Here is a 70262-nt window from a genome sequence, read left to right as displayed (position 1 = left end):
TCTCTGGGCAACCTGTGCCAGGGCCTCACCTTATAGTGAAGAATTTCTTCCGAATATCTAATCTAAACCTACCCTATTTCAGGTTCTTTCAAGCTGCCCCCTGCTGTGGTGAGGGGCTCAGCTGGGCTAGGGCACATGGTGCCTGGTGGGGCCAGGTCTGGTGCAGGAGTCCTTGTGGTCTGAACTGCGGGTGCTGGAGGTGGCTGGGGACCTGACTGGCTTGTAGCTACTGGAGCAGTTGCTTCTTCTATGACTTATTTTTCTGTCTGAGTTTTAATTTTTGCTTCAGAGCCCACGACTCTCTTCTAGGCCTCCGTGATGGATAGCTGCTCTACAAACCAAGCTGCGCTCTATTAAAAGGAACATTTTAGCTGCAAGACAAGATGGTGAAGGCTGGAAGAGCTGTCAGATTTTTTCTTGTCTTTAAGTATCCAAGAGCCAAATCCCATGACGTGCTGCACCCTGTATCTGCCACGGCTAAGGCTACTGGCTGTCAGCAGCTCCAGCGGGGGCTGGCGGTGCCACCAACCCGTGAGTGTGCTTAATGCTGGAGCTTTCCAGGGGTTAACACAGGGCTATTTGCATTTTTATGGGTGTTGGCTGTCCAGGGCTATTTATGACAGCAGAACTGAATTAATATTCATAGACTTTCCCCTGACTATACGATATAAATCGTGAATGGTTGTGACAGTGTGCCCTTGTTCAAACCACGGCATGGCTGTTGCTTGGACTTAGCTGGACGATATTTGTGCACAAATTTAACCTTTCTTGACAGAGTCCTGGGACAAATGGGAGCTGTGCCATAGCCTTCAGCAGGGCAGGAGCGAGTCTGGTGGTCACAGGATGATGTAGGAAAAGCTGGGCTGGGTGCTGGTGCAGGGCAGAACCTCCTGCAGCCACGTAAGCCCTCAGTGAATGTGCTGGTAGCTAGGGTGACCCCACAGCTACAGGGCAGCTGGGCTATGGGGTTGTGTCAATGGACAGGAGAATTGGGGCTATCAGCCCCAGTCCTGGACCTGAGCAGCCTTCCAGCTGTCACAGAGGCTTTGCTGAATCCGTTTAGGCCTGAAGGACACTAATACGGACATTTGTGCTGTTTCCCACAGAAAAGTGTGTTCAAGCACATGCTAACCCTGCAGCCAGCCCACCAGGGTCCCGGAGCAGCTGGGGCACTTGGATGTGTCGGGGTGATGAGGATGAGGAGATGTCTGCCCTGACCTCGGGCTGCACCTCAGGGAGATGTGGTGCCCCGGTGGCCTTGTCTGAGCCCAAGGAGGGAGGGTAGTGCTTGCAGGTGCTGAAGGAAAAATGCTGAGCGAGCCACGCTGAAGCTGAGTGAAAAGACGGGCAAAAAGAGAGCAGAAGAATCCCCAACAGTCTGGATGGAATAAAAAGTGGAAGAGGGTCTAACAAGCTCCCAGCTGTGTTGAGAATCAAAAGGGATTGTCTGTGTGTGTCAATCCCTCATTGCAACCAGTATCCATATGTGGAAGAAAGTGATGCTGCTTTTCTTCTTCCACACACTATTTCTGGTGCTCTCTAAAGTCATGCCCAAGGCTCGCTGGTATTTCATGAAGAAAACTCAGTCTTCAGGGAAAGCAGTGCCAGAATACCAGAAAAATAGATACTCTAATAGCCGTGCGATTGGATAAATGTTATTCTTTCCCTTGTTTTTATAATAAGAAAAAGAATTTTGTGAGAAAGCTTTATCACCACGAAGATTGACATCTTCCATCATTTAAGCCTTACTACCTAGATATGGAGAGGAAAGGGAAAAGTTGCACATCCCTGAAGAAAACGAGTGAGCAAAGCGTGCCAGAGCCCCCGGAGTGCCGTGCAGCGGCTCCAGGGAGCCTGCAAAGGCTGCTTGGGCTTCGGACCGATGGGCAAGGTAATGCCCAATGTCTGACAGCTGCTGTGCGTGGTCTCCTCTCATCTGTTTGTGCATCCTCTCCTGGAAAGAGAAGGGAGAGCCTGGGGGCAATGTGCAGGGCAGGGGGGAGCCAAAATGCATCTCCTGGGCTGGGCTGTGGTACCTGGTGTGGTGCCACGGGTCCCAAGGGGCAGGTGGGTCCTTGTTCTGGCCAAGGCCAGCGCCGTGAGCATCGATCTCAGCAGGTATTGAGATTTAGTCACCGGTCCTCGCAGCAGGGGTGGAGAGCTGAGAAGTCCAGGGGATGAGCTGCCCTTCCCGACCTACCAGCAGGAGTTCATGGTGAGCTAAACCACGTCACTTGGTGATAAAAAGCAGCCTGAAGCCCTGCTGTTACTGTTGGTTTGGAGCCCTTTCTTGGAAAAAGCCAAAATTATGCATCCTCAGGACACAGTGGTTATAAGCAGAAGGGTAACATTTTCCAAGGGTTCTTTCCCAGGCAAGTATAAATACACATGTGAATATTTTGTGTGCTCATGCCTGTTTTGTCATGTTGTTGGCTGCAAATGCCCCTCCTCCACCTAGGCAGAGCAATCAAAAATGCCATTTTGACATTTTCAGCTGGATTTTTTCCAGTGCTATTCTATGGGTACTTTGAGGGCCGATGCACAAGAAGGCTTTGTCTGCTTGTGTGCCTGTTGGGAGCAGGGCAGAACATGAGCCTAAACGCCCTGGGGAGGTGCTGGGTGTCGGGAGGGCCGTGTCCCACGGTGAGGACTGAGTGGGGGCTGTCCCCCCCACCCTGGGGAGCCTCTTCTGCTTCGGGGTGGTGGTGGGGCTTGGGCTGCCCCTCAGGCCATGGCCATGTGGTGACTTCACGGTGTTTTGGGAGCCATGGCCGTGTCCTTGGTGGGCCTTTGCCTCCTGGTTTGGTGACACTGCCACACTGCAGTGAAATGCACAGGTGGGCATCTGGAGGGAGCGGGGACACCTTACACACAGTGCTGCTGATTTCTTTTTAGACTCACGGCTGTTTGTGATGCCCAACCAGAGCTGCATCTCGTTCTGTACAGCTGAACCTGATCTGCTTGTGGTGCTGAGTGAGCTGAAACAGGTATGTAATGTGTGTGGGGAAACCGCACTTCTGGGGCATCCTCACTGTGTGCTGAGACCTTTTTCTCCAACAATAGGTACAATTCCTGTCTGGGACAAGGAGTGATGTCTGCTCCACCAGTGCTGCTGTCAGGCTGCAGGTACAAAGGCAAGAGGATGATTTGTGTTTCAAAAGCTTGCTGTGGCTGGTGGCCAGCTGGAGGAGAGCTTGAGGAGTGGGCCACGTGTGGCTGCCGAGGGGGCTTGGTGTCTGAATGTTCTCGGTTTCCACCCCCATCTTCCATTTCTTGGGAACAAGGATATTTGTCACTCTGTTAGGGATGGTCTCAATACCCCCTGCAGCTCCAGGTTCCTGGTTTCGAAATGTGACTGTTTGACTTCAGCCTCCAGCTCAGAAAGTAGCAGGGGCTGAGGCCAAGCTCCTGGGTTGCTCTGTGTCGCTCTGGATTAGACCCTCAGCCATCCTTCTTTTGATGCTATTGCTTTTGATGCTTTGCTTTTTAATCCTTTGCTAGTCTTTGTGAAATGTCTGTAAAATGAACACAGCAGCAGCCTGCTGAGGATCCGAGCCCAGCACCCACTGGGAGCAGCACTGCTGGCTGTGGCAGGAGCTCCGGGCTCACTCCTGGCTGGGGCAGAGGGGCCGGGGTAGGCAGGAGGGATGGGATGGGATGGGATGGAGGCAGCCACAGGGGTGGGTGAGAGCTGCGTGGAAATCCCCAGCCCCAACCTGCTGCATCGCCCTGTCCGAAGTGCCACTGGTCCTGTAGGAAGAACACTGCTTTGGGGTGTGTGGAAGACCGTGGGTTTCCTGACACGATCTTGAAGGTGGCCATGGGATGGAGTTCCTCTGTGATGAGCAGTGCTCGCAGTGAGACTGCTCATTAGCATTTAAATAGCATGATTTCAGGTCCGGATACAGGGCAACCTGAGTAGCCTGAGGTGAAGTTTAAAAATTTGAGCTGTCAAAAGCAGAAAAGGACTTTTGAAAACATAACACTGTTTTCCCCATGACTTGTGTAACTAAATCAGCTAGCCCATGTGTCATCTACAGTCTAGTCTCCTTTTATAGTAAAAACAAATATTGGAGGGACTCAGGGCCAAATGCTTTTTTTTTTTTTTTTTTTTTTTTTTGTCAATCTACATTGTTGGCATGACTTCCAGAGCTGCTGAGCTATCAAATCTGGACCAAAGTCAGGAGAAGTGAGGATGGGTTGCACCTTGCAGGGCTGGGCTGCATCCCTGCTGCATCCCAGTGAGACCTCGGGCAGCCCCAGCACTGGGAGTACCCAGCAACAGAATGCTCTTATTAACAGGAGTCAATTTCCTCAGCATTTGAGTGAAGGAAGATGGGGAGACAGGTCCTAAAATTGTCCTTCCACAGCAATACTTGTGCAAGAAATATGTGACCTTATGAGCCAGAATTGGCCTGGCCTTGTACCAGGACTGAGCTGTCTCTAAAATGGTTGGATCAGTGCAAATGAAAGCTTTGGATTTAAGGTATTTGCAGTGGGTCAAATGCGGTCCCACTTAGGAGGTGGCTGCACTCCAATAAAGATGATGGCAAATTTTCTTTTGCTTCTTTCACAGCTCTGTACCCTGCAGGTCTGAATACTGAAGTGACACCGTGCACCAGGTCTTGCCTTCATCTTTCAAAATTGATTACAGGCAGGTTTGTAGCTGCCGCTCTGCAAACAGTGTGGAGAGCAGTGTTTGACTTGCTGACACAGCCATTGGTAATTGTGGCAAGTAGTGTTCAAGTCTTGTTAAAAAAAAAATAAATCAATCTTGATGATTAAGCTAAAGGAATAAATGGAAGAGGGCAAAGTAAGCCCAGAGTCCTGGTAGAGAAATGCACTGCAGTCAGCAGGACACTGCTGATTTCAGGGATCCTTTGGCCCAGCTTTAAAATGTGATCATGCCTGTTCTGTTGCTGCTGTGGCGTTCAGTGCTTTTGGGATGTTTCACCTTCCCTTGTGACCATTAAACAGATATGGCTATTCTGTCTTTAAAAATGTCACTAATGAAATATTAGGGCACCTTTGGGAAGGTTCCCCTTAGTACTTAGTTGGAATTGAAATTGTGGTGCTGCGACTTCAAAACTTTTGTTCATGTATTGAATTCAAATCTGCAGTACTACTGGAGAAGTTTGATAGGCTGAGAATCTGTAAAGATGGGCCTAAGCATTGCTGGTAGTATTCCTATAAAATAGTTATTTTAAAGTTTGTATATAGACTCTTCAAAGGAAGTGAAGGAGAAGCTTTCATGAAGGTGACTGGTGAACAGGTAGATCTAGGTGTTTGGATTTTAAAAAAAAAAAAAAAAGATGTATAATAGAATTGCTAGCCTTAGATATTTTGTCAAATTGGATTGATTTAACTAGAATTTTGTTTTGATTCAATAAAGTATGGGAGGATTTGGGCATAGGAAATTTCGATTCTATCAAAATATCTCAGCCTTTGATTTGGAAGTGACTTTCCCTACAGGATTTTCCATTCTACCTAAGGCATGGAAAGCGAACAGCCTAAATATTTGACTGAGGTTTGTTCTGTATCTAGCGGGCTTGTTTTGGTTTAGACAAACCAAGCTTGTATCTTCCATCGGGTGTTTCAAAACGGGCGTGGGGACTGAAAGCCCCAAGGGTCCGAGGGGCTTCGCACCCCGGCTGTTGCCGCCGCTGGTCCCGGGTCGCGCAGCCCCTCCGCGTCCCCCCCAGCTTCGGCACAGCCTGGCTGCGCTCACGGGCAGCGTTGGGGCTGTTCTAACACGGGGGATTTCGGCTCTCTGTACCGCCCCCGGGTACTTGGTGCATGCCTCAGGGTGCGGAGCGCAGCCCCCGGGGGCCGGGTGCCGGCAGCCGGCGCGGTGCGGGTCCGGAGCGCGGCCCCGCAGCACCACCTAGCGCGGCCCCGCCGCACCGCTGCTGCCTGTATCCCCTCCCAGCTCGGGGCTGCGGGTGGGTTTTGGCCAAACGGACGGCTCCCAGCGCCCAGCAGCCTGCGGGGGGGCAGCTGCAGCTTGCACACCCACCCCCTCGCTGCCCGTGCGCTCAGGGCGCGCTGGGCAGCACGCGTACCCCACGGTGCTGTCACCACCCCAAAAGCATTGGGGAAGATCCGGTTATTGGGAGTGTTAGGTGCTGTGTTAGATGCAGCATGTGCCACTCGGGGAGCTATTCTGGGAGGTTGAGGTGAGCGCACAGGGTGCCCAGCAGCAGTGCTGCCAGTGGGGCAGGCGGAGATGTGATCTGCTGTCCTCTCTCCTTCCTGCACCATCCCTGCCACCCTCTGCGACTTTTCAGGCAGAGGAGCAGTGGGAGAGGAGCAGAGATCCGGCACTGGCCCCTGTGCAAGAGGAGCAGCAGGACTTCTCCCAGCATCGCTTGTTTGCTCCTCAGAACCAGTGGAGAGGTTAGCCCTGAGCATGCAGAGGGCAGCAATGGAAGCAAACATGACTTCCAGTGCACCCAGTTGTGGCTGTTTGGTGGCAAACCTATAGCCAGATATTTTCTGAAGTGGGGGCTCTGCTCACAGGGAAAAATCACCGATTTAGCCTATAAAAGAAATCTCCACTTGGACAGCCTTAAACGAAGCATGAAAATTGCTGATGAATCTTGACTGGTGCTTTGGCCCTGCTGCCCCCTGCAGCATCCTGGTGTTGTGGTGGCGCACACCAGGGCACGCCTTCATTTCAAAACCACCAAATTGTTATCTTCAGGTCTGTATTCTTGGATAAGTATCTGCTCTGTGTACCTATTCTGACAGAGTTATTTTTACTTGTTAGAACAACCATTTTTTGGTGCGCTGTTATATTTATTACTTCTTCCCTTCATGGCTTAATGATAAGAAAAGATAACTCTGGTTCTGGCAAGAAGCATTGTTTTTCTGCTTTAAATAATGATAGTATTTTAATAGCTGCAGATAAAGGATTAGCACTTGGGCTTGGCAAAGACCTGCTTTTACTGCTTGAAATAGTCTGGAGTGTGCGTTTGGAGTGGGCAAGTTGCCACTGGAAAGGATTTGTACCCACCCAAAGGAACAAAGCCCAGCTATTTTTACTTCTGGGATAAAATGGGACAGGGCAGAAAAGCTTATCTCGGACAGGTTTTGGGTGACCGCAGCTCACTGGGGCACGGCGCCTGGCCGGCTGCTCCTGTTGTGTGGAGCAGGTCTTGGGGCAGAGCCAGGGGCAGCAGTGACCCTTCCCGGTGGGACCATCCCTGGGCTCCTGTCGGGTGCGAGGGGCACGGAGATGGCCGCTGGTGAGCGGTGGCACCCGTGGTGAGCAGTGCTGGGAGCCTGGAGGGGAGGGAGCGTGTCCCCTCTGCTCTGGGGGCAGAGAGCATCCGTGACACCTTGCAGCATTGCTCAGTGCTGCAGAGGGAGGTGTGAGGGAGGAGACATCAGTTGTGTGATGGGGTAAGAATTGAGGATTACGGGGCTGCTTCAAAGCCTACAAACCTCTGGGCAGCTTTCTGTCAGCTGGAACTACATCAGGCCCCATCTGACGGGAGGAAAACAAGATCCGATTTATACTAAATTGGATCAAAAGTACTAACATCTGAAATTGAAAACCTGCTCATGCAGTAAGTGTTTCACATGACCGCACAAGGAAGTGAAGAACATCAGGAAACACAGAAGAAAAAAAAATAGCCAGAAATGTCGCTAGGGTGTCCAGAGAGGTTTTGGACAGATGCTGCTGTGTCGGTGTCCCTTCGTACCACCTGCTGCTGCCGACTTTTATTTACTGAAAGCCTGCATGCTCACAGCAGCAGTAACAAGCGTGTCCATTGCTTTGCACGTGGCCTTCAGTTCTGAGCTGCTGCTTGCTTTACGGGTACATGTGGCTGACACAGATGTACCAGTGAAGCACTGCTTGTGTCTCCAGAATCTGCTCTCAGGTTAGCAAGTACTTAATAATTACACCAGAAAAAGCGAACACCAAGAGCTGTGGGCACGTGGAGCTTCAGGCGGTGCCGTGTGGGTGCGCAGGCAGCTCCCCCTCCGCAGCCAAGCAGTGTCTCGAGCCCACAGTCAGTGTTGTGCCTCCTCCTCTGGAGAAGTTACCATACCTCGTACCACTGGGCTTCAGGGGTTGCAGGACACACGGTCTCCACAATTTCCAGCATCTTCCTCTCCAGTGGGTCTTCACTTTGGGAAGCCAGCACGGTCTGTGTGGGCTGCTTGGCACTTTCCTTCCGGGCAAGTTTCTGCTTTGTCCAGCTTCGACATTAATTCATTATTTCCCAACATCTGCGTTGTTTGTTAGAGGGGAGTGGCTCAGGGGGGCTGGGTTTCATTGCTGCCAGCACAGAATTCACAGAAAACATCGTATTGCAGGGGAGATTGCAAGGACAGGACCATCTTGGTTCCTAACCTTTGAAAATGGAACAAGACGTGAAAGCAGACAGTAAGTAAAGCTAAAAGAAATAGATTGCATGCCATGCCAATGAGTTCCTCTATTAATTTTATTCAGTTGTACTTCTTAACATATTCCTAAAATGTGTTTTCAAGCAATATGTTAAAAATTAACTGTTTTGAGAAGGGAACTCCTCTTCCACCAAATGTCAGTGTGTGCGTTCTCCCAGGCAGTGCCTGTGGAGAGGGTCAGCGCATCTCTTGTGCCATGTCTGTGAGCTACAGGTGTTGCTGCTCACTTAAGTCCAATGAAAGGCCTAAGCTGAGGCTTGTTATCTTTTAACAGAATGCTGCTTAATCAAAATATCTCTCATGATGGCACTTTGATCTTATGCCCTTGACTATATCTTCTTCATTAGATGTTAATACGGTTCCTGAAGAAACTCTAATTATGTGGTGCCCCAGTGAAATATCACTGTCACTGTTGCTGCTGAAAAGTAATTGAGTTCTGAGGTTCCTTAATTTATGAATGAGAAAAGCTTTGATTAGCTTTAGAAATAATAATGCTGCAGGAAGCTTCTGTTTAATCAGATGGAAAAAAAAATTATTCACTGTGGTCCTGGGGGTGCTGCACGCAAGGCTGACTTCCCGCTCCAACAGCCAACTAGTCAGAAGCGAGTGAAGTGATTTATGGCGACAAAAACTGCAGGGTAACTGACAGATTTTGCCAAAGACTGAACTCTCCCCAACTTTTTGGCTATGGGTTCTATCCGAAATCCACCAAAAATGGGAGTCTTTCTGCTGATGTCAGTGGGCTCAGGGTCAGTCACTGCTGGCCAGCTGCAGCGTTTGCAGTCCCTGTGGCTGCCTGGAGGCTGGGGAGAGCAGCGTGGCCTTGTGCTGTGCCCGACTTTGCGTGTGTTCTGCCGGCTGTTTGGTGCATTAGGGCTGGATCGCTGTGATGTGGAGCAAAACCTGGAGTATCTGATGAGTAGCAGCCGAAGCACTGAATCTCCTGGCTTTGGTCAAAGTCCGTCTCAGACTTATTGTTGTTTCGAAGTGGAGCGATGTGTTCATGTTTATACACTATTGTGATTTCCAACATCATCACCGTAGCAACAACCCTGCTGTTGACTTATTTGCTCCAGATTTGGGATATTTTTAACCAGGTCATTTAAACCATTTCCATTGGGCTGGAATTTGGTGCTTATCTCCATCTTTTGTTATAAACAGGTTTTAATTTAACCTTTTTGCATTAAAAATAAGTGTTCAGGTTCTCTTCAGAATGTGCGTAGAAATCCAGTACATCTTGGAACTATCAGAAAGGATTTGCTCTGATAGTTCAAATAAGAACCTGGGAGTTCACCCTTCTGGGATGTCTCTCTGCAACACACCATGAAGCACACTTCTTCCTCGTGCCTCCTGCCCCAGGCACGCCGAGCATGGTGCTCACCCGCAGCAGGGCTGTGCCTGTCTGAATGAGCCTGGGAAAAAAAGGTGTGTAAAAGCTGCATTTTCTGAATGAGAAATTCACGAGACTTTCAGTAATATTTGCATTTCCTTTTCCTTGTGAGTACAACTCCGTGCAGATGTACCAAGCCACCACCAATGCAGCACCAGAGCAGAGGGTCAGGCGAGGTGCCTCTGCCGGGAGCGCTCCTACCCTGGGGCATGGAGGACAAAGAAAAGCTGGAGCTTTGGCTTGCTGAGAAGCACAGGCTGTGAGCTGGGTGGCTGGGGAGTCCACAGCACTGGGAGATACTTCACCCCTGCCTTAGGAAGATGTTTGTGTTTGATCTAGACATGGCCAAGACAGTCACACTGAAGGCACCTTACTGATTGATTTTTTTCAAGGCGCCTCTCTGCAGTGCTTATCTCTGAAAACCTGCAGCTGAGGGGCAGCCTTGTCTTCTGCACGAGCAGTGTGGTGTTTCAAGTAGAGCATGTAGTTTCTTATTTTCATAGGGAGAAATAATGGAGAGATTAATTTAGCCTCCTGGAAGGAAGGGGAATGCTCTCCGAGAAGCCCAGTAAATCAAGGTGATGGATGGCTCCCCTCAGCCCCGCTTTGTGCAGCTCCCATCGCTGGTGGTTCCTGCTCTGGCATTTCCTGGCCCTTCCACACGCTCCCTGCTCACCCAGACTGACTTTCATCACCAGCTGCTGTGATAGGAAGGGCCTCTGGAAAAAAAAAGGCTAAATAAAAAGAATTGTTTCTGTATCAGGAACCAGGAGCACCGATTGTTAGCGGTGCCTATTTTTAGAGTGGTACTCAGGGAAACAAACCCCACAAACAGAACTGAAGCGAGCTGGAAACTTTTAGAGGAGGCAGCCGCTGGAGGAGCAGACACTGCTCGAGGGGAAGGCAGGCGGCTGCGTGCGGCTCTCGGCCCTCAGACACCCGCGGGGTGTCAGCATTGCTCCACCTCAGCGCAGGGACCGGGCTGCCGGGCGGGGGCACGACGGCAAATCCCTGCTCAAATCCCTGCTGAAATTCCTGCCGAAATCCCTCCCGCAATCCCTGCCGAAATCCCTGCCGCATCTCCTCTGCGGCCATCGGTGCTGGCAGCCCCTGGACCCCCCGGTGCGCACTGCTGCAGCCTCGGGGGGGCTCAGCTCCGGCCCCCGGGCTCCTTTTCTCCTCCTGGGCGCCTGTTCCTGGCTCGTTGCTGTCCCGCAGGCAGGTTTTGGAAAGCAGGCTGCCCGCTGTGAGGTGGGGGGCTGTCTGCTGGGCCGGTTCCCAGGCCCCCATCCCTGCTGAGCGCAGGGCTGGGACCCAGCACAGCCCACGGCACAGCCTGCTGGGGGCACCCGGAGCATCCCAGTGCGTGGATGGGGCAGCACTGGGATGAGCCAGGATGTCACTGGGATGAGCTGGGCTGGCCACAGCTCCTGGCAGTGGTGCAGGGGGCTTGATGTGCAGTGAGCTGCTGTCCTGGGAGCAGCTTTGGCTTCCACACCTAAATCTTAGCACGTTACTGAGCAAACTCTGCCTTCAGTTTCAGTTGGGTTTGAGTTTCTCCATATCCCTTTCCCGTAGGAGCCAAGCCAGTGCCACCACCTCTGGGCCTGCTGGGCGAGCTAAATAATGCACCGACTGTTTCCAGGCCTGTAGAGCAAGTGCAGAGCAGAAACCCCTCGGTGTCGGTTCCTCGCGGTGTCCCCCCGCTGACGGAGGCGGCGGCCAGGACAGCCCTGCTGCGCTTCGTGGCCGCCAGGCGCTGCTACGGGAGCAGGGCGGCGGCGGAGCTGGACATCCAGGAGCTGCGCCCACGCGTCACCTACCGGGTGAGGACACCCAGGGGGCCTCTTGGGGCGCCTCTTCTGAGCACGGGGCAGTTTCCAACCACCTGGTGGCTTTGGGCCACAGGAATTGTCTGGTCATTACATAAGAGTGCTTTCACCCTGCTTTGAAGGCAGTCGCATACGTGCTTTCCAAGGAGAATCTACCCAGGAGCTGCCTGCGAGCTTGCTAGCTGAAAGGTCCACATCCCTCCACAGTACAGCATCCCCTTGGCAAAGCCCTGCAGACCTGCTTTTACAGCTCAGCTTTGCGAAAGACAGCAGTTCCCTTAGCTAGACGGGAGGGACGTGCTCTGCAGCTTGTTTCTTTGGACACACGCGAGCACAGAGTGAACTGCAATGCCCTGCGTGCCCCCAGCTGTGAATGTGTCTTTGCAATATTTAATTCCACAGAAAACATGTGGCATTTGATTCTCTATTGTCACTCCTCTCACTGGAAACATTTCTGGCAGACTTTGTGCCTGCTGCCCGTAACAGCTGGCCTCGGCTCAGCCTTGCTTTGGGTGAGTCGCTGCCCCCAGGGCAGTGCCCAGCCAGCAGCATTGCGGTCCCAGTGCCACGGCGCCGTGCTGCCGCTGCCTGGGCTGCTCTCGGGGGGGTGTGTGGGTGCTGTGTGCCCTCCCTGCTGGCTCTTTTGGGTGTTAGAAGTGGGTAATGGATGAGCAGTGAGAAGCAGGGCATTGGGAGTGCCCTCTGACAGGCGCTTTGGGGCAGATGTTCTCCCACACTCACAAGTTGTAGTTACAATACCTACTTTATACAAGTTGTCCCTGTGGCCTCTGCATTTTTTCTCTTCTAGTACCGACTGGAGACGTTCAGTGAATCGCGGTTAAGCGAGTGGGCGTTTGAGCCCTTCACCAGTAAGTGCCTGCCCTCCGTCCATTGGGAATAGCCCAAATGGGCAATGATGACCCTTGGCCATGGTGGCAGGAGGACGCTCAGCACCTCGGGGTGCCCATGGCACGGACCTGCAGAGGGATGGTCCGGGGATGGGGATGAGAATGGGGCTGGAGATGGGAGTGGGGACAGGGACAAGGGACGATGTTGGTCGGTCCCCAGCACTGCCGGGAGCTGGCCTGCATCCAAGCACTGCCTCCAGCCAGCCAGGTAAGATGCCATCACCTTTGCAGAGCCCGGAGCATCCAGACCCCCTGGGGACATCCCTCCAGACCTCTGGGACGTGGAGGTGGGGGTCCCCCCGCTCTTCCAGGGCCAGACACGGCGCTGCCGGGTGCCCCGCTCGGCGCTGGTCAGGGTGAGTCCTGCTCCTCGGGGCGCGGGGAGCACGTCCCTGCCGCGGCACCCTCAGCTCCGCCTGACACTGGTGGGCGCCAGGCTTCAGCTTTCCACTTCCCAATTTTTCTGCACTAAATGCCTGGGAAAACAGTCGGAGATTCCTTCTTCCTGGTGTTTTCTTCTTCTAGAAGTTTGAGGGCAAATTTTGCTTCAGCCTCTTCAAGAAACGGCGCTAGATGATTTTTCCCCTTTTGTTAATTTTTTTCCCACATTAGCAGAACGTTTGTTTCCATGACAGTTCCCATTTAGCTCTTGACAAGCTTATAGCTGGTCAATTTATTTTACTTTTTAGTGAAACTATGAATAAAGAAAAAAATGACTTTCTTTTGCCAGCATTACATAGACATTTGCCTTTGTTAAATAATTATTATTTATGGCTCCTTTAGTGCTCTTACAGCACAATTTTATGGTATTGGGTTCTGTCCCATTAAGACCAGAATGTTATCACTGAATTCTGATGCAGGAGGAGTGCGTGTGCATAATATGAGATGTCTGAAACCTCGGCAGCTTTGTGCATGAGTAACCCTCTGATTTCAGGAGTGTCACAGATGCCACGGTCGTGGCCGATCGCAGTGCGGCGCGTGCCACGGTGCGGGCCGGGTAAGGAGCAGTGGCAGCTTCCACCAGGAGCTCTGCCTTTCTGTCTGCTTTGCTTGGGTTTTGTTTGTGAAACGGCAACATGCAAGCACTTATTCTGAGGCGGGGAGCCTGAGGGGCAGTCCTGCCTTGCTCCTGTTTGCTGCCCCTGGGGCTGGGGCTCCGCGGTGTCCCAGCGGTGTCACCAGGTCCCTGAGGAGATGTGAGCGGGACCATCCTAACCCTGCCCAGCCACCAGAGGAGGTGGTTTTGCTTCTGCACTGCTGACATGAGCTCAGATCTCAGGCATGAAGTACAGCGCGTTGCTTGCTGCCTTCAGATGCGCTCAGCTCCGTGTTTGGGGCTTTCGAATGGAAGGCAAGGCTGAACCCAGGGTGCAAGGGCAGCTGCAGACCTGGCCTCCTCTTTGTGCTTGTTCTGCTACACAGATATTTCCAAAGACAGCCCAAAGATGTATCGTTATTGCACTAAAATTGCTGCTTAATTAATCAGATTAAATAGTAGTAAATAAAAGCGCACTGCTAACACCATGAATAAACACCAGCAGAAAATTCCGTCTGCAAGAAAGGAGGCATTTCAGCCCAGATCGTGTGTCCAATTTACATCACTGGTTAATTTGACCGAAACACCTAATTAATCCGGAGGCACAATATATGAGCTGTTTCGTACACTCTTTTGGCTGCAAGGTACGTGCTTGGCTTAATGCATTTCTCCGCAAGCCCGAATTAGCGATTATTCCAATAACGTACCTAAAAGCTTTTTGTTGCTACGCCCGCCACGGTTTTGTTCTGGCAGCCAGCTCCTGTTTAATGCCTTGGTGTGTTCGCAGGCGAGGTGTGTGACGTGCAGGGGGTCCCGGCGGAGGCTGAAGCAGCAGAAGAGGTGCCAGCTCTGCTCCGGCACGGGCCGCAGCAGGTAGGGGCTGCTGCAGGAGGCGCCTCGTGGCACTGCCCGGGCACACAGAGATGTCTGCGTGCTTTGTTTGTCCTGCTGCCACGAGGATCACCTGAAAGAAAAGGCAATTCGGCAATAGCTCTGTTCTCCAGGAAAAATGGTTAGAAAGAGCCCCTTTTTCCCAGCTCTCCGATGCCCACGGATGCCAGCAGAAGATTTTTCGCTGATTTTTGCAGGCTGGGCTTTAGGTCCCGTTTCGGCAGTGCATCATTCCGGGTTTGGCAGGTTTTACAGCTGGAGAATTACCACCCTATTGTTTTTCCAAACATGAAACTTAATAAGCTTAAAAATGATCCTTAAGTGACACAAGAGAAGGTACTGTGCTGGAGCTGTTCTGTTTGCGTGGCTCCATTAAGTTTAAAGTAACAGCGATGGTATCGCGCGTAATCGTGGCAGTCATTTTAAAGCACGAATCCACCGGGGCTAATGATGGCTGGAAGAGCCTTAATGAATCAGTCGCTAACTGCTGCTAATCACGTTGCACGGTGCCATCCAAAAGCTCGGCGCAGCAGCAGATGCCTCCCGTGTCTGGCAGCGGCACAGGCAGCAGCGCCTTCGCAGGGACACTCCCTTCTTAGCACCGCGTGGGGAAATTGTGCTTATCCTTAATTAGAGGTACAAATACATCCTGTGATGAGCTCCCCATTTACAGACAGCTGTGTGGCTGGCCTTCCCTGGCCCTGGGTCACAGCCCCGGGAAGCTGTGGGGAGCCACAGGCAGTGGCTGGTGGTGCTCAGGGCTCGTCCTGCGCCCAGCAGCCCCATCCCCAGCCCTGCAGCCCCTGTCGTTGCCTCCAAGGTGCAGTACCTGCTCCGGCCGGGGCAGCAAGACGTGCACAACGTGCCAGGGAGAGAAAAAGCTCCAGCACTTCAGGCAGCTGGTGATAACCTGGTAAGCAGCACGGGTTCATGGCTGTTAATTTTATTCCTTGTTTTCCTGCAAGGCTTTGAAGCTCGGCTTGCTTTGTAGGGGGAGCCAAGACAAGATTTATTGGCACTGGTCAGGCAGGAACGGGGGCCGAGAGGGTCAGGTTTAGCTTTTAATGATGCTGGTCATTTCTCTCCATGGGTACCGAACTCTCACAGCCCAGACCCAAAGCTCGGGCAGCTGAGGATGCCAGAGGTGATGGGGGCAGTGGCTGAGCTCCTTTTCCTGGGGTTTTAGCGGTGGCACGAGGCTGATGGCCGTGTTGCAGCCCTGGTACTTCCCATTTGGTGCCAGAGATAGCAGATGGGGCTAAACAAATCTTAGCTTGAGAGGTTTGATTGAAAGCCCTACCTGCTGCTTTGGGTGCATCCTAACCACTTTCCCATCTTTTTACAAAATGCCTCCAGTTACCCCGTGTGAAGACCTTCCCTTTCCAGAGCACGGTACGTGCCCAGCCATAGGGTGACCTGCACTTGGAAGCTGCCCCAGCCGTGCTCAGGGTGCTGGTGGGGCTCCTGCAGGGTGCAGAGCCTGGGGCAGGCTCCAGCAGGTGGGATGTCCAGCATCAGGCACCAGCCTTGGCCCTGCCCCACAACCATAGACCAGAAAGGTTCACTCTGATATGAGCCAGGGCTTTGGATGAGGAATACAATACTTCTCCCGAAGTAAGGAGTTGATAGGTTTGGAAGGCAAGGAGGCTGATCACCATGAAGGGCTGATTTCAGGATTATTTATCCAAGAGTCACCCATGGTTGTTGCATATACAGGGTTATTAGGGAGCTAACACCGGAGGGCACAAAGGTTGGGCAGAGATGGTTGCTGTCCTCAGCAACCAGGGAGTGCTCGAGCATTTCTCAGGCATTCAGGATCTGGGAGATGGGTCGGTGCCCTGCACACAACCTCTGATTGCTCGCTGGTTTTCCCTCGCTCTTGCAGGAGGAACAACGTTTTTGAATTTGTTTCTGAGCATCACCTGAACTTCCCAGGGGAGCTGCTCAGCAAAGTCAGTGGCGAGAACATATTCCAAGATGAAAACGTGGTGGTGAGTGTGAGTGCGGGGAGGCGATCCCTCCCCGGGTGCTGCGGGGACGGGTGGCCCGCAGGTAGTGCAGGGCGTCCTTGGCTCCTTCCTGGGACCTGGCCTCGCTGGGTTTTCTGCCCGACAAAAGAGGACCGAGCCAGGCCCATATACCTGCAAAAGCCCGGGGGAGTTATTTATTATAGGCTGGCAGGGACCGGTGGAAATTTCAGCCATGTACCAGGAGCTGGAGCCAGGCACAGACTGCCTCTCTCCCAGAGCTGTTACTCAGTGTCAGGCATCTGTAGTGAACACTTTGCATCTGGTGCTGCTGAGTCCCTCGGGGTCTGAATGATGCTTTAGCATCTGACTCATTCTTCAGTGAGTGTTTTAGATCCGAAGTTCTGTGAGTGCTGAGGTCTGTGGGGCTGTAACGCAGACGGCTATCACTCACGCTGTGAGAGAAGTAGCTGCATTCCCGACTAATTCTGCTTTTGCCCATAAGCCAAATATTTCTTCTGTCCGCATAGTGGGGTAAACAGAGAGGCTTAAAAAACCCTCTCAGACTTAACAGTGCTGCGCTACTGGAAGAAGGTGACGGTGAGGCCTCTTAGGGCATCTTTCCTGTCCCCCAGTGCCTGCCTCCAGCTGGGTCTGCCAGCCCAGGAGCAGCACCTTCCCTGGCACGCTGTTGGGTTTATTTCTTGCAGGTGTGCCCCATCGTTGACTTCCCTGAGCCTGCCATCTCCTGGGCCTCGCGGCGTGCCATCGCCGAGCACAGCGCGGCGTTTGCCAGCTCGTCCCGCATCCTGCGGCAGGTAAGGGGGGCCCGGGGCTGCCAGGCCAGCACCACGGGGAGCTCACAGGTCGTGCCCGGCAGTGCCAGCCCCTGAGGAGTGGTATCAGCATGGTACCGGGTTGTCGTCCCCTCAGCATCCCCCCATCCCACGGGACACACCACGAGGACAGTGCCCACCAGCCAGCCCTGGAAATTCAGTTAATTGTGTGGTTCAACTGATTATGGTCGGCCAGCGAGCGTGGCCAGACACAGCAGGACGTTGGGAGCAGTAACTGATTTCATTATTTATTTAGAGGTGACCTTTAGTGAATGAAAAAGAAATCATAATTACCAAGTGAAATACCCAGGAAATAATTTTACAAGAGCATATTCAAAGATGTAGGCAGTTGTGGCTATTATTTTCCCTTTTACCTTCCCGGAGCCCTGGCAAATGTTAGTTATTATCACTATTTATATTTAGAAGCTATTTTTGAATAAACGTTAGGATTCCACTCATCTGATTCTTGCTAGAATGTGGCAATCGCTGTTGCTCCCATTATAAATGCTAATGCACAAGTTTAGCTAGAACATACTGTCTTTTCGCCCACAGGAAAGACAAGATTTCATGTTAAAAATGCAAGTAAATTGAAAGACCAAAATAAACTTAGGGGGAGATGGCTTGATTTTCCATGTGGTCTGTCAAAGCCATCTCTTTGGCAAATTTCTGTCTTCCAACTTAATTCTAGCCTGTAATTTCCAGTTCTCAGCATCAAAAGCAGTTTGTTCAGAGCCTGCTGCACACCCAAAGCCTCCTCTAGCTGTACAGGAAGGCAGGTGCTGAAAACCTCCCTCTGTGCCAAGTCCCTGGCACCACGTGGCATCTGTGTCGATCCGGGCTGCGTTCGGGGCGCTTCCCCACCAGTTAATTTTTCATCCCTTCCACTTGCTGTTGGCTGAAGTTCTGCTTAATAATCAGCATCTTTTGGAAAAAGGTGGGGGAAGGAAGTATCTCCTCCTGCCTGGCTGGTGCTGTTCTGCTTTCCCCCGATGCTGGCCGTGAAGTGGCTCGGGGGCACGGCGCAGGGAAAATGTCCCCGCGGGCAGGGACCACGCCAGGCCCTGCTTGCTGCGAGGGGAAAGCAGGCTTTGTGCCTTCTGTCATCATTCGGTTTCATGGGGCTCCTTTATTTGCGTTTTCTTTTAAATTTGCCCAGAATCTGGTGGCATCGTTGCCCTCACCGGGGTGTTTTCACTGCCAGACCATCCTGTGACTGCCCGCCCTGCCTCCTCCAGTGGAAAGAGGGGACTTTCCACCACAAAACCCAATGCCTGCTGGTGGCACCCTGCCTGCTGCCTGCCCTGGGCAAGGATGGGGGAATTGCCTCCACACGCAGCCCTCAAGCACACGCGGCAGGAGGATGCACTAGCACACCAGGGCTTACTGGATTTAAGGAATTAGCTTAAAGAGCTGTAAATGCAATAGAAGTGGTGCAATATGGGCCAAAACATAATGGTGCTACTGCTAGGGGAGCTTTCGGGAGCAGCTGTGATAGCTGCAGTGTTGGGCTCTTCCATCTCCATGGCTTTTTGGTTCCCCTTCACTAAGTAGCTGCTGCCCTGGCCCCAAAAGGCTTGTGGCCAGAAGCTGGGGGTTTTGGGGCACATTTGCCCAAAGCGTGACACAGCACCAGCTCCAAACACCACACAGCTAACTGGGGCTTCTCTGTTTCTTTTCCTAGCGTCAAACCGTCGAGCGAATCCCCATCACTGAAGTGCGCTACCAGTACTTGGGGAAGCCTTACCTCTACTACATCTATGGGCTTGAAAACAAGGTGTACGCGCTGGACTACCCCGAGAGGTGCTGCTGTGGCTGCACCATCCTGTGAGGGCCCAGTGGGCGCCTTCCTGCCATGCAGCACGGGGTTACAAGCCGCAGTGAGGCCGGCATCTCCCAGCCCTGATGGCCCCAGACCTCCCCCTGGGTGCAGGATCAGGCCTTTGGGTAGAGATTTCCCTGCTGGATGCTTCCCCTCCTTGCTGTAATGCTGTATCGTTAAAGCGATGCCTATTGACAGAGACATTTTCAGTCCAGCCACGCCATTTCTGACTGTCGCCTTTCTTCCCCTGTTTTATTTATCAGATTTCCTGAGTTACTACATAATCCATAATGATATGTTTCAGTATCTATCCAATTATCAAATCTAACTTCAAAGGATTTCGCTTTAAAATACCCACTAACATCACCTGAGGGCTGGTTCTGCCGATGTAGAAGTTACTGTGTCAGGACAAAGGGCTCTTGGAGCTGCATGCGGTGCTGGGGGGCAGCACCCGTGGGGGGCCTCATCCAGCAATGCCATTGCCCCAGGTGCTGGCAGGAGGCAGTTCTGCCAGCACTTCTCATCCTTCTTGTTCTGTTTTAGCACCCATCTTGCAATGTTCCTCTTACAAAAGCCTGCAGGAGAACTGCAGATCTCTCTGGGTTAAGGCTAAATCCAGCACTTGTTTGCAGGGTAAAGCTGGAGAAGATAAAGCAAACAGACCCTTGAAAAGTTCAGAAATGTGCCAGGAAACAGAAAGACACCAACACTTATGGTTAAAAGGAAAGCAAGCAACCCTCCTCTCCTCCTCCATGATTTTTTCATAGTTCTCGTGCTGTTTGGGGGCCTAATGGAGAGTTTTTGTGTGGGTGGCACTGGCAGACCCTAACAGATTGCTGCATCAGATGGGGGTGTGCTGCCTGCACCCTGGCACTCTTGTTGTCTGTCACTGAGCTGACAGTTGAATTAGTACCTTATCACAGCAAATCAGCATGGGAAAAACACACTGAAGTTCTGGGAATCTTGTAAAAGATAAAGACCCACACTGTCAGCTTGAATGGGGACTGTGAGGGAGGGGAGGAATGCGAGGAAGACTGGGGGAAGGCATTTAACAGCTGACAGATTTTAAAACAAGTGAGTTGAAAATTACTTTGTAAAAGAAGTGTTTTCTAATGCTGCTTCTAAAAGAAAAGAAAAGAAAAAAAATGTTTCTGGTAATGTGCAAACAGAGGAAATGAGCGTGTGAGGGGGAGAAGAGCTTTCCTGGCTTTGCCATGGGGGGAGAGACGTGGGCAGCAGCTGCAGCCATGCAAACACTTGCCTGCTGTGGCCCCCCATGCAGGTGATGCTGCCCCGTGCCAGCCCCGTGCCAGCGGTGTGATGCTGCCCCACGCTGTCCCCAGCCCTGGAGCTAACCCAGGCAGCTCCATGCCCCAGGCTGTGTGCAGGGGGGAGCCAGCCCAGAGCTGGTGCCAGCCCCTTGCAGGCCCACTTTTACCATGGGATTTTGCAAGCAGCAGCGCAGTGCAGGCGTGCTCGGAGGAGCTGTGGGGACAGCTGTGTGTTTTAAAGCACACCTTTGGCTGTCTCCTTCTGCCTTGCCGCAGTCCCTCAGTTTTGCTTTGCTCCCCTGGGGCGGGAAGTGTTGGTAGGCTGCGTGTGCAGTCTTGGGCAGGTTTCGAAAGGGGGCTTGAGCATGCTGGCAGTACAACTGAGCACATGGCACTCTGTGTATGGCTGCCATTAACTGCAAATGGGACCTTGTGCTCGCGTAAAACACGCCGCACGAAAGCACGGCAGATGCAGCACATCTGCACACCTCCCTCCAAGGGGCTGCGCAGCGCTGGTACTGCTCTGCAGGGGCCTCCTCTGCTGCCGCTGATTGCTCTGCAGCAAAAGCAAGCACAGGCTCTAACGGCCTTGTTATTAAACCACATATTTAATAGGGTTTTGGTCCTTTTGTGTGCATCTAACTCTGGACTGGCTGCTTACCCACAACAAGCCCAGGACAAGGGTGCCCGCAGCATTGCACATTGCCAAGGGCATGATGTGAATTGTTAAGAAAAACAACAGTGAGCACACAAAGAGCCAGGAACAGCTCCTGCAGGTCAGGCAGCTGGGGCTCACTGGGCTGCAGGGGCCTTGGGCGTGTAGGTAGGACAGGACGGGGCAGCTCACTCTGGCCTTGAGCTTCTGGGGTGGTGGTGGCTGGGCCAGCAGCGAAATGCATCCTGCAGCCACCCCACAGCCAGTCCTGTCCCTGCGGGCAGAGACCTGGGACCCCGCACTTTGGGGAGACCACACAGCACCATTAAGGCAAAGGGGAAAGAAAGGAGGGTGTTTTTCTTCTGACTCACAAACAGAGATGGACCAGACAGTTTGGATAAACTTTAGAAGCAATCCAAATAGCCTAAATAATCATCAGGCCGGATTCCTTCTGGACTGAGCAGTTGCTAATGGTTGTTCAGAAACAAATACAGAACCCACTTCGTCCTCATGCAGTCATTCCTGAAGCACGAGATAAACTTCATCCTCTTTGCTGCTGCCAGGGTAGAAAAGGGCAAACCATGGTCCCTTAAGGAGCCGTGCCCTGATCCCACCATGATGGCTGGCGGGCAGAGGGACGGCTGCCCCGACATCCCCCGGCAGCAGTTCCCCTGCCAGGAGAGGCAGAGCCACTCCAAGCAGTCCTCCCCGGGCCTTCAGCACCTGGTATCTGTGAGATACTCCGACCTGCCTGCATCCTCATGCCCAGGGAAAGTGCTGTGGTCACTGATGTCTTATTTGGCCAAGAGAGGGGCTTGGAGTAGCAGCACTGGGCAGCCACGAGCCCTTCCTGTGCCCTGAGAGTGTCCCCGGAGGGAACATCCCTGGATGGAGCATCCCACAGGGAGCATCCCACAGGGAGCATCCACAGGCGGGAGTGCTGGTGGAGGACGGTCCCCGCTGTCCGGGGCTGTCCTGGTCCCTGCGGACAGCCTCGGGGCGCGAACCTCCCCTGCCCCCGTCATGAAAACTTGGCCATTCCTGGCGTTTTTTTAATAGAACTTCAACTATATTTAGATCAAAAATAAATAAATTCTTGGCTTGAGGACAGTTTTAATGCCTGATGAATTACCAGAACTTCTTTCACAGGAAACTATAAAATTCCTCGGGGCGAGAGCTCGCCTCTACCCGAGCTAAGGAAAACAGCGCTCCGTGCTGCCGCTCCGCCTGCCAGCCTGTGCTCAGATGTCTTCACTAGCAGAGAGGCCTGGCTATTGCTGTTGTTCATAGCCACACTACTATGCTGGTTGTTAATGCCGCATGAGAACGAGGAAAGAAACTTGCACGTAAAGACTAAAAATCAACCCCAGCTGCCTCACGCAGGCCGGACCCCCAGCTCTGGCCGGGCAGCCTGTGCGAGAGGGGCGGCCCTGGGGAGCCTCGTCCCAGCCAGGGCTGCCAGGGCCTGCCACGAGCAAACCCTGAGGGCAGGGGAAGCGCCGGCTGCCCGCCGAGCTCTCCTCTGGCCTGCTGGCACTGGCTGTGTCCCTTGGCATGCCCCTTGGTTGAGTGCTGGCTGATTTCTACTGACCAGCCAGAAAAAGTAACATGAAAGACGCTGTTTTACAGCACCAGGGAAAGGCTTTTAACTCTAAAGATGCTCCCAGCACCATGAGGGGTGTTACTGGTCCATATCCAGCCCCCCCGTTACCTCTTAATGGGCTTGCTGCCCATGAACTTGTGCCATCTGCTCCTGCCAGCCCCACGTGCCCCCACAGCCTCCCCTGGTGAGAAGGGCACAGGCCTGGCAGAGCTGCACATTCCCCTAAAGGCACTCAGCTTCCCTTGCTGCAGCACGTGTCTGCTGTGGGCCCATCTCTGCAAGGTGCAAACTCTGCCCGGTGAGGCCGGCCAAGGTTTCTCACTGCTGTCCCCACCCCTCAGTCTTTGAAGTTTTATAAAAAAGCTCAACCTTTCGACTAAACAGCCGGTAAATCATCCTAAATGCCATTTCATCCAACAAATACAAAGACTTGGCCACAGCAGCTGCCCTTTAGACTCGTGCTCTCGTGATCGTGGTGACAGAGCAGTGCAAAGCTGCCAAAGGCAGCAGGGCCGGGGTCTCCCACCGAAGGCTGCCGGCTCCCTCACGCTCCCTGGCGCCTGCCCAGGACCCCCAGGTCCTCCGGGGCCACCGGTGCTGCCCGGCCTCTGTCCCCTGCCCACAGGTGAGGGGCTGCGTGCTGCTCCCCCCTCCTCCTTGGGTACCCGTCAGCTTCCTCCGGGAGTTTTTGCTTCCAGCACCTTTAAATCACCATTCCTCCTATCTGCTAGAGCAGCTCGCTGATTTAAGTTGAAAAGCCAAAAGCATACTGCAGAAACTTTTCGAAAAAACAGTATTTTCCCAGAAAAATATAATCTCCGCTGCATTGATCTGTCCATCTATCTTAGCACAGAAATTCTTCACATACTGACCTCCTGACACAGCTCGTTTTTGTGGAGAAAACTGCTCCGAATTAGGTTGTTTTTCCTCTCTTCTTTCCGGATCCTGGAGGCTTTTTTTTTTTTTTTTTTTTTTTTTTTTTTTTTTTTCAGCAGCCTGAGGCTGTGTGGGGCTCTCAACATGGTAATATCATATCTGTGTTTTGCTCTCCCTAATCATCAGCCCAACTCCCATTTTAGGACATATTTTCACTAAAATGCTGCCTTATTTGGCTTTTTCCTTTCGCCGATTCCGGTTACATCACCCGCCAAGCAGTCGATTCAAATAAATATTGCCCCAGCTCATCACTGCCCAGCACTGCAGACGGGCTGTGGGGGGGGGCGCGGGGCCAGCCTGCAGGCAGTGTCCCCATGGCAGGAACCAGGATGGTGACAGCCGAGCGGTGTCCCCTTGGTGTCCCCCTGGTCCTCCGGGCCTTCCTGCAGAAACATTCCTGGTGCCCAGGCTGAGGAAGCGGGTGGCAGGGCAGAAGGACAGGGTGACAGGAGGATGGGAGGACAGGAGGACAGGAGAGCTGCTTCCTGCTGTGCAGCCGGGCCCCTTCTGCCCTTGCAGTAACAAGGAGCCAGTTTCACAGCTTGCACAAGGTTTTTGTTCTGAATCCTTCTCCCCTTAAACCGTTATTTCCCAGCTAATTGTGCCATTGTGCCCTCAGACACAGGGGCCTTTTCCAGCCGTGTCGGAAGGTGACGCCGAGGTTTCCCCACTGCTGTCCCTTGCCCTGCTCCGGCTCTGGTCCCTGCTCCCAGCCGTGCCGGGAGCGTGTGGCCCGCCTCTATAAATCTCCTTTTGGCTGAAACCCCACTACAAGAAATCTGTGCCAAGAGCTAATTGGAAATAAAAAGGAGAATAATTCTGAAAAATCAGCTGAAGAGGGATATTTCTGGGTTAGGGGTATTTCCCGATTACATAAACCCAAACAAAATGAAACTCGCATGTTAATGACTTCTAAGAGATAGACCCATGTATTTTGCAACACTGGAGAATGAATCTGACTCACTTTGTTACAAGAAGTGGCTTTGCCAGCTCATGCTGCTGGTATATCCAGCAACCAAGAGGGTGAGGACCGGGAGGTGCACTGCCAACTGTGCAGGTTGGGGCCGTGGTGGCACTTGGTGCCCATCGCTCACAGAGGATCCATCACACCCGCCCCAGGAAACCCTGTTTTGTACTGGTGATGGCCCAGGGAGGTGTCCCGGGTGGAAAGGGACAAACCTGGGCCCTGGGCCAGCTTTGGGAGAGGGGCTGCTGCCAGCGAGGGGATGCACATAGAGCCAAGAGGAATCCGCAGCCCCTGGGAGAAGGCAGTGCCCGGGGGTCCCAGCCAGGGGAGCAGCAGGGAAGGTGGAGCACATTTTTCCAGTGGAAGCTGCTCTGTTTATAATGAGAAACTAGAGACTGGAAAAACATCGCGGAATCCATATTTGAGGCAATATTCATGAAACGGCAGCAAAAAATTGTGGCAATCCCTTTGGCAGCTCGGTGGGGGTTAGAGTTCCCTCAACTTCTCGTGTCTATTTTTACCACGGAGCGGCTCAGATGGTGAAGACATCAGTCGGCCGTGCTCGCCCTGGTGCATGGGAACAAGGAAATACCTCTCCCCTGCGCCCAGAAGGGAAGGAAGAAAGCCCTTAGAAGTGAATACAGGGATCCACCCAGTGATCAGCCCGCAGGAACACGCCTTCATGCTTGCTCCCTGCCACCTGAGGCCATGTCCGGAGTCACTGCGAGAGGCAGCGCAAGACCCAGGTCGGGGCGGTGCCTGCACAAAGGAGCTGGCTCTAGAGTAAAGAGGCTATGGGAGGGCAACACAGCTCACTCGGGGTGTTGGTTTGGAGGATGTGCTGAAGACACTCAGCATCCACTTGTGCCTAAGTGGCCACACACCACCAGCAGCAGCGCTCCCGTTGCGCCCCGGCAGCTGGCCGCTGCACCGTGTGCCTCTAGGAGCAGTTGGATCAGGGCGCCGGACACGGCTCACTATTTATGAAACAAATACCTAGAGCCCTACTGCTTTGCTTTGCAGTTCAAGCCCTTGTAGCAAAATATTAGTTTTAGGCTTGCAGCTGACGCAGAGCTCTGGCTGTCGGAGACTGCCTTATCGGCGGCTCGGTGCCTGCGGGCAGACACGGGCAGCACCCCCAGGGCCGCAGTGAACCACGAAGCTTTCCTCATCACACCTGCTAAGTGAGACGGAGCAGCAGTAAGAGCAAATATTTTGCAAAGAAAATACTAATTAGACAAATTCTGAAACCAACTGAAGTGCAGCATTTTCAGCCCCCTTGCTTTTCTTTTCTATTTTTTTTCCCCCTTCTCTTCTCTTTCCTCCTGGCCATGCTCCTCCGCTTCCCCGGACGGATGACATGTTTATTGGCTGAGCTCCCAGCTACATGAGCTGTAGCTGGGAGCTTGCACAGCCTTATCAGTGTCAAAGCACAGAATAGAAGAGAAGCAATTTTATCGTTTGCTCTCTGCTATTTTTCTTCCTTCAGGGCTGCCCTTGCAATAGAAAAGTAACTAGTAATAGGGCAACATCTAGAGAGAGGTTTTGTGACTGTCACGGAGCTCCTTGCTCTCCTAGGCAAGCCAATGTCCCTAGCTCCCTGTGCAGCTCCTGGGTTCAGAATTACCACGAGGTCATTGCAGGGCTTGCTATCCTACAGGAGTGGGTTTTTAAGAACCAGAAGATACATTAATTGGTTCAGGCACTGGGAACATATGAAATGAATTGAATTTCATTTGGGGATTAATGAGGAAAATCTAGGGAGGCTCCAGGACAAATTTGAGAAAATATGATAGCTGGAGTTAACTGAAGTGTTTCAACCACATTTTTTTTTTTCCCCTTAACTATTTGAAATTTGTTTTCTCAGAATCAGAGTTGTGATTTGGGCTCACACACATTGATTATATTTGATACTTCAAAACTAAATGGAATTTTGCTTTCAAATGCAGTTAAATGCTGTCCAAAGATATGCAGATCATTTTCTTTTTTATTTTTATTTTTATTTTTTTTTATTATTTTTACAGGAGTTTTCTGTTCCTTCTCTGCTTTTCCATTTTTCCACTGGCTTTTCCCCAAAGCCATTCTGGAAAACAAACAGAAGGAATTGCAGAAATGCAAAGCAAGACCCACTTTTGTGGCTGCTGCTGTCAGTGGTGCCTAGGGAGTCCCACACAGCTCTGCATGCCCCGCACAGACTGCATGCCCTGCACAGCCCTCCTGCACCCTGCGCACCGTGGATGAGGCGCTTCTGTCTGGACAGAGAAATTCCTGATTCTGAATTCATTGACCAGTAACGGGGTCCAGATGCCCAGGGCAGGCAGGAGCAGCTGCGATTCACCAGCAGTGTGGCTGCAGCATCGTGCAGTGGCGTTGGGATGCTGGGTGCGAGTGCCTGCACAGCTCCTCAGCAACCTGGCCCCTGCGAGCCTTCGAGCAGCCGAGGACCCCCGGGCAGCGCCGGCCCCGATGCTGCTCAGGGCTGTGCCGGTCTCTCCCGGTGCCTTCGTGTTTCCCCTGCCCCAGCTCTCCCATTGCAGCTCCTACAAACTCCAGAGCAATTGCAGTTACATTTCACCTCTGCTTTCAGATGTGGCTTGTACACCTGCTCACAATAGCAGGGAAAGGTTTATGAGCCGTATGAAATAAAAATAAAAAATATATTTTATTATAAGCCACTTGAAGGAAAATCTTTTCTGTGTTAAAGCAAACAGCACAAAGAAAATACTGGGATTGTTTTCATCCTCAGAGGCACACGGTGCAAAAGTACTCCTATAAAACCATGGCAAAACGAGGAGCTGGCCTCTGCAGCGGGACTCGGTGGGTTTCAAAGTCTGTTCTTTGTAGTAAATCATAAAAAGAAATCCCTTCATCACTACTACAGACATTTGCAGACATTAAAAATTGCAGCTGGAATTGAAAATGCTGAAATCCATCTGAAAGTTAGCCTGAGCCCTGGGACTGCTGTTAGCAGCTGCATGGCCATGGGTTGCGTTGTCCTGGAAAGTGCAAGAGCAGCAACTGCACCCAGCTATGCTTGAGCCCAGCTTGGAGATAAATTGCATGAAATAATCGGATGTAATGAAACCTAGAGTAACCTGGAGCCAGCTGATGGTACCTGTAAACTCATCGGCAGTCTTCGGCGCTGTGCAGCCACACTGCATGTGCTACAAACACCTGCACAAAGCTGGTGTCGGACACAGGGCGCTGGGGAGCAAACATGGGGTGCGGAGAGCAGCACTGGATGTAGGAGCAGCCACGGCCTCTGGAGAAGGGAAAGGCCTCTGGTGAGATCTTCCAGAGTTGACATTTTGCATGAAGGACAGGGCAAAAGGCAGACGAGGCCCTGGTGGCTTCCTGTGACACCCGCTGTGACAACCTCGGTGGCAAAGCCGCCTCCCAGGGGATGGGGCCGTGGAGTGGGCTGGGGCAGCCCTGGCACAGCGGGAGCTCTCTGCCTCTCAGGAAAAAGCTGCAGTTCCCAGTAAAAGCCATTCGCATCTGTCTCGAGTGGATTTGTGCTGAAAGCAGCCTGAATGAGAAGACAGTGAAAACCTCACGCTCTGCTGCAGGACCGCTGGTGCTGCACGCACGCTGCAGCCCCGCTTTCTGCTGGCTGGGAGCGGGCTCGGAGCAAGCTGGGGTCCTGCGGGGTGCACAAAGAGGATCTAATACGGAGAGGCTTGCTGCCTGAGGCCATTTTCAGCCCTTTGAAAATGTATTTTATCAGAGGCCCAGAGCAATACAATTGCTTCCTGTTACAACAAAATGCATCTGGTTTGAGTTTTCCAATTTATCCCCTCAATCCCTGCCATGAGGGGCTGATGCTTTGCCAGCCTATTGTTTCCCAGTTGAAAGCAGATGGTAGGGGCTGAAAGTCTGATGGGGTTCAAACCCTGCCCAAAGCACTAAATGTCAACCTGCTGGCCGGGGCATTTTAGAGATCAGCAGCTGCCAACAGAGCACCCTGGCCCCAGCACGGTGGCTGCAGCATGCACATGAGCACAAGGCGCCGGACAGACGGACACATGGACACAGCAGGACTGGTCCCTGTGCCGCCTCTGAGCCCATAGCACACAGGGCTCGCTCCTCACTCCTCTGCCAGGGGATGAGCAGATGAGTGCTCGCTTCCATGGCAGCCTTCCCGTACCTTTTTGATGAATAAGAGACCGTAAAGAGCAGCTACTTCAGGGAGGACACACTTCTCCCGATATGGCATTGTCACTGAAATCATCTGCAACGTAGCTGTTGAGTGTTGCAGGAGCTTCTGGCACTTCAAAATTTATCCTGAAAAAGGAATGAAAACATTTTTACCCCAGGCAACAACATTTGTAGGAAAGTCTTTGAATAATCCTGGCTTTCTTTTAGTGAAAAGTCCGGGGGCAAATTTTCTGGTGCTGTAAGTAAACACTCTTCCCCGAATCCGCTGTGCTGTGCCATGGGAGGTGTTGCCTCCAGCCCCATCTCTGGCAGCCTGGTCTCTGCAGCAGCCCGGCCCCCTCAGGCAGGCCCTCAGTCTCCAAAACCCGATGCCAGAACTTTCCAGTCCCAGCCCAGTGTCCAGGTTTTTCCCTGCTGCTGCAAATGCCTACACCCATGAAGAATCTGAACAATGATCTCAATCAAAAGATGCTTTCGTGCTCGTTCAAAGACGTAAGTCACCTGAGGGACTGCTGACTGAGGTGTGATGACCAGAGACCCGATGCAAAATCTGAACGCTGTGCCTTGCCGAAGTGCCTAAAGCCAGACAGAAAGAAAACAAACAGAATAACGTACTGTGAAAGAAAGGTTTGCTCTTGGAGGTTTAAGAGTAGGTGCAGCCTCAGATAGATGAGGTACATTCAAACTACCCACAGAGTATGAAAGATGTAAGGGTCAGGTTGATAGAAATAAACCAAACCAAAACAATTTGGGCCACGGGGGTATTCAAGCTGCACCCTACTCCTCCTGATGAGAAAAAGTAAACACCGGGATTTGATTTGCCTAAACTTTTCTCCTTTTTTGGAAAAAAAAAAAAAAAGTCTTAAAGCATAGGATATTTGTAACTTTTCATCTTGTTTGTACTGAAAAATGGAAGGGCTGTTCTGCTGGCTGCTGCCTGGAGCCTGAACACGCTGGTGTGCCCAGGAGCAGCTCCTGCCTCCGGCCTTGGGGCACCGCGCTCCCAGCTGCGTGTTACAGCCCTGTTCTGCAGGCAGCACGAGGATACCTGGGATTTCACTTCTGTGCACAGCTGCTCCTGCAGCCCCAGGCTAAAATCAGCAGTGGTTTCAGCCAAGTCTACATGGGAGACCGCAGGATGACAAGTGCCCCGCGAATGCATCCATCCCCACCAGGGCTTTTCCTGCTGCCGGGCCGCTCGTGGCCAGATCCTGCACTCAGAGAGGTGTTTTACAAACGTAACAGCTGGACGCAGAGGATGACATCCTTCATGCTGATATGTCAAGGTAGCACCTTCACATCCTTCGGGCAGTGTTAATATTTGGACAGCGTTAATATATAAGCAGCACTTCTTAGTTTAGACTCCTGCCCTGTGCTCTGATCCTTGCCAACCTGCGCGGCTCTGCCTGGATTCCTGCCTGCCCCTACGCGGCACCGGGCTGGGGCCGGACACGGGCACTCAGCTCTCAAACAAAACACGCATGGATGTCTGTGGGAGTCACGCCTGAGTAGTAACCGCAGGAACAAGGCACCATTGTGGGCTGTGGAGAAAAACAATTAATGCGATCAGCCAAAATATTCAGAGAGCACCTCTGCAAACACCCCATTCCTCTCTTGGAAATAAAGAATGCTTCTGAGGCTGCTCGGAGCTGTGCTCTGAATATTCATGGCGTGCTACTGGTCCTGAGGCACCGCTTGTTTGCATTAAGGATAAGGAAGGGCACAAACTATTAACCTCTGCAATTCAGCCTTCACTTCTCACATTAGTACGCTATGGAAAAAATCCAGCGGCAGTCATGGCATATCAGTCCAATAAGTGTCTGGTGAAATGGAGCTAAACTCGGGTCCTGCTGAGCCCTTTTGGTTTGGGCAGAGCCCTGGGACAGTTCTGTTCTCCCTGGGCTCTGCCCCCCAGCACCCCCAGGCCCTCCCGCAGTTCTCCCTGCTGTCACCTCGTGCAGCTGCTTCTCCGGGCTGGTGCCCAGCGCGGGGTGTTACCTGCGGGTTATTTGGTGAGGGAAGTGGCATTACGCAGGGCGGTGCTGCAGAGATCGTGCTGCTGGAAGCAGGATGTTCCTCCCCAGAGTGAAAAGCAAACCTGCAATTTGATCGCTGCTTCAAAGATAGAAAACTTTGTCCCCCAAACAAAGCAGATCTGCTGGAATTACTCGTATTGTGTCAGGTGGAAATACAGGGAGTTATTCAGAAAAAGTACATTTTCTAGAACAAAACAGAGGGAGCTGAGGAGCACCCCTGCCACCCGAACCCAGGCTCCCCGGCAGCCTGGGTCCCAGGCTCTGCCCGGCCCGTGCCTGCCTGCTCGGGGGCACTGTGCCCAGCCTCGCCATGCTCCCAACGCCCTCCCTTGGTTTTTGCTCCTGGCACTCTCCAGGAGATGTGGTTTGGCAGTGCGGGGCATGGAGACACCCTGGAAAAAGCAGTGCAGGGACAGCGCGGCGCTGTGCCGGCTGTGCCTGCTCACACAACAGCCCTCTGTGCAGGGGGAACTCAGGCAAATTAAAGGCTGGGGAACAAAACGTTTCATTTTGGTTTGTGGCCCTGAATGTGCGAGGGCAGCAGGAAGTGTGTGTAGGGCTTTGGTTTGCCTCCCCCCAAAGGGAAGCTACAGCTCCAGGATCAGGCCCCTTTAGGGCCATGCAAACACTTTATGGGATCTGCACACAACCTGGCTCTCTTAATTTCTATGACCTATTAGCAGGTTAGTTAATTAAAGGCTACTTGAATTTAGAGCTTCCTGGAGGAGGCAATTGCTCAGTCCCTGCACCATCACCAGAAAAGGAAAGAAAAATCGCTACAGGTTTTCCTTGGGTGTGAAAAATGAGCTCTCGTCTGCATGAAGTCAGCGCTGCGACACCAACAGCTGGAGCCCCGCCGCAGAGCAGCCTTCCCGTCCCGGTTCTCTGAAAGGGCTGCTTTTCCAGCCTTGTCAATCCGAGGAAATTTATTTAGGCAGTCTCAAGGGAAGGCCCTGGCAAAGCATTAATAGGCTTGTGTTACAAAGGAGACCTTTATTCACTGCTCTTTAAGTTGGCCTAGGTTTTGTTAGGCTATTTAAGTTCACGCACAAAGAAAACGTCTGTCTCTGACAGTCTCGGTGCTTCAGCTCTCGGTGCAGGGCTCCAGAGGAATCTGCTGAGCCACCCATGAGCTGCCCAGTTCCTCAGCAATGCAGGCAGGCACCGTGCCCGCACACCCTGCACCCATGTAACGCCAGGCGCCCTGCTCGGAGCCCCCCGCCAGCACCACGTCCTCAGGGCAGCCACGGGGCTGAGCCTGCAGCGGGCTCCTGGCCTAGCCAAGAGGCATGGGTGCAAAGCACAGAGGTGATTTAGTGGGGCAAATTCTTAGCAAAGGCAGTAGGAAAGCAATGGGAGAATTACAGCTGCCCCCGGGGAAATATTTCAGCGCTTTGCAAGGCTTTAAAAAATCTGATTGAAAATAATGTGTCTGACTGGCACAGCGGTGTGCCCACAGCCAGGTGGGTACAGGCAGCAGGGCACTGTCCTCCCTGCTAGAAGCAAAATGCAGAAAGTAGAGGTGGACTTGCCACAGCACCCCTCAGTGCTCGGTCAGGGTACCTGTCTGCAGCACAGCTTCCACCTGGAGGGCAGTGAACGGGTATGAGTGGTTACCTGAATGCTGAACATCGTTATTTGCTCAGGTGCGCTGCTTCCCAGGCAGGCAGAAACCATTTCTCTGCAGTTTTATTTTGCTAGCAGTGCAATGCAGCACGTGGCAATCTGAAGCCATAAATCCAGCACTGCTGCAGGGCGTGAGGTAGGGGGGAGCAGCAGGGCCATGGCATTGGCAGGCGCCTGAGCAGCAGCCCTCGAAGTAAGAAACAACCCATAACAACCTGACTGTGGAGAGATTTACTTTTCTGGTGATTTGGCTGAAGAAGTTGAGTTAAAAAGTAAATAAAAGCTCAAATTAGATTTATATAGGCATAATTAACCTCACTTTTTACCGAATAACACATATCCATATGAGCTTTATTTAGCTTGACGAAAGCAGCAGCTGCTGCAAGGCTCTGGAAGAGCCTTTCCACTGAAACACACGAACACTTCATGAATACTTGTTTTTGCACCTCTAAATTTTTCCTCTCTGGGGCTTTTAAGCAAGTTTTATTGTAGTGTTTATATAGCCACCTCAGCCTGCCTTTGGTTTATGTTTTTCTCACCCGAAGCCACTGAATTTTGAGTGTTTTTAGATATAGGCATCTGAAATTACATTCTTCCAAGAATTGATTGCAATAGTAAAACTCAAAGGCTCTGTTTCAGGCAATGGTCTTGCAACCAAGTATCTGATTTTTATTGAGTTATAACAGAGATCAACAAGCTTTCTGTGGCTGTCTGCTACCACCAGGGTAAATAACAAGACCCCCACCAATTCCAACAAATCAGGACCTAGTCAACTCGCTGGAAAAAAGACCCAAGTAACCGCAGTTCTTCCCGGAATACATTGCAGAGAATGCTATTTAGCTTTTATCGCCTAGAATGAGATGAAATGCAGCCCTAGCACCATCCATCAAAAACGTCACCTCTGGAGCCAGGGCAAACCAGCCTCTTTCAGGTTAAGAACCAAAGCCCTGCAGAGCAGAGCTCCTGTTATGTGCTGAACCATGCCCGGCAGAGAAGGATCACCAGCCGTGATTTCTGCACGACCCCTGGAGCACAGCGGGTGCAGAGCTGGCCCCCAGCCCACGCTTCATCCCTGCCTGGCAGCCCCCAGCGCTCACCCTTTCACCACCCGTTTGCTCCTGATGACAGAGGTTCCCCTTCATGTGTTCAGGGCCCATAAATAAATCACAGGGCCCAGGTGTTTTCCACAGAGCTCTGGGGGAAATTGTTAAACAGCTCCAGAGCTCCCTGCCCCGTGTGTCTGTTCGGAGGGGGCCTGTGCAGAGCCGTGGTGGGAGCGAGGCTTGCTGCAGGACTCCAGCCACGAGAAGGGCACGCTCACCAGCCGTGTTGTCAGATAAGATGAAAAAGCCCATCCTTAGCTCAGCTTCTCTGCCCTTGCTGCAGGCAGCTTGTTTGGCTAAAAGCAAAATAGGAAAAATAGAAAAGTGATATATTATTCACTTACACTCCCCAAATGACCACAGAAACCAATGCTTTTGATTGATACAGACACAGCCAGGGTTAAATGCTGTGCACCTGACCAGGGGCTTGGTTTTGGGCACGTTGATGCCCGGTGCAGGGCAGAGCCACCCGCTCGCTCGGTGCCATCCCCAAAGACACCACGGGCAGCTGGGCAGTGGGTGTCCTCCAGCAGCCTGCACCCTTCTGCCAGCAAAACCCTGCCGAGTCATGCACAGGGCCCCATCCCCTTCCTAAATATTAAAAAAAATAAAAAATGGGGTGCCACAAATAAGACAGCCCTGCAAATATTTGTAGGTTCAGAGCAGTTAAGCTGTGAAAACTCAACGTGCAGAAGCTGCTGACATGGGGTTTGTGGCTTCCCATCCAGCCCATGGGGATTTTCTCGCCTTGCTGGCACTGGGAGCGGAGCTGGGAGCTGGGGCAGGGGAGGGCAGGGCACGGAGCCCCCTCACTGCCTCTGCACAGTGGTGGTGAGTATTGTCGGAGTGGTTCCTCCCTGGGACCACCTCGAGGAGGTGCTGCAGGTAACTGCGCTCACTGAGGTCACTGCATGACTCACCCCAAGTAAGGCACCAGGCAGCGAGTGAGCCTCATGCCCACAGAAACATTCAAACACCAGCAGGACCACACCGGGTACACAACATTGTCAGGAAGGCTCGCAGCAATCCCTCCTCTTCTGGCAGTCAGCTCCTGGCCGCCACACGTGTGTGGGCATTTCTGCCCCAAAGTGTGATTTTCCATTACCTGTGTTTCTCCCCAGCCCCTTGACCCAGGCTCTCTGCTGTTACAGGCTCTGCCTTCACGCTGTTGTGCCCCATTTCACCACCGCCTCACGGTGTGCTCCCGCCGGGACGTCGCGGAGCAGCAGCACGCGGCCCTTCCTCCCACCCTCCTCTTCCTCACCCCGCTGCGGCCCAGCAGCGGGCACCATGCTCCCCAGGCCCCCAGGGTAACATCACCACCCCCAGAGCAGGAAGGGACCCAAAGCAGGACATCAGAGGCTCTCATACTGAGAAACAATTTATTTTATAAAGTTTTAGAAATGTTTTCATGGTGAGAAACATAGGGACAGAAGCAGTAGGCAGAGCCGCAGAGGCTGGGAATGCCTTTCTGACCAAAGCCACTCTGAAAGTCACCCCCAGGCAGCATCCTGGGCACGGAGAAAGGACCCTTACGTTGTTCGTGCTCCCAGGTGCCCGCCCGCAGCCAGACCAGATGCTTTTCCTGAGCTCAGGTCTGCACAACCATGGCTCGGCCTCCTGCTGCAGGCCCGTTCCCGCTGACATGGTCCCAGCATCCTGGGGGTGCCCGAGGTGGCCTGCCCAGTCCTGCTGCCTGCTTCTTCCTTCCTTCTTATTTCATCTGTCTGTCTGATGAGAAGAGACTCTCGTTTGTTCAGAGCCACGGCGCTGCTGGCAATGCCGTGAGCTGAGACCTCTGAGGGGCACCCGGCACCGCCGTCGGGGTGCAGGCACATCAGGCCTCAGAAAGATGCAGCCGAGCTCCGTCAGCAGAGGGGCTCGCTTACAGCACCCTCCATCAGAGACTTGCTGCAGGCTGGGCAGGAAACAAGGTTAAATAACATTAGCTGCCCGGTGGCTTGGTGCACCGTGCAGTGACATTTTGAGCTGGCGTCTCAGGGCACCCTGTGCCTACTGCCTGCCACACAGGCAGCCAACGCCGCACAGCGTTCTTGATACAGGAGCTTTTATTTGAAACAAAGGACTGGGAACAGCTGTGCTACACGATACATTGCAACAGTCACACAGCACAGCCTGCCCACAGGTGATTCCCGTCACACCAAGTAACCCCGTGAGACACCTCCACTTCTATTAATTTTGGAAAGATCCTCTCTATGTTGCTCACTGGTGGCTCCCGGTTAGACAGAGCAGCAAACCCACACAAATTGAACTTTCTTGGTAGCTGGAGCTCGTGACACACAGAAGGCGCTGCAGCAGCCTCCTTCGCTCCAGGCGATAAACCCCAGCGGAACAAGGCAGCGTCTCCGCTTGGGGTGAACGTCTTCTCATGCTCACTCCGAATTTCAATTTTAATATCGAAACTAAAGACTCACATATGGTTTGAGCTGTTAGATGCATTAATTTCACGCTTTTGCTCCTGACACTTGAGAGGCACAGGATTTTGTTAAGCTGTTTAACTGCAGTACATTTTTCAGCAGACAGTATTTTACAAGCTATAGGAATACCTAAAAGGCTTGGGTGGATGCCAGCAGTCCAAAAAGCCCGAAGCAAGTATACGTATGCTGAAAGAGGGGCTTCAGAGGAGAAGAATTACAATTCATATATTACAAAATCAAACCCCAAACCAGAACACGCTACAGGGGTATCTTTTTTCCACGTAGCCAAATAAAGCCATTAGTGACGAGGCCTGCATTAATGTGGACAGGCTGCATACAAAGTTGGTGCTACCGGCTGCAGACTGACCAGAGCCCAGTAGGACAAGCCCATGCCAAAGGCACTAGCATTGAAGGATTCGGAGCAGGTGCTGCCCCATGGACACAGCACCCGCACCCTGCCTGTCCCAGGCGTGCTGCCGTGGGAGCTGGGAGCGGTGTCACCCCTTGCCGCACATGGGCACAGCCAGAGGGTCCCATCCATGAGGTTTGAGCTGCTGATGCTCGAAGCCCTTCTTCTTCCACATGCAGGTGGGGCCCAGACAAGCACCCCCAACCCAGGGACACAGCCTAACCACCCCCTGCAGCTTCTTCTCGGCCACCCTGCCTGGCACACACCCCAACACCAACCCTAGCTTCAATACAAGGGGTGAGGCAGCTCTGGTCGGGGACTTTGAGCTCCCCGATCAGACACTGGCACTGAAGAAACACCCTGCTGGGGCTCGTCTTCCTCCCTGTTCATTTCAGCACAAGCACTTGGCAGGGTCAGTGCGGCCAACCATGGCAAAACAGAGCAAAACGCCTGGCAAGAGGCATCAGCAGCCTGTTGGCAGCAGTTATCCAGTTAACTGTCTTTCACTTTTAAACACTCAAAGTTTTATTGATTTTTCTTGCACTCCCATTTTTTTGAATGTGGGTAATGCTGTGCACCTACCTCACAGGCAAATCACTCTGGAGGTAACCAGCTGCATGCACAAATAGACAATGACTTCCCATCAAGGAATGTTGTTTGGATGCTAAGGTCTTTGCTGAAACGTTTCCTAAGTGATTCACGCTATTTCTCCCACTGCTTACACTGACTGTATGCATTTTTGGCTGCCTTAACATCATAGGGTTTAGAACTATGCTGTGCCTTTAAAAATAATTTACAAAGATCGAACATTCCCATTGTAACAAAAGAAAGAAGAGGCAATAAAGCTAAGCACTGGGTTTTATTTTTCAGTCCCATTTTGCTTTTAACCAAAGTGCCTGTATCTAAGGCTGTTCCAAGGGAGCTTTATTATTCCTAGCACAACTTCAAAACTTTACGTCTACACGTCCCCCGTTGGCTTGTGGCACCCTCCTGAGCTGACAGCAGTGATTCCCCAGACTCTCGGTGTGCCCACCAAAGGGCCTGGGATGCGTCAAGTGGACAAGGTGGCTGCAGGGACCCCCAGAGCACGCACACAGCAGAACCCCGCAGCACACATCCCTCACCCCACAGCTATGGCCGACACTGCTGCCTTGGGATTTTCATGCTCTGCTCCAGCTCTGGAGGTAGGGTTTTACGCACTCTTCTTAAACACCCTAGTGTTTTCAGGAAAATCAACCACACAAAAGCACAGGGATGGAAAAAGCGTTAGACACCACCCCCAGCAAACATACAGATGCATCTTACACCACATCTGCCTCACCTGCAGTGAAACAGCGACCGACACTGCCTGCTCCTCGCACCTGGGGAGCTGGGCGTCCCCCTGCACATGGCAGAGGGGCAGAGTCTGGTCCGCGACTCACATGCAGCAGCAGGGACGGCTTCCACCAAAGCTCATTTGCAAGTTACTCAAACATAAGCAAGCAAAGATCCACAGCATGGAGTTCGTTTTAAGGAGAGAAACCAGCAATTTCTGCAGTGGAATGAAAACCTAGCAATGGTGAGCTCCTTATATGCTTATCTCTGCAAAAAATATTCCAGTTCTTTCTGGCAAATAATGGAGCCATTTAGTATAAGAAAAAAGACTGAGCACACAGACATCTGCCAGCCTGGACTATCTGACATTTTCTGTGACTAACAGAAGCCTTGCATGATGGAGGGGACAAACACCATCAGCAGAGATGCAGTGCAGATCTTGGGACAATGTCCTCCCACGGGACCTGACGCACGATGCTGACCTCACTCGGGGCTGGAGAACTGCACCACGAGGACCGCGGTCTGGGGCAGTTGTGCCACCATGCAGGACACGGATGCTGCAGGCTTCCAAAGGAGACAGCATGTCCCTATTTCTTGGAGAGGGTCATTGACTTACTAAAGGGAAAAAAACTGACATTGCAGCATTTCAGGCACAAAAAAAAAAATAGGATAGCTTAAGCTGGAAAGCTGTTTTCCATAAAACTCCTGCTCAGAAAGCAGCTGAAAAAGTTCCATACTTTAAATGCTTAACTACCTCCAGTGAACGGTGGGAGCACAATGCCTCTCTGTGCAAACACTCGCTTGAAATAACAGACAGTAGGAGGCAAGCGAGATAAAACTGGGAACAGGGTTTGGGCGAGAACTGCCAGGAATGTTTGCATTCCAGCTCCATGGCTAAAACCCAGACCGGTTGAATTAGTTGGCTGCCCAGCACCCCCTGCCCTTGGGGAGGTCTGCACAGTTCCCTTCTCAGTAAGGTTAAACTGATCACTCTGTGCACCACCTCGTTACCTATTTTTACATTATTGTACACGTTGGAGAAAGCTACAGCTATGCATTGCTGCAATTCAATATCATTTGCTTTCAGAAAGTAATCACTCGGGTTAATCAAATTGCTCAAAACCATTGATTTAGTACAGTTGTCAGCATTCTGTTAGTGTAAAACTTCCAGCATGGACTTCAAAAATAAAAGCAACCCTTGTTTTTAACCATGACCATAGGTTTAGTGTGCCAAAAATTATTTTTGAGATGTGTTATTTCTAAAACAACATCGCAAGATCTTAGTCATGAGAAGCTTTGAGAGACTTTGTAAACCAACACAGAACCCTCCTTTTCAGTCCCCTCCTATAGGACACACCGGGACCTCCCACCCCACAAGCATACAGATTTCCTTTGTTTCCTCCCCTGGGAAATCTCCTTCTGAACTGTGTTGGATGCAAGGGGGTACTTAGTTGCAGAGTGAATAGCCAGGCTCTAATTTTTTTTGTTTTGTTTTACTGTCCACTTTTCACGTTCTTGTCAAATCACCCCGACTCCGTCTCGGCCTCGAGCGCCTGCCGCAGCCGCACCCCGCTCAGAGGCGCTTGCTCCTGCTGCAGGTCGCGCACCGCAGGCTGCCCTTGTCCAGGCTGAAGGCTTTGCCGGTCAGCTGCGTCTCGCACTCCAGGCAGGTGAAGTGCTTCTTGTGCCAGGCCATCCCTTCTGCCTGCTGGTAGTCCTCCGAGAAGATGATCTGCAGGACAAACAGACTGCTGCTCGGTTCTGCAACCCCGGCCCCGTAGTGGCACGAAAAGAGCTGTAGCACGCCAGGAGTGGGGCTGACACACCACTGAGACATGCGTGTGGCCACCACCACCACCCTCCTCCCCACCACGGTTGGCATTGCCTCGGCCCAGCACGCTGTGGTGCCACCTGATGAGCCCCAAGCGGGCCGTGGCGAGGCCCCGCGTCCCTACCTCATCGCAGCCGGCGCAGCGCGGCCGCAGGCTCTCGCAGTAGTGGCGCCCGCACCAGGCGGCCCCGTTCTTCCAGAAGTAGATGAGGTCGACGAGCGGCTCGGCACACTGGCAGCAGACGAAGCAGGCTGGGTGCCACTGCCGCGTGTAGCCGGCCCGGTCCGCGTACACCACGGGGCAGTCCGCCGGCATCGCCTGCTTGCAGGCCTCGCAGTGCTGCAAGAGAGAGCACGTGTGACGCTCACACCGCATGGCACGGGGCACAAGGAAACACACGGGGCTTGCAGCCCACGGTGGTTAATTTTTTTGGGCTCTGCTTTATGGCATTTTTTCAATGCATCGTTCTTAATTAGGCAGCCGGTAAGAAGCTCAGCAAGACAGAACAACACTTGTAATCTCAGAGCGTGTCCTCAACGCTTCCTGCTTCCAAGCGGTCTGAAGGGACCCTCTGTGTTCCTGCTTGGTGTCCCATAGCGCCGAGAAGGACAGGGGAAATAAAGCGTGTAATTCCAGGCCTGCTCGGCTTAGGTTGTTTTTGTTTTAGCTCTTGTTCTGTGGAGATAAATTTAAGAACGGCAAAGCCAAATTTCACAGCTATATCAGCCTGAAGGCACGGCAAGCAGAAAACAGTCTGCAGTGAGGGCACAGAAACAGCGCAGCGAGGTGGAAGAGAAAGAAACAGTAAACTGAAGAGAAAGCCAGGGCTGCAGCTTGAGAGGTGCTGGGAACAAATGTCTTAATCCTGCAGTAGGACTCAGCAAACACTGACAGTACCACAGGGTGCTCACGGCCAATATGAGCAACATCTCCAAATCCACTGCCCCACATCCTCTGGAAACATTTGGACCAGTGCTCAGCATGGATGGAGCACCAAATCGTAATTAAAAGTCATTATAACTATGCATCTGGCAGCCCTCATCTGGAGCAGTGCTCACTCTCTTCCAGCCAGGTCCTCAGGCGGATAAGGCTGGCACTGCCCCCATCAGCTGAATACGTGGCCTTGGGTATTCCCCTAAATAAAAACCAACCTGCACTAAAATCAAAACACTCTCTGAGAAAAAGTTAAGACATCCGACAGCGCAGAAAAATGTGGCATGTCAAAGACAGGTATTTTGTACAGAGATTAGGAACTTTGGTCTTTTGTCACTGTTTTTTAACATACATGCCTATCTATGACAGATGTCACTCTGCAGATTTCAGCACAGTGCTCTCAATTTACAACAGGCCAAAGAGAATTGGACCTGGCTAATCTGAAGATTAATTAGCCTCTGTGCATATTGTAGATGAGACTGACGGGGCTTACTGTCTGTGCCTGCAGGGTGACCCAGTGGTTAGTTAAAGGGAGCTCTGAAACTCTCCTCTCCCAGCCCAGGGCCAGCCACTTTAGCTCCCATTTAAATCCGAGTAATCCAGGTCAGGCCAAGTGATGCTTGGTTAGCCCTCGAGGGGGATGCTCCAGGGCTGCAGCCCCTTCCAGCACAGCCTTGGCTGCCAGGCCAGGCTTCTGCCAGCCATTTGCAGCAGTCTGGCTGAAGCTTTTATACAAACAAGATACAGCAGCATTAAGCAACTTGCCCTGGGGCTGGAGAAGGTGGAGCTGCTGTGTGGACGCTGCAGCGTGTGCCTGGCGGAGCAACGCCCTGACCACACCACCAGGGCAAGTATTTCCAGCATGCCACACATCTTGCTGTTGCCTTCTCCTCTGTCCAGCCCAGACTTTTGGGAACTGCCCCATGCAGCCCTTGGAGTGGTGCCACTGATGCGAGGGACACCTCCTGTTTTACCAGCAAGTCTGGTGTTTTGGGGAAGGCTGCGTGAGAGAAGCCACTCAGTGTTTTCTGGCTTGGTTTTCCTGCAAGCCCAGAGGGGGCTATGTCTGCTTACAGCTTCCACCCTGACGGGCTCCGGCAGCATTTCCAAGTGCTCCCAAGAACTACTCAAGTGAACAGATAAACTTCCAGCATGCTGCAGAAGCCATGCTATTTCTGTTCTTGTAGGAGACAGAAGAACAAAACAACTCCGTGGAGTGGCAGCACTCAGAGCGTTGTGGCCGGCAGAGCGTGACTGGCTGTGCACCACGGCGTGCCGACAAGGGCAGTGTGGTCAGGATGAATTCTGTGCTGACCCCAGGGGACCGGTGTCCCCACATCCCCGACAACTCCCAAGGGCATCAGACTTGAGCAGCAACTCGCTTCCCCAGGGCACCCGGCCCCACAGCTGCCCCTACACTTCCACCCTTCCAGCAGCCTCCACTCACCCTCCCCAGCCCTGCTTATCTTGCAAGATCTAGCAGCAAGAACAAACATGAGCAGCTTTCCAAGTCTGAGCTCAAATTTCTTGCCAATAAGAACTGTTAGGGAAAAAATAAATAAATAAAATCTTAATTTGCTGTTTCTTTCTGTGGCAAATTTTCACTACGCTTTTCCTAAGCATCATATAACATATTCTCCTGTCACGTACCACACTAATTAAAAAGTGGCTCTTCGAATTTGAGATGGGATTACAGCTTAGCACTCACTTTACATCTCTATCATGTAGAAGATGAGTGAAGACTTTATTAGTGCAGTTACCAGAGGTGCTAGCCAAGAAAGTGTCCCTCTCTGCCCTAAGCTTTCTCAGGCTGCTCTCTCCCCTTGCTGCTGTTTTGCAGCTGCAGCTCCCACAGAGGGGGCTCCCTGGATGCCATGAGGCTTCTGCCCAGTACATGTGAGACTGCTGGCCCCAAACATACTGGGACAACAGCTAACTTTGGTCAACTGCTTAAGGATTTGATTTGATTCCAATACAATGCTGGAAGATTTTCCAGTTCTGGGAAGGTTAAAGATTTTGTGCTCGGTGGAAAACATTTAGCTATTAGGACAGACATTGCAGTGATGGGGCCCCTCTCTGCAGGTGAGAAGAGTTCAGAAAGCTGTCTGAGCTCAGATGCCTTGCCCGTGGTGATTAACGTTGGCCCGGTGCTTTCCTTTACACACCATTTCAACACAGCTGGCCAGAGTGTGCAACAGGAGGTTTGACTGCCCTCACACAGGGACCACACAAACACGAGGAAATCACTCCTGCCTGTTTCTTGGTGCAGCACTTGATGCCTTCTTGGCTCATTGTCTTCTAAAGCCAGGATATTTTACACCCAGCCTTCATAAATCTATAGCTCAGGCTGACACCTTGAACTGAAGGAGGTGAAATCAGGCTGCTGGAGCTGGCTAAAAGGGTTGGTATCAAACAGACCAGAATCCGTGTCCGTCTTTTAATGGACTCAATGAAGAATCGTGACAAAGCACTTCAGAATCAGGATCTCCAAAATGTGCAGCTGAGCACCACACTGCCCCAGGCGCACCCCTGAACCAAAGGCAGTCAGGTCTTCTCAAAAAGCCTGCTTCATCGCTGCAGTCCTGCAGGTCCCTGAGGGTCAGCACAAACACCTCTCAGTCGAGGACACTATGCCCTGAAAGGGCTCTAAACAGCCTGATGGCACTCGTGGGCATCACCTCTGGTGTCCTGCAGAGCAAGTGGAAGAAAGCCTGGGGAAGCTTCTTCAGGAGCCCTGGGGACAGGGTTTGTGTTTAACACTCAGGCTTTGGGAGAGGCATAGAAGCTGGTCACACAAGCTTAGAGGCATCTAAACCTCCACATCTGGAGTGTGCAGATCTGCATTTCAGCTCTGAACACAGACGTGAACACTTCCAGTGCTGTTGCCTTTGGGCACCTCATTTCTCAGTCCCCTTAGCATCTCTTCTGAGTCTTTATAGAGCTCTTTTTTGCTCACATCTTGACTTTCAGCCTCACACATACTGCAAAGTGCTACATAATAAGAGCATCTGCATCTTGGACTGTCTCTTCAAGCACTGACAAATCTGTTGTGCAGTCTGCACTAAAGCACGCAGAATCAGGTTGTTAGAGGGGCACAAGGAATGGGAAATCTCAGGAACAGAATGAAGGAAACATGCATGAATATGATAGCAGGGAAGAAAGGGAAATTATGATATTTTAGCAAGAACTGCAAGGACTCAAAAATTACTACCACGTAGCTATGAAACAACCGACTTCACCTACTGTACAGTATTGCACAATGCAAGTGTGCCCCGCAGGAGCAGGCCTGGAACACACAGAGGAAATGGGAAACATCCCAACACCGGCTGGGCCAGCCCAGTCCACACCGAGGTGGGCTGCCATCCTTCCTCGCTCTGCAGGGCAGGTGCCCTCCTTTTCCTCCTCCTCTTCCAACTTGGTGCTATTTAACGCAGACATAAGCTACTATGGAAAAGTTTGCTGTCTTATTTTTCTATGGCAGAACTTTCCTCTCCACACAGTTTTGTGAAAACCAGCAGATCCCCTGGAAGTTCAGCGCATTTCACCTTTTTGGGATGTAGCCCATCCACTTTAGCTCAGCTGCTCTAACTCCTGCACCGGAGATCACACTAAATGATGGGTGTTTTGGTGGGAAATAGGAGGGTGAAATAGGAGTGGGAAATAGGAGGTCTGTCTTTGGTATGGTGGGAAACCACAGTCCTCTGCTGTCTGCTGGGAGCTGAGCTGCATCACGTGCTAGTCAGAGAGCATCTCCTACAACTGATTTTGCAGCACTTCCATTTTCCAGCTTGTGCCTCTAGAAAAATAATGTTTTAAAGTCTAAGAAGAATAACATCACAGTTATGTATTTATTTGGAAGGACAAACTTGTAGTCTAAATAAACCCTCATTGCTCAGATGACTTTTATTAATGAATTTAATGGAAACCTTCCTTTTTTGGCTTCTTTTAGCTTAAAATTCTTTGTCCAAATCAATGTTTTATTATGCTGAAAAACTTCTGCTGCATCACTGGACTCTGAAAGTCAGATATGTGTTAATAGAAAAGGACATAGCAGAGGGGAGACATTACCCAATAAGGAATGAAAATGAAAACTGCTCTTAACATGTTACAATCTCAGTTTAGTAGTTGCTAGAAAAATCTTGTCTTAAAAACATTCAGATACCATTTTTTTCAGCTTTAAATCCTCTGCTGCAAGTTACCCTCACAAGGGCCAGTATGAAATATTTTCACTCAACATATGTTATGATAAGCATTTGTTCAGCAGTCACCATGGCCACTCAACTGCACTTGGAGAACATAAATCTAAAAGGGTGCTAGGGAATCTCAATTGCTTCCTTGTGGAAATGTGTTTTTATGTCCAGAGGCGCGCGTGCTCTGTTCGAAGTTCTCCAGAGTAATCAGGGCCCCTGCAATACTATCTCCATGTTCATAGCTCTGCATTAACTAGGCTGAGCCACCACCTACAGTCACTTGTATTCTCTCTATTCGTACTGCTCTGGAGGCTTAGCTGAAAATACTTGAACTTGCAGTTACACACAGTTTCTGATCTTATTTTTACACAATCACCTGGGAACATATCAAGCTCAATCTTTCAGAGCTGCCAAGAATCCAACGTTGAAATCATTGGTTCTTACAGCAAGCAGGAAACAAAAGGCATTTTCACGCCCTAGTGGTTCAACAGGCAGCTGCTGTGGAGGGATGAGGATGGGGAGAAAAGATAACCCTTCCTCGAGGCTCTTGGATGGGTACTTGTGCCCAGCTGGGATGGAGGAGCACACAAGGGCCCCACCGCTGCCTCTCCCACCACTGCACTGCAGCACGCCGTGACGCCACCAAGCATCCCGGCACCACTCGTCCGGTTTGGAAAGGCATTACAGCAGGCTTGGACGAGCAGGAGCAGTATTGTAAACAAGGAAAGGAAATTCCTGCTGGCACGTTTGTCTACTGCTTTCTTTCAGCTGACACCGTACCTGCCCCCAAAACACCCCAGACGCAGGGCAATGCTGCCAGCCCGTCCCACCTCAGAGCACAGCACTTACATAGAGCTCTGCTGCAGGCGCGCCCTCCAGGGCCCCGTTGGTGGTCTCGGGGGTCTTGCCGGTGGCCGAGCCTGTGTCCTGCGCCTTCCCCTCTTCCTTCCCGCTGCCACCTTGGCCTGGCAGCGCCACCTCCCCAACGCCCAGCGCCTCGGCCTTGTACTTCTTCACGAAGTCTTCCATCAGCTTCACCTCGCCCTCGGCCAGGCCGCGGCACTGGGACGGGTCGTGGTCGTACACCGGGAGCTGCCTCATCAGCTGCCGCCGGCGTTGGTAGGCCCCGTCCGTGCCCGCCACCGGCTGCATGTCCTTGGGGAGCAGCTCCATGTACTGCATGGCCTGGAGGGTGCAAGAGGTGACAGTCAGCATCACCGACCCCCTGCCCGCCTCCTCTTCTCAACTTCCAACCTGCCATTTAGCAATAAAAGGCCAAATTTACTCGGATGCAGGTAGCATACAGGCTATTGCTGATCAGTGACAGTTTTCATCCTCAGAAAACACAGGCAGAAATGGGTTTGCTCTGCTGCACACCTCGCTGTGTTCACCCGAACCAGATCACTGCAGCATCAGACACTGCAGGCTACGCTTGCATGAAGCTCCTCATGTCGTGCACTTCGGGCAGTGCCAAAAGACAACGACCTACTGACAGCTCCCCCAGCTCCTGCTGGGTTTGCTGGTTGGCATCCAGATCCCACCATACCCTCCCTTGCCAGCAGCAGGACAGACAACAAGGCTGCTGAAAAGACCAGAAACTCATCAAAGTTCATCTGTAAACTGGAGACCAGCCAGTGTCACCCTGCCATAGGGACTGGGAGCCTGAAGAACACGTTCCTTACAGTGAGGAACAGAGAACAGCACCCCACAGCCCCCCACTAAATGCACACAGTGAAAAGTCCCTTTACAATTCACGTAAAATCCTAATAAAAAAGTAATCAGATGTCTGTCGAACCTGCACCTCCAAGACCCACACTACTGGACTACAGATTTTGCAGCAAAGGGAAGGTGTTTTGCCACTGATGCCCTGCAAAGTGGGAAGCAGATGCCAAGAAACTGTCTCTGAAGTTTAGTCTCCTACTCAGCTGGCCCGCAGCCACTGCCATAAGAGCAGAGTAAACGGATCCTGGAGAGGTCTGTCCCAGGCTGGATCAACATCTGCAGGAAGGGGGGGCTGCGCAGTTAACTTCTTTCTGGCCTGGTGCTTAAAGGGAAGGGAGTTTCCCACTCAAGACATTTTTCCTATTGTAGTGTGAAGAGGGAACGGGCAGCCAGTTGGCTCGTTGCCACTGAGTTTTAAAGACCAGCATCCAGCTGCATTAGATTTGTTTCTTACTTGGTCAGCATTTGAAAATTGAGTTTTAAGGGAATGGAGAAGTGATTAACTATTCACTGTACATAGTCTAGCTCAATATAGCCTTTTAAATACAGAAACGTGACACTGAACAGCTCATCATGCTTGTGTAAATTTCAAAGGCAGTTTCCACTTCAGCTACTTGCAGCCAAGCAGCAATATTCAGGGCAATATTCCCCCCTGAAGGTTTGTGACAGCAAAAAACAAATGATTTAATGGAGTTGGGCCTCCCTCCCCATGTCTTGGAGCATATGCTAATGTTGCTGCACATTGCATTAGACATCAAAATTCAGTCTATTGTGCCTCTGTGCACTGGTAGGATTGGTATCTGGAAGTTTGCAGAGGCACAGTGGTAGCCTCACTGGAGAAGGTGCTGCTTGGGAAAAATGGGCTACAAAGCCAGAGGATGCAGTAAAAACCACTTGCTACAAAGAGGGTTTTCACAGAAGCCAAAAGGCCTAATAGAAACTACAGAAGCAAAAGACAAAAATTTACTTAAAGCTCATCCCAGGCCTCACACAGCGTGCTTCAAAAAATAAAGATACTGCCATCAATACTCGGCAGCTGGAAAGAAAAGCAAACCAGATATCTCGCTGCTGTATGGTGATGAACTTTAAGACAGAGTACACAATGCAGCCTGCTGGCTTGGTTCAGCTGCAGCAGGAGCACTAGCGGACAGCAGCTTGGTGTAACCTCAGTGGAAGAAGGAATGCAATACAAATGGACCAGCACCAACGCACACTTACACCAGAGCTACGAGAGCAGCAAAGTGCCAGCACGTGCATCTGAAGCATTGTGCTCTTCTCCAGTGCCAGGCTTTGAGCAATGCCTCCAGCCTTTCTTACAAGGACAGCCGTACTGGCCGGTGGCACTTCTCAGCATTTGTGCAGACATTCAGTGTGACTTCACTCCCCGGGTCAAGGGAATGCTTAAGGTTATAACTGCACATGTCTTAAAATGTGTCCAGAGAATAGACCAGGAAAAATAATTCAGCCTGACACCAAAAACTGAAATAAACGATAATAAAAAGCTGCTTCTTTTGCTACTATCATGTATTACTGTTGTCAAATGCTTTATTACAGTGCCTTAGCACAGATGATTTTGAGGAAGACCATTTTAAGTTTTCAGCACTGTTAACTACTTTTTTTTTTTTTTTAAGAGATATTTTATGAACTGCTCTTTCTACTTTCCCCAAAGACCCTGAATATCTTCTTCATAACTTATCCAGACATGGCTTAATGAAAACGTACTCTGAGCTTCCCCTGTTATTGGACCATCCACTTCAGGACAATGTGGGAAAAAAAAAATCCCCAGCTTCCACTTTGCCTTCAGAAGGAAATCACTGGAGCGAGTCAGTTATGCACTAAAAGCTTTTTGGCCAAAGTCCCTTTTGAACTAATCAAGAATTGTTGACATCCAATATTCTTCCTGAGTTTGTCAAGTTGATCATTAAGCCAAAATTTATCAAGGTTGTCTTCAAAGTTCCTGAGCACTGTTTACTCAAACTAAGATTACTTCCAATCTGTTCAGGCACTACTTCAACTCCAAAAGGCAAGAAGTTCCAAAGCTCCATGAAACGCCTGCGTTTGAGCCTCCCCCCTTGCTGGCTCTGCAGGGACTGAATGCGATGCTCTGGGTCATGGAGCTGTCAAGGACCCGGCCCTGCTGTGCCCTGCTGCTCAGTGCTGCAGGCTGCAATCACAGACGCATGCCTGCAAGAGGCATGTCTGGGCTCAGGGTCACAGAAGGAAGCAGCACAGCAACAGCAGGCTTTGGGCTTCCTTCGCTGTATGGAACTGACCCTGTCCCAAGGTGCCAGCTGCCAGCAGCACCTCTCTGCAGCCAGCTTTTAGCAGTGAAAATTGAATTTCTGATAAATCCCGGGCTGGGCAGCTGCTTAATAAATCATGCTACGTTGGAGAAGTGCCATCATTGTTCTCCCCATCCCTCAACAAGTTCCCTAATTCCCCCTGGGACCCGTGGAAGGCAAACACTGGTTAAACAAACATTCCTGCTTTGCTAGCTCCTACCAAAAGAAAAAAAAAAAAAAAAAAGTAAAGGAAAGGAAACTACAAGCAGTAGCACTATGACTAAGCAGCCAGACAGTCAAGTAAGTGGGAGTCTTGGTCCCTTACTGAAGCCCAGGGGCCTGCTCCCATCAGCACAAACTGGTTCTAGAGCTGCATGCCCATCTGCGTTTCCAGTGCGGACCTCGTGGCAGCTCCCCTCCAGCCTTCCCAACAGGGCGAGGACTACTGAGCTTAAGAGTAAAGAACAGGTCTGTCACTCGGGTCTGCAGCTGCAATTTCCACATTTGTTTCCCAACTCATCTTCTAAAAAAATCTGGTTGCAATTTTAAGCAGCTTTAAACTATTTGTTTAATTTGAAGAGCAAAAGCTGTCCACTAATGACGGTGTAATGTGTAATGTTTTCAGTACCACAGCGCAGCTGAAGTGCAGTTAAGTGCTTTCCCTCCAGCAGTCCCCTCCTGGGCAACTGATTTCCACACGCCTGAAACCACTTCCATGCGTTCCCACAGCAGCGTTATTGCTGACCCAGGCAAACCAGGCACAGGAAGCTGGGACAGGGCTGGGGGCTTTCTTTCTTTTCCCCACGGGACAGCCCAGATGGGATCTCTCCTCAGCAGTGTTTCATTGGACGTGAATGCTACCAAAGGAGTGAGCCTTCTTGTAAAACATGCACCAACTTCTAGAAATGTAAGCAAGCCTATATGAACCCAAAGGCAACCCATCCCTCTCTTCTACCTGCTTTGGTTATAAACATGGCTTTCCAAAATACTAAACGTCATGCTCAGTTTTGCTCTGGGAGAAAAACCACCTGCTTTGCTATTTTTCACGGTAACTTTATTCCAAAACTGAGCCGTGTTCCCTTACCAGCTTCTGGGTGAGCCCCGGCGGAGCCCACTCATACGTGATGGTGTCGAAGGTGGGGTCCTTCCGTGACACGATGGGGTTGGTGATGATCATGCGGTTCCTTTTGTAAATGCGGACGCCGTCCCCTCCTTTCACCCGGGCAGTGAGCGTGGCGTACTTGGAATCCGTCAGCAGGCGGCCAATTTTCCGGTCATCCTCCAAGTCGGAGCTCAGGCTGTGATCCTCCTGGCTGCATTTGCATGACTTGCATATTTTCCTGCGAGCGACAAGCGAGATCGTCCTTTTGATACGACCGTGGTGGCAGGAGGCACGCGCTTTTTCAAAGGCTCTGCCACCGAGATCCAGCCACGCTAAAAGGGTAAATGCAAACTGGGCTGGTGACATAGGCCAACAGGCTTCCCTGGCACGAGCCGTGGGGCTGGAGCAGAGCTGTCAGCCTTGGTGCTGTCCCACGAAGGCACCACCAGAGCCCCCCAGCCTCCCCAGCCTCCCCCTGCAGAGCACGAGCCTCGCCTGCTACGAGGCTTTACGCGCCTTTAAAAAGGTGACCACTGGGAAGGGAACTGATAGCCACACGACCCCCATTTTAAGGAGACGGACTTGGTGATCCTTGGGGATCCCGCTCCCAGCTCAGGGTATTCTAATCACAATGGCTGTAAACCAAAGATGGCTCTGTAAGACCATTCTCTGCTGGACAACTTTTCCATCAAGTTTTAAAAGGACAGACTAACTCTGATGCAACCTGAAGTATTTCAGCAGGGTCTTGGAACAAGTAGGAGTCAAACCATTCTCTAATTGCACCAATTAAAGAAGTAGTCATGAACCAAATTAAAATAAAATAGCAGTTTCAGAGAAGAAAGGGGGATGGAGAACAGGGAGCACAAGCCTCCTGCACCATTGCAGCAGTGCCCAAGGACTCTGCAGCTTTTCTTTGCCCTCAAAGCCACCAATACAACATCAACAGGACCTGAAAGGACAGCCTCAGAGGTAGGGCCCGTCCCGGCAGAAACATTACCTCCAAGAATGTGGCTCAAAGCCCGTGCACGACCCTCTGCAGCGTAAGCATGGCACACCTCTTCCCGACTGCTGCTGGCCCACAGACATCTGGAAAAGAGCAGAACACCAGCTGGAAAGGTTCGCTTCTCAAAGACCATCCAAGGCTTGAGTGCTAGCCCCGCAGTCAGTCCTTCAGATGCTGAATTCTTTGGCCATGCCTTACACGCCGTGATGCCCCAAACCTCCCAGATGCTGTCTGATCCCTGTCCATGCAGGCTGGCTATGGGATTCCACAGGGATGCCTGGGTTGAAGTTTTTTACCATAAATTGAGAGAAGGCCACATGCCAGAGTCATAACTGGCCTGGAACATTGTGAGGAAGGTGGGTTCGAGCTGGCACATCCAGCATGCACACGGTGCTGGGCAGCCCCCCTTGTGGGCTTACAACAATATTATTTGCAGTCAGCTTATATACAGCACATATGCATCCATGTAAACCAGAGAGATTTCACGGCACACCATTAAAGCCAGCAGCAGATACCCGGGTGCAAGCTACCAGAGGACGTGATGCCCCAGAATGCCCACCCCATGGCACAGCAGCAGAGCCCTGGCCGAGGAGCACCGCTGTGCAGCAAGGTTAGGGCAACCTGAGGCTGCTGCGATCTGACGCTGCCAGCTGCAGCACAGCCTGCACCTCCTCCGTCTGTCCTGCTGGCGCTCACATGTATCTGGGGTGTGATACATCCCCTCATCCCGGGTGCTGTGCTTTATGGGTGCTTTCCACGGTGAAGAGGAAATGCAGCAGGGAAGGGCTCCAGGAGGAAAGGCAGCGGGAGGGGAAAACTGCTGTGCTCGCAGCAGTTACATACATGGGTGCTCGCTGCCGCACAGACAGCCCTGACAGCCTCCCAGCAGCAGGCAGGCAAGTGCAAGGAGTCACAGCAGGAGCCAATAACACTGAGAATAAACTTATTTGAGTGTCTGTGCCGCAGACTTATTGAACATGGCTGTGTGAATGTGAGGAATGCAGGAGGGTACAGTGGGAGCCAAGACGCGAGGGCTGCAGGAAGCATCGGGGAGGGACGCGGCGGGCGCTGGGCTCGTCGGCCTGGCTGTTTTTACAGGAACTCGCAGACTCCTGTCTGAAAGACACCTTTGTTCCCTGTAAAAATGGGCTTAGGGAAAACAATTCCAGCAGCGGTGGCAGCCCCAGAGGGTTACTGTCTGCAAGCAAAGCTGCAGCCAGCTCTCTGCTCTGCCACCCACACCAGCACACCCCGTACTGCCAGTCCTTGGGAGGCATTGTGAAATGCCAGCCTCCTGCAATTTCCTGACCACTTTGAAGCTCATTTTCCTTTGACGCTTAATGCGTACAAATCTTGCACTACCCTGCCCTTTTTGCTCGCTCCCATGCACGCAGTCCATGTACACTTATTCTTCTAGAAGTAGCAGCTCATTCCAGGCATCAGCCAGGCACTGGTGTGCGCACAGTCGGAGTCCTTCCCAACACAGCGAAGGCTGCAGAGGCTCCCAGTGCTCGAGCAGGGTGGTGCTGCCTGCGCAATCTTAATTCAGCCCACGTGTGTTTCCGAGCTGTGCTCATCCCACCACACGACCTGTGCTCCTCCTGCCCCAGCTCCCCTTTGTTTTTTTTCTCTTCCCATTTCTTTTTCCTTGAGAAACCCAGCCCCATCTGTATAAAACGGTCCCATTCCAGCTCCCTTTGTCCAAGGGACAGCTATCTCAGTTGTGTCTCTGATTTCGCCTTCTTTTTCATTTCAGATTTCACCTTCAGTCTTTCCAGGCATTTTGAAGCCATTGAAAGGCCAGACCTCTCATCCTGGGAATTCATAAAAATACATCTCTAAACAGCCTTAACATGCACTTGAGTGCATGCACACACATTCCCCCTGCCTCTAGCATGCAGAAAATAGGATGCTTTTGATTCTTCAGCCCTGACACAGCTCTCCAGAACAGACACACATTTACATTTCCGACACACAGACCTCTGTAAATCTTGTCAGTTCTGGAATCGTGTGCTACGTATCTACCTTTTTTTTTTTTTTTTTTTAAATGACTAATCTTAATGAACCAGACAGAAGCTGAGTACAGACAAGGGACTGTGATACAGACGAGGGACTATGAATGTTTGTTTATTCAAAACGCAAACATCTGGATTAAATAAACTAATTTGGAAAAGCCTCATTATATAGCCCGTGCAGAGGGGAAGCAAAGAGAAAAGCACTGTCAGCAGCAAGAGCACATGGAGCCACCCCACAAGACAACCCGAAGCCTTGGCATCCCAGGTAACAGCGTGGGAGCTCGGCCATCCAGGGGGTGGCCACCTGCCTGCAGCCTTCACGCTGGTATGCAAACCTGGTATTTCTTTACTGCCTCAGGGTTCATGGGCTCCTGTTACAAAAGCTTCCAGCTCCAAACGCTGCCCAGTGCATCCTGAAGCCTCGTGAACAGCCCAGCTGGGGAGTGAGGTGCCCCATGCCGCTGTGTATGGACTGCTGCCAGCTCGGCCATGGAAGGACGAGTCTGGAGGACCTCATACAAAAAGGGGCTAAAAACTTCTGTTCAGCTAACGGCTTCTTCTGCCAACATGAACGCCAGTGAGGGCCTTTGAGATGCCACCCTGTAGCAGATACTGGCTTGATGAAGCTTATCAGGCTGGCTGAAATGCAGGTTGCACCTCCCCACCTGCCACCTTGGCACAGTTCCTCTGCAAACACCACCCTGGGGAAGTGCTTCTGAACCTTCACTACGGTCTCACCGGTTACACATTTACTCAGCTGAAACGCATACAGCAAAATGGATCAGGTTTGATACACTGAACTCTCAGCTCTCATCTGGAACTGCCACTGTTTCACCCGCAGAACAAAGCTGTGGGCATTAAGGGGAAATCCCCACCTCTGAGCTAGGTACTGAAGGTTGGGGATCTGTTTCCTTAAGATGGAGCTGAAGTCCCAGCCATTATTTTGCACCACACACAAATTCAGACCTGCGGAGAAGACCCAGCCACCATCCTTCCCATTTGTGCAATTGCTCTCGCCAAGCCCCGATGCCTTCACCATCAGGAATTCCAGATCTCTTTGGAAACAGAAGTTTTTGCAGGTGTCCATAGCATGACTCACTGCTCCTTACCACGCATGGCAGCCACAAGTCTAGAGCTATAGGAAATGTATGGAAAAATATGAAAATCCAGCAGCTCTTCAAGGCAACGTGCAGCTCCTGGGATGGCTCGGGTTCCTCTGCCCTTGGAGGTGCAGGTCTGCAGCTGTAGGGGAAGGGGCTGGGACAGCAGCTCATCCCCACCACTGCCTGCAGGGCAGTGTGAGTGGCCCTGTGAACTTGGGGGAAATCCCCACGGCGGGGGCAGACTCTGCCAAATGCTCCTGAGCCCCCTCCACACGGGTCAGGGCACTCAGCCACCACCTCTCACACTTCCTCCTGGAGCTCTGACCTCTCCAGGCAGCCTCTGCCCTCGCGAGGATGTGGAGCACAGCAATGTCTCTGTACCTGGGGGACAGCTTCTCTCTCCCCCAGCAGCGCAGGGAGCTCTGGGCTCCTTATTCCCATCACAGTGCAGGGGCCAGCCACAACAGGAGCCGTGCTGGCTGCTCGGGCTGCCTGGTCAGCAGGGCTCCCTGCCCAGATATGGAGCCTCTCCTCGCGGCTCAGCTCTAGCTCCTCAAATACGCATAAAAGGAGATTTCTCATTAAAAAAAAAAAAAAAAAAAAAAAAAAAAAAAAAAAAAAAAAGAGAGACATATAAGATGGCAAAGACCACCAAACCCAGTAAGACTGTGAAACGGACTGTCCTGGACTCCACCTATGCCCAAGCCCATCTGGATACAGCAATTTTAAAAGAGATGCGAGAGTTTAAGACGTGAGGAGTGAAGACATTTGTAACGCCTTTACAAAAATGTCTGTGTCAACAAACTGCTTGGAAGAAAAGCAAATTCTGCTCACCATGACTAGATATACAACACACTTTAAGATTTCTGTTTTGGCTTTTAGTCTGATAGCATTCTTGCTACTAAGAGAGAGAAAGCAAGTCAGGGCAGAGGAAATTCTTAGGCAGTGAAATGATAGGAAACTGAGGCCATTCTACCCACAAAAACATCTCTGAACAATCTCAGGAATATGCCAGCTTCTTGGTCAGTGTAATGCTGTGGTTCGTTACACTGGCCAAAGGCAGGGCCATCCTAGACACTGGTAAGTTTGCTCAATTTTTAGAAAATAGGGAACCTATAATGCCAAGTGCCTCGGGAAAAACAGAACAAAACAAAACTTCATTCCTGCTTGGTTTAGACTTGAGGACAAAGGAGCACTGAGCTCCCAGGGCAGGTCCACCCAGCAGGATGGACCCCTGGCTAGAAGTTAGGAGCCGGTCGAGGTCCAGCCCCACCAGCTTGCTCTGCTCACAGATCAGCTGCGATTCCAGAAGGTTTGGGTGCATCATCGCCCTCTGACCGGTCCAGCACACCTTGGCCATCGGCCCTTTGTTCTGCTGAAGTTAGCTTGACAACAGAGCTTGTTGCAAGGAGACCGTCCCCAACGACACATGGAAAAAACAATGCTTCCACATCCCCTTGACTTGAAAGCCCTTTTAAATAAGCTTCTTTCCACTCTCCTCACAACACTGGCTTTAAGTGCCACACATTTAGTACGTCCAAGAAGAGGAGACTTCAGACTAAGCTTGGGTAAGAGTTTTCCGGCAAATGGTCCTCGAGTAAAAACCCTGCCATGCCTGGGGTATCGCCACAGGGAAACCGGCCAAGCTTTGGGACCACAAAGGGGCTGAGCAGACAGAGCAGCTATGGCGAGCATGGTCCCTCAGAAACGAGCCTTCCCTGCTAGCTGCATCCCCGGGAACACAAGTACTTGCCATCCTTACGTGTAATTGGCTCCATACGGACACGAAGCCCCTTTAGCTGTCATGGGTTTGTGGTCTGCACACATCCAGTCTGACGCCGTAGTGATAAACAGCTCAGCACCACAAACATCAGCAGTCGGGGTGGCTGCCGAGGTCCTCCTGCGGACAGTGACCAACAGGCTGATACAAGCTGCAGGGCGGAAAAAATGCCTCGGGCTGTACTTAACACCTCCGCTTTGTTTAGCCTCAGAAGCACAGAGCAGCTCTAGCACACTGCTCCCAGGAAACTCATTCCTTGAGAGCCAACTGCTTTATGGACTAATGGGTGGATGAAATTTAATATTAATACAAACTTTAAACAGAGCTCACAAGAAGGGTGGTACGGGAAAGCTAACACCCTGCCATCCTCAGCTAATAGCTGCTTTTGCAGAGGTTGATTTATCTCATGTCACCACAGGATCAAGAAGCTCCACTTAATGTCTAATACACAGATTAACCAAGCGCCAGGAGGAGCCCACAGCAGTATTTTGCTTTCCTTTAAGGACTGTGAGATTGAGCCACGAGGGAACTGAGCACAATAAGAGCAGACCGACGTCTAACCCGGCTGAGCAGGTGCAGATTGGGCTGCACTGTCTCTCTTTGGCCATGCACAAGCACAGGGTCAAGACAAATTCATTTCTCCTCCAGCAGAAGCATGCTACTGCATGGGGCTGCAGCAGATGGGGACTTGGCTAAGTGACTCAACAAGGAAGGTGGAAACGGGAGGGCAGAGCCAGCTCCAGTTGCAAAGTCAGTCACCACAACAAAAGGACAATTGCTGAAGTGAGGAGATCCTTATCTGCTCAGGGATGCTTAGACCACACTCCCCTGGGAGACCTTTAATCATCTTTCCTCCTGTCTACCCACAGGGCCTCTAACCACAATGCTGGACTGCAGCAGGTGGGAAACGCCCTGGAAGGAGGAGGCTCCCTGGGGCAGCAGGGCCTCGCTGCGAGTGCCGGCCCCATGCCCCAGACAGCTCCAGCCAAACGGCAAATTTGGCTAATATGGTTATTAATCAAAGGCCCTGAAAGCTTCCAAGAACACACGCCTTCCTGAGCGGGTGTTGTGTGCAGCGGTCGGACAGGAGGCAGCTCGCTGAGCTCCATGCCAGCGGAGGACACGGGGACAGGCTGTTGGGTGACATCCATGGCACCGCTCCCTGGCACCCTGACTGCTCCCTGGCACCGTGACAGCTCCCTGGCACTGCTGCATGAGCCATCCTGCACCCTCCGGCCTCTGGCAGGGCTTTTGGGGCCGGCTGTGGCAGCTCCAGAAGGGCCTGGCTGAGCGGGGCCCTCCTGCGTCTGCAGCGAGCCTTCTGGATCCCGCAAGCACTCGTTACACAACACCTTATTTGGAGGCTAAAAACGGCAATGGAGACACGTAACTACCTCAAGTATGCTTCCTCCTCCTTTTTAGGGAGAGAGGAGGAAAAGCTGGCTTCCAAAAAGTTACTACACGTTGACAACAGCACTGAGAGCCGAGGTCCTGGTTTCACCTCTCCCTGTGGCAGAGCTGAGGACACAAGGCAAGCGTCTGGTGCAGCCCCAAAGACCCTCACCGCCTTGGCATCGGACATCCTACCCCCAAAATTCCCATCCAGGCACCACATGAACCCCCCGGGTGGGGTTCCTCCAGCTGCAACAAATTTCGGAGATTAACAATTGTAACTTTGAGAAAGCCCCGAACAAAGAGAAAAGGAAATGGCAGATCGTATTCACATGGGTGGGACTGGTTTGCTCAGTGCAATTGTGGAGTCTCAAGGATACGGATGGATAGCAATTAATTTTGTGTCATTATTTGATTATAACAGAACTAAGCTGACATAATGGGAGCTAAGTCAAGCTTCCTCAAAGGAAGTCCAGTAACTGGAGGGTGTAAACATTTACACACAGCAGAAGAGGTGGCTGTATGGCAACAAGGGGAATGCTGCAAGTTCTGCAAAAGTACAACTCCCCAAGTCAGAGCTATGAGGTCCTGCATGGGCCAGGGGAGGAAAATCAGCCAAGAGCAAAATATTACCACGTCCAAGGGGCTGGGTTTTAGCTAAAGGCAAGAACTAAGACTCAGTACATAGAGAAAGCCTCTTTGGTTGCACTTTCCCTCCATCTGCAGGTCCAGCAGGGCAGATTTGCAGCGATTGTTCTATTATTTCTATTATATCCAGGTGTAAGAGGCACCTCACCGTCCCCTCTCCAGCCTCAGCCCCAGCACACATGTAACTGCCTCTCCCGAAAAGGGTGAGCTCCGCATCCTCCTGCTGGGCTGGGCCTGGAGGTTCCCACCTCTGCCACAGCAGCGGCAGCAGCACCAGCTGGGGGCTAGGAAAAACTTCTTGGCACACCCAGGGACGTGCAGTGAGCTGCCCATGGCAGCCCCCAGAGACCCGAGGCTCCCTGCAAGCACATCCCAGCCACAGCCAGGCACTGCTGCAAGCCCACAGCATGCTGGCAGCAGGGATGGAGCCAACAGAGACCAACCCCGGGGCATGCAGAGGGGCAGACTGCCCTAAATCTGAGGCAAAGCAGGACACTGCTGTATGAGCACTGAAACTGCTCCTCTGCTGCTCCCTGCAACTGGTACAGCAGCCAGCCCTGCTCCAATGCTGAGCACAGACTGCTGCACGCTCCCGGGAGTCCTCAAGGTACCCCTGCTTCAAACAGCTGTACAGAGTAAAGGTAGCCTGGGTAATAGGCACTCTAAGCCAGCAAGAAACCCACGTCAAATATTCTCACTTCTATTCTCATTTCTTAATTCAAGCTGAAAAGCAGCAGCACTCAGATAAATGAGGTTGTCAGTAACCTGGCCCAATTACCAGGAGAGGTTTTTCCCTTCAGTGGTTCCTACTGCTGGCAAAAGGATCACATTAATCTAACAAATCTGAACTTGTGTGTGCTTGTTTAAATAAGGGCCTTTGAGTTGCATCACTCGATTAGCTTTTGTATACATATATTTAAGTGCAAGGGCAGTTACCGCTGCTCAGGGTACTGAGCAGTTTGCCTTTCAACAAAGCAGTAGAGCAGGGCAGTCCCAAATGCTGAGCTATCTGCTAAACAACATTCACAAGGTGGAATTTAAATGAATGTCAAAAAAACACTTTTTGGTGTTACCTAAATGATGATCCAGAATTTCAGGTAACCACAGAGGCATTGAAAACTTGGCTTAAAGGCCCCAAAAGGGAAGGCTGGATACCTCCGGAAGGGGGAAAAATAACCACAAAACCACAGATATTTTGAAAGTATTTAATTTGCCTCCTAAAATAGTGAGTTAAGATCCTTTCATCATTGTAGGTGAATCCCAATCAGCCCTCCCTTGGGTAGCAGAAGCCCCCTTTCAAAAGCTTGACCTCAAGCATCTTAATTTGTAATTTGGATGGGCAATCCATCTCACTCAGCATTTTCCTAGATAGTTTTCCAGTCTAAACCTTATTAATAAATTCCTTTAGGAAGGGGATCACCTGTTTCTCATTAAGCCTGCCTCTCAAACTGGGGGAAAAATGCCCCAAAAAGATTGCAAGTAGCTCTTGTGGAGTTGTTCTCCAGGAGCCAGCACTGAGCAGGACCTGCAGGGCACCCAACTGCTCCCTGGTGAGCACAGGCAGAGCCCAGGGAAGCAGAGCAATGCCCCTTGGCACGGCAGGCACGAGCATCAGAGCTGAGCAGAAAACACCCAAGGCAGACCTCTGAGCAGCCGGAGCCAGGTAGCAGGGACAGCCTCTGGAATGGGCAGCTCAGGACAAGATTTATTTTTGAAGGGGTTGCTTGACAGTGGCTGCAAATGGAATAAACTTGTGTGAGTGTAAGCAACTGCTCTTCGAAGTGCATTCATCAGTTCTGCACATGCTGCTATCTATAATAATTTTGACTTGGAACGGCAAAGGACAGCTTTGATTTGTTTTCTTTTCATAGATGAAAAACATCTATTGTAGCCTTAACTTAAAAGCTATTTGTTTCCCTACCAGATTCTGAGCAGCTATCCAAATTACCAGGCTCACAGAAAAAGAAGTGACATTCATGAAGATTGTCTTAAAACCTAATGAGAATTTGAAGTCAGTGAATGAATTAGTACTATCTAGAATACTGGAGGCTCTAATTGATATTACACTTTGTGAAGTAAGAAGTTTATTGCCTTTTATTTTAGCAGCATAAAGACCAGGGAAAGGCACTGATATCTGAGGAAACTATTTCAATAGAGCTGCCAGATCTCAACCTACAGGATGACAGAGATAACAGAACCAGAGCCTCTGCAAATATCTTGCTCTTCCAAGAGCACATTGTTGGCAGGATTCCTTTCTCCACTAACAATGTGTGAATTAACGATAAGAGAAGGGCAAATTAAAAAAATACGATGAATAGATTTTTCCACAAACAAGACAGTGCTTCAGACACTTGGTCTCAACTATAAGAACAAAACAAGCTGCGAGTAGGTGTATGGAATGGGAAGAACCCACCCAAATTTAATTAAACAGCAGCTGTAATAAGTTCCAAAGTGCTCAGGTAAGTGTCTCATTTTAGCCATCAATTCCCTTCCCACAAGCCAGCTTTGTCCTTCCCACTTCTAGCAGTGGAAATGGTGCGGAGCCATCATCAGGAGCTGGGCTTTCCATCACTGCATTGACATTTTGCATTGCAGGAGCTACTCCCATCAGGGATTTTGTACAACATCCTTGATTTAGTCCTCCTAAATCCCTTCTCAGCTTGACCATTCATATTTTACAGCTGCAGAGATTGAGACATAAAGCTGAAGGCATGCCCGAAGGAACTGTGGCAGAGCACATGAAGTACAGCAGAACTTCTCCAGGTGTCCAGAGGCAGCAAGGGAAGTCAGAGCTCATCCTGGGGCTGCCCAGAGCCCTGCTGCAGAAGCTGAGGAGCTGTGCCACCTCCCACTGGCAGAGCCTGAGCACCTGGGCACCGTGCTTTTGGGTAGGTTTGCAGTCACATGCTCCTGCTAAGAGGACAGTAGATGTTTTCTTTCCAGCTTGTCTTCCAAAAGTGGAAAGAGCTTCCCCAAAACCTTTCCCTTTCTTTCAGCCTCATCTTTAAATGAAGCAATAGCTTCAAGCTAGGACAGCTAAATACTGCTTTTCCTGAATGGCTGAAATACACATTTTTTATATATTTAAAAAAAAGTCTCAGCCTAAACAAACACTCCAGACACTCCCTCCCTGCAGAATGAGAAGGATTTTGTAACTTGTAAATTGTGTTTTATGGGGCTAGGTTTAGTCCTGAGTCCAAGTCCCAAAATAAGCTCTTTAACCCATGTGTGCTTTATGATTTCATATCTATAAATACTTGTTCACAGAGCCAAGCAGGTTTCTGCATTAAGATCAACATCTGTTTCTCCATGACAGCTGCAGCAGCATTTCCTCCCTTTGGCTCCAACACAATGCCGCTGGCAGCTCTGAGCGGGGATTTAGACACAGCAGCACACCACCTTTCAGAGGGTATGCAGGGCAATGGTCATCTCCCCAGGCCAAGTGTAACCTCTTGTACCTACACTGGGGCAAAACGCCTCGCCAGGACGAGGCAGCTTTACGGAGAAGGGATCAGCCCTTCACAGGGAAACACTGCACTTCTATTAACAGAGCAGAACTGGGAACTACGGGCACAAGAAGTCTCCAACAGATAAATAACTTTCTATGGTCTAATTGTTAAGAATTATGAGGTCCAACTTCCAACAGCAAGGATGAAGTTGCTTGTACAGTCCCTGACAGTGTTTACACAAGAGAGCACTCGCGCATTTAAGTGACTGATGTGATTGCCTCGCATGCACGATCCCTGCAGTTAGTGTTTACTATCTTTATTGCTGCACGCTCAGATTGCTTTGGAGTGGCTTTGGACAGACTATAGATTTCACAGATGTGTTCTGTGGAAGACTACTTTTAGGCGTAACCTTCACTGTTTGAGAGCTCAGTGTCTAACCACAAAGGCAGCCATCTGCCCAAGCTCTGCAGAGAGCTGCAGAGCAGATGTTCTGAAGGGAAAGCACAGTTGTGGACTTAGCCCAAAAATCCTGTGTCTTCATCCAGGGACACAGTTTATGAAGAAATGAATGAAAAAGCTGAGGCTCCAATACACTCTAGCTTTTAAATGCCCTACATTTTGGGCTTAAGGGGCAAGTTCCCAAGCCTTAATAGCATTCCCACGCACATCTGCAGATACATGTGCAGAGTATTCAGGTGTCCAGACACGGTGTTGATGGCAAAGAGGTTTTGCCTCTCCTCAGGGTCAGCAACATCCAGACCTCTGCACCTTGCAGGTCTCGCCACAGCAACAGCAGCACTTTCTTCCTGTCCTACCGTTTGTCTGCTTTGGATGCTTGCAAAAAATCCACACTGGAGAACTGAAGAAATAAAAAGTTACCGAACCAAAAGTTGTATTAACTGAGTAAACTTTACCTTGGCTTTTAACAGCACTTTTAGCTTAGAGGGTTATTTTCCTCTCCTGAAAAAAGAAGACTGAATTTAGTGAGAACAGTACACAAATCCTGATGCCTTCTGCCTTCACAGTCCAGTTGAAATAGCTCCAGGAAAGCACAAAATGCCAGCCATCATGCTTTATCTTGGTTTTGAGCTTTAACTCTCCATTTAGAATTTAATCTAAACAACCCATTTGCCAAACAGAATGCCGTCCTGCTCATGCTGTTTTAATTTCCTCAGAAAGAATCCCATAATACGCTAGGCAAGACATCAACAATAATTAAACCCAACAGTGATTGAAAATCAAATTTTCAGGGCCTTGCAGCAAGCCCTAATGAGTTCCAGACTTGCTCCCCGACTTGCTCAAACTGGTTGCGCGACGCTGCCAAGCCAAATTAAAGTTTGACAGTATTTCACCCTCTGCCCAGAAAAAGTGCCCTTCTCATGATTCAGGAAATTAAACAGCCGTCTACCGCAAAGACGCCCATTTGTCTTTGGACGTGTATTATCCAGACTGATCCAGGTTCTGTATTTTTCTTGTTCTTTTTATGCCATTTTGTTTCCCCTTTCAAAGGGCAGAATAGCTGGGACTTTTCTTTGTATGCTGTTGTGCCCAGTGCCAGCTGAGGTGAACTGGGACAGCCGGCCTGTCAGAAGAGGTACACAGAGATGGGGTATTCGCCTCCCTCACTCCACGCAGGAGATGTTAAGCTCCACACTGCCTGGTCACGAGTGACTGCGAGAAAACACGTCCTGCAGGAGCACACCCTTCCACTGCAGGCACTTTCTGCTGTTCCTTCCACAGATTTAAGTGAAATTGCAGTTACAGATGTCATCTCTGTGATGGTGGATCTTTACGGCCCCTCACCCTTCCACCAAAGGGAGCCAAGCATCAGGCTGCCTGTTTTGGAAGGGTTGGTGGGTTTCTGCACAGAGAAACCTTACAGAGGGTTTTAAGCCCTTTGACCTACTGCTGCACAGCCTCAGGCTCCAGCCCCTTTGTGGATGACAATCAAGAAGCTCCTGGGCAATGGGTCTAGTGCAGAGGGAGCTTTGCCACAGTGCAGTCTGCCCAGCCCTCCTCGCTGCCCACATCTCACCCTGCTGCTCCCAGGGCATCCCCAGCCCTGCGAGCAAAGCCCTGGCCAAGGCAGGAAGCACGGTGGTGCCTGAGGAAAACCAACAGACCACAGCTCCACGAGCAGCAGCAAAATCCTCAGCTGCACCTGCCCATGAGAAGGTGTCACGGAACAGCAGACACCTTGGCCAGCACACCTTGCTGCCGAGCACCAACACCACCCAGGGCAACCCGCACAGAGCAGCCAACTTCTGCAAAACCCAGCAAACAGCTCGAGCAGCAGCACTGCTCAGAGCCACTGGGACCAAGGCTGACCTGTCCCAGGAGGGGTTTCCGAGGCCAGCACTGGCACAAAGCTCAGGAAGCTGCCATCCCTTGGCTGGGGAGGTCCCGCGGTGCCCCTGTGCTGGCACTGCCCCACCACAGCCATCTGGCAGCGGGAGATGAGATTACAACAGTGTGGAAGCCTCGAAGTGCTGACATTAGGCATTTAACTCACCCCCTAACTATGCGGTGACAAAGGTACATCGAGTAAGGCCGTAAGAGCAGCTGCTCCCTGACGACCCGTTCCACACGTTTTTATTTAGCGATTAAAGCCCCTTCCACTCAGCCCTCACCGTGCCAAGGGAGGGCTTCGGTTATTCTGGTTCGTTCGCTCATCTGTGGCGGAGACCTGGATTTTCCAGGTAAAATTGAGCCTTCGGCGGCCCGACCAAGGTGCACAAGGACTTCCCAGCCCCTAAAAAGCCTGGGACGAATCCCCCAGAGCACAAGCTCAGCCCGACACGAGCTGACCACGACGGCCCCGAGCGGCTTCCCCAAGAGCCGCACCGACGGGGGCTCGGGGCGCAGCGGCAGGAGCGGGGCCGGGACACCCCAGGGGCTCCATCCCGGCGCGGCTCCGTCCCCCGAGAGTCACCGCAGCCAGGAGCGGAGCCGGGAGCCCTGCGGAGCCGTCCCGGCCGGCAGCGGCGCTCCCCGGGCACTGCGCGGCTCAGCCGCCCCCAGCCGCAGGGCGCGGAGCCGAGCGGCGCCTCCGGCACGGGCAGCACCGGGGAAGCCGCACCCGGCTCCGGGGCGGCACCGGCACCGTCCCGGCGCGATGCCCGCGGGGCTGAACCGCATCCCACCCCGCACGGTGCCGCTCCCCCAGCCGCGCACCGCACCGCGCACCGTCCCGCCCTGCTCCCCCAGCCGCGCACCGCTGCGCACCGCACGGTCACGGTCCCCCAGCCGCGTCCCGTCCCGTCCCGCACCGCTCCGTGTCCCGCATCCCCGTCCCATCCCGCACCTTGCGCGCTCCGTGCCCGGCTCCGTCCCGCGCAGCGCCCGCTGCCCGCCTGCTGCGCGCCGCCCGCCCGGCGCCTTTCATTGGCGGCCCCCGGCGGCCCCCGGCCAATCGGCCGCCGGAACAAACTTTCCTGGCCAATGGGCGCGCGGCGGGGCAGGGCGGGGCGGGGCGCGCAGGGTGCTGCGCGCACGTGTGCGCGGGACAGGCGCGCAGGGTGCGGGGCGCAGCGCAACGCTGCTGGGTGATCCCCTTCCCCATCCCCATCCCCATCCCCGTCCCCGTCCCCATCCCCATCCCATCCCCGTCCCCATCCCCATCCCCATCCCCATCCCCATCCCATCCCCGTCCCCATCCCCATCCCTATCCCGTCCCATCCCATCCCCATCCCCGTCCCCATCCCCGTCCCCATCCCATCCCCATCCCCATCCTGTCCCCATCCCCATCCCCGTCTCCATCCCCAATCCCATCCCCATCCCCATCCCATCCCCTCTGACCACTCTGCACCAGCCCCCCCAGCCACCACAGCTCCCGCCCGGAGCGCAGGGACCAGCAGGATCGGGCCGGGGCAGTTTGTTGCAGCACCCACTCTGGTGCGTTTTGAGCAGAAAAAAGTGTCTGGAACCATGTTCCTCTTCCTAGTTCAGCATATGCTAAGTGCTGACCTATAGCCTTTGGGTGTTGTTTTTCTGTTTTCCTCTTTTTTTTTTTTTTTTTTTTTGCACAAAAGAGTAGGGTCTCCTGTGCAGTTTCCCACAGACATTCCTGCCCGCTCTGGCTTTAGCAGGGAGGCCCAGCACAAAGCCCCCTTGTCCCGCTGAGGGCGAGGGCCCACACGCGCGGGCTGGCGGCTGGCCCTGTCCCCTGTCCCCCCGCTGTGCCCTCCTCCTGCTGGCGCCGGCGGGACCGTGCTGAAATACCAGGAACCTGCACCCGACCGCCTCCTGACGTCCTGCAAGCAAAGCACAGCTGCCAGCAGCACCCGGCACAGCTCCAGGCTGGACTGTTTCTTTACTAATGTAATTAAAATAAAAAAGAATCTAAATGACCTTATACTGATTCAGTATCTCACCTGTTGTTACATTTTCTGAGATCCCTTTCAGATATTCACGCAAAGAAGGGAAGCGTGGGGGTCATTTTCACCAGGATTCAGTTTCTGAGGGCACAAAGTGCCTTTTGCTCACCTGCTTCTGCACGTGACCCCGGCAGGAGCCATCGGAGCTCACGTTGCTTGTTGTCCCCAGTGCCTGGATACGCCTCCCCAAAACGAGGGACTGCAATTTGCAGCAGCCGTGTGAAAACGCACGAAGGGCAGCAAAGGTGCCCGTGGGGGGACAGAAAGGCAGCGTGGGGTCCATGCTCCTGTCCCATGCTCTGGCCGTGCTCTGCGTGGTCCTGACGTGGCTCTGCAGGCCGTGGGAGACGAGGGCTCCCTGCAGCTTCCACCCAGGTGTGGCTGCCACCGGGGGCTGCAAGCGGTGCCCCAAGAGCCGGGGTCCCACTTGGGCAGTGGCTGTGATCATTGGGCTGGTCCCTGCGGCCCTGCCGAGGCCGTGTGCTCGCCCCCCAGCAGCTCCTCGCAGGGTCTGGCCCTGCAGAGGGGTTCCCTGCTCTGAGAAAAACCCACGGCAGCCACGGAGGTGTTAGCAGCCTGCTCCAGCAGAGAGGCCGTGGGCACCGGGGCTGGGAAGCCTCCCGGGGAAGGAACACGTGCCCTGATAGCAGAGCGAGTTTTTTACATGTTTTAGAGGAGATTTTTAAACATCCTCAGAACAATCTGGGCTAAGAAGCAAATGCAGAAGAGAAATTGTGGAGAGAGACAGTCCTGCCGGGGACAGCGTGAGCGTGACCTTACAGAGGCATGTGGAGAGCGGCAGCGGGAGCAGCGCGGGGATATTGTTTTTCAGGCCCGTGTCACCAAGGGCTTGGCAGCCACAGAAAACACTTGAAATGGCAATGGGATGACATTAACTCACTTTCCCAATCCACACATGCACATGGCAACCTGGGGAGTAGGAAAGAACTTACAGAGGGATTTCTCAGCCCCGTGAAGCACGGGGTCATCGGCCAGGTCCCCCCGCTCGGGGACGCTGCCGCCGGTCCCCGCTCACCCATGGTGAGGTGCGCCTCCTGCACGCGTGGAGGGGGGCAGCCTGCTCGTGGGCAGCAAACCCGGGCGGTGAGGATGCATTCTGTGAAAAAGCACAAGTTTTGCTTCCTGGTGTGGTTTTCCACAAGAGCTGCAGAGTGCCAGGTGCCCAGGTGGCTGACCTGCCCCCACGCAACGGAGGCTGTCCGTCGGCGTGGAAACAGTGGTTGGCACCTTGTGTAATTAGGCTTACTGTTGGAAGAGGATCAAACCAAGATCTGAACAGGTTTCAGAAACACCCAAAATGCTTATATCTACAACAAAATACATCTGGAATTGTTGTAATTGATGATAACACAGAAAAATAACACGATAAGCTGTAGCTAATCCTAGGCAGACCATGATACAACATCAAGGGCAGATTACTTCTGGTGCTCAGAAACACCAGGTGAAGCACCTGGCAGTGGCTGCTGTCAGGGACGGGAAGCTGGACCGAGCCGGATTTTGCATATTTCAGTCTCCAGTTTTCTGAATGATGCTGGCTGTCATCGGGAATGCACAAGCGTGACTGCTGCCTTGCAGGATGCCAGCTGCCTCTGCGTCACAGCAGGTTGCGGAGCAGAGACGAGGGCGGATGGGGAGAGGCAAAGGAAAGTTAAAGTCAGCACCGAGGAGGACCCGAACGCTCAAACTGAGCCGGGCCAGACGCCAACGCCAGTTATCACTGACGGCCTCTGAATAATGAGTCTGTGCTATACTTAGCTCTTTGCTAGGAAGAGACAAAATCATCCCATGACTAAACACAGCTAAATCTCTGCAGTAGTCATGGCCCATAAATTGACGACAAATTGACAAAAGGGAAAGATGCTCAACTATGAGAAAGAGAGATTTTGGGCTTCCTGTTGACTCACCAGCAGTGTGTATCAGGACAAAACGATCCCCAAAGAGGTGTCACTGGACCGTGGCTTCGACAAAAATAGCTGCTGGCTGAAATAATGTCAGTAAAATTTAGGAATTAGTAATCATTTCTTAACCAAGCAGAGCTCTTCTTCTGACATGATGCTGCAGATGAAGCCAGACTTCCCGTCTCCTTTGAGTTCGTCTTTATTTGTCTGTAAGGTCAGGAGTTTATTGGGATCACTGAGGACAGGGGAGAAAAGATGTATTGGGCCATCTGCGGAGAGCTGTCGTTCCTAGTGCCTCACTCTGTGATTTAAAATGTCTCAGCAGTACACATCTCTCAGGGCAGATCAGTGCTTTCTAAGATGGATTTTGCCAGGTCCAACTGTGTGTTTTTATCCCTCACTGATGTGCCTGCTGCTCATATTGCCTCAGCTGTGACTTTGAAGCAGGCAGCAGCTCTCCTGCCCTCTGACTTTTGCATCTGGATGATTAAGGCCAGGTCCTCAGTGCCCCTTCCCGAACCCTGACGGGCACCTCGGGGAGCCATTGTCTCCTGGAGCTGAGACCTGCCCGGACGTGGGGAGAATGAAAAAAGCAGAGAGCCCATCAGGTGCTGAAGTGTGGCCGTGAGCTGCCCGGACAAGACGCACGTCCCCACGGCTGCTGCAGGTGGGGGATGGCCGGGAGCCTGCCCCGTGTCCCCTCCCTCACCACCCACCGCTGCGGCACATCGGGAGCATGGGCACAGACCTTGGCAGGATCCAGCCCTGGCACGAGAGGAGTGGGGGACTTCAGAGACCAGACCCGTACGGAGCAGACTGTAAAGGCTGCAGGAGAACAGCGGTGGTGGGGGAGCAGAAAGACCTTTCTTAAGGATTTCTCAATTTCTTCAGGAATCCCACATGGAGGAAAGGGCCAAATTTCTGCCCGGAATTTATGCTGACCTGTTTTGTGGCGAAGAAATAAAAAATGTTGCTGCAGAAAGAGGAACGAAGCCTTGCAGCTGCTGAAGCTGGATTTTTGTATGTTAACCAGAAGGTTGGTGCCACTGGGCTGCCAGATGACCCTGACAAACGATCCTCACAGAGCAGTCAACACTGCTGCTGTCCCACGGGCAGATTCACGGTGATACTGCTAATATAAAGTTGCTGCTTGACTTACTCCTTGACTGATGCAAGTGAAAATTTGGCCCAGAGACAACAGAAATGGACAACGACCATAAATACTCGGGATGCCACGCACTAGTTCCAGTTAGAGAACGCACTGGGATGGGCTGGTGTTGCAGCTTCCGTGGCACTGTGCAAGCTGCTCGAGTCTTTTGCCTCTTAGAGAACAGTTTGTGTGCTGCAAACCAAGAAGCCAGTGCTATGGTTAAAGGGATTACTTCAAACTATGCTATGTTTTCTAGTGAGAGAATTTGTGGTATTACATTCTTGGCTAATTTTCAATTTTTCTCTTTTGTACAAACATAAAGGGATAAATGAGGTAGAAAGTACTGTTCTACAGCTGGTTTTGGTTAAGTTTTTGCCCCTCTTCCATGAACATAGTAGTAAAAATACAGATTTGGTTGAAATATTTTTGAAGAAATTTTCATTTCCTGGACGCTCAATCGGAACAAATTGATCAAAGGAGAAAGACAGAAAAATAACTGGAAGAGACTAATCAAGAAGGCAGACAAATGACAATTAAAGCCAGGCAGCTCTTTTTCTGTTGTTCCTGTATGTATTGATTTTACCCGTGGTTATTTGTAAAGAGATGCATGATTGCAGCAGAGAGCAAATAAAAACCCTTCATTTTCAGCTTGAAGAAATATTTTGTGGCAACATAGTATGTTTTTTTCACTGGTTGTGATCAAATGAGTCATCTAGTTTATAGTCAAAAATAGATCCAGTAATGCAGATTAAAAAATAAAACAGCAATGCATGTGGTTACGGACACAGCTGTTGTGATATGGGTTTCCTAATTTGGCTATATTCATGCAAGGTTTTTCTTCCAAAGATTTACGCAGTCAGTTTCATCATCAAAAGATTATTTGTAGTGAGTAAAGCTCTTAAAATCATGTATCAGTCTAAGTCTCTGAATTCAGCGATACTGAAATCCATAAGAAAACGACATTTAGCATTTACAAAGAAAATGAATCACCCTTTTTGCCTTTTTACTTTGAATCCTCTAAGACTTTTTTTTGACTTTGTCTTTGCCAAGGGACTTGCACAAAGTTGCTCCAGTGCCTCTGGCACTACTGGCACCCGCTGCTGGCACAGCCAGCCTGCCCGCTGCGCCCAGGGAGCCACCGGGAGCACCCGGGGGGGCACCCGCTGTGTGCCCAGCCCCTGCCTCCTCCTGCGCCTGCTGGGGCCGAGCTCTGTGCTGTGCCCATGGATGGGATCCCCGGGGCAGAGCTCTGGCTGAAGGCGTTACAGGGCTGCCACGCTGCATCCCCATTGCCCTGCCAGGCAGGAGTGCTGTGGCTGAACCCAGGGTGCTGGTGGCAGCAACATTTGTCCGGCTGGCTGTGCCGCCAGGGAAGGGGTGCCTTTATCCCACCTGGTGTGAAGACAAATCCTGGGAAGGAGGAAACTGAGTCTGGAGGGGACACAACCTCTTGAGAAAGCCGTGGGCGTACACAAAGAAGCTAGAAAATGTCCTAGAAAAGATATTCCAGGGTGAAGAGTTGTTTTCAAGTGATGTATGTGGCTGTAAAGGGTCAGCGGATGGATGCAGGGGCATTGGCTGCTCATGTGGTGGGAAATGCCTGGAGAGGATGAGGGTGGCAAGAACAAGGCCAGTTGTTAGCAAAAATGACCATGGGAACCAGTGGTGGTGCCTGAGCCTTGTCGAGGCCCTCCTGGAGCAGGAGAGGTTTGGTCCAGGGCTGTAAATCTTCTAGCCCTCAAACGGCAGAGACCTA

The 70262-nt window shown here is 51.8% G+C and overlaps 2 protein-coding genes across 2 annotated transcripts; one reads left to right on the top strand and one right to left on the bottom strand.

Moving 5' to 3' along the window:
• Positions 1-1882: 1882 nt before the first annotated feature.
• On the top strand, positions 1883-19103 carry SSUH2 (ssu-2 homolog; the record flags this gene model as incomplete). Its single annotated transcript, XM_084292923.1, has 11 exons — positions 1883-1891; positions 6288-6396; positions 11384-11631; positions 12446-12506; positions 12777-12901; positions 13480-13542; positions 14369-14454; positions 15293-15385; positions 16358-16463; positions 17150-17257; positions 18957-19103. The coding sequence occupies 11 exons, from the start codon at positions 1883-1885 to the stop codon at positions 19101-19103; spliced, it is 1155 nt and encodes a 384-aa protein (XP_084149049.1).
• Positions 19104-34817: 15714 nt separating this feature from the next.
• LMCD1 (LIM and cysteine rich domains 1) lies at positions 34818-64485 on the bottom strand. Its single transcript, XM_084292591.1, has 6 exons — positions 64366-64485; positions 50669-50757; positions 49654-49909; positions 45415-45750; positions 39566-39781; positions 34818-39342 (listed from the first exon to the last, which is right to left on the bottom strand). The coding sequence occupies exons 1-6, from the start codon at positions 64444-64446 to the stop codon at positions 39184-39186; spliced, it is 1137 nt and encodes a 378-aa protein (XP_084148717.1). The 5' UTR covers positions 64447-64485; the 3' UTR covers positions 34818-39183.
• Between the last annotated feature and the right edge of the window lie 5777 nt (positions 64486-70262).

Source organism: Netta rufina (genome assembly GCF_964035555.1).
Source record: "Netta rufina genome assembly, chromosome: 10".
In the NCBI taxonomy this organism is placed as follows: Eukaryota; Metazoa; Chordata; class Aves; order Anseriformes; family Anatidae; genus Netta; species Netta rufina.
This window is presented reverse-complemented; position numbering and strand designations above follow the sequence as displayed.

Bases quoted from the DNA above. Each gene is read 5' to 3' on its own strand.
- LMCD1 (XM_084292591.1), bottom strand. From the start codon at position 64,446: ATGAAAGGCGCCGGGCGGGCGGCGCGCAGCAGGCGGGCAGCGGGCGCT. The intron at 39,782-45,414 runs GTAAGTGCTGTG...TCTCTCTTGCAG, and splicing joins CGCCTGCAGCAGAGCTCTAT to CACTGCGAGGCCTGCAAGCA. The intron at 39,343-39,565 runs GTAGGGACGCGG...TTTGTCCTGCAG, and splicing joins GCTGCGCCGGCTGCGATGAG to ATCATCTTCTCGGAGGACTA.